Below are 63,720 nucleotides of genomic sequence, written 5' to 3'. Positions count from 1 at the left end.
TAATTCATGTAAATGACTGTTTATGAACGTACTGAGCCTTTGATGTTTTGCTTTCCTGGCTAGGATAACTGCTTTAGTAAGTGTTTCTACTCTTCTTTGACCTTGATTGTTTTGGAGTAGTGGTGAGAGGGTGGGAGCTAAGCAGGCTTCAGAAAGAACAGACATACCAGAAGAAGGTTGCATACACACCATATATTTAAAACACACACGCACCAATAATCCTGGGAACTGTAGTTTGCCCTTTACAGCACAATTCCCCTTTAAAACTACAGTACACCCTTTAAAAAACTAGTTTCCAGTATTCTTAGTTGGCAAGGGGAATGTGTTTATATGCAGCCAAATAAGAAGGGGAAGGAAGAAATCTCTAATATATTGCTCAATCTATATTACAGTAGTAACTCTGCCTCCCTTGTTTTCTCTTCGGCTGTATTGGCACTACAGTATTTCCTTTTCTGCTCTGCACATTTTGGATATGTGTTGCTTACACCAGAGATTTTTAATCTTTTGGGTCCTTTTTTGACAACTACATTCTTTCTGCAGCACCCCTTTGGGACTTAGGAGCCCAGTTATGTCACCCCTTGCCTGCAGAGCCAGCAACCCTTCACCCCTTTTCAAACACCCTCCCTTGGGGAGTGTTCCTCAGTTTCCTCTCTTCTTGGGAGTTCTCTGGGCAGCTGTAACTGCCGCCGCTGGTCTCTGAGCTGCGCCCATCCTGCCCCAAAAAGAGGTGCCTCCTCACACTGCGCCACCAGGGCCTGAGAAGCATCCCTGGCCAGACCCAGAGACACCATTCACCTGAGCTTTTAACCAGGGCTGCTGCAACAAACAGGTGTGCAAACCTTTGGGAGGCAGAGACACAAGAGGGCATCAGAAGAGGAAGGGAGGGAAAGAAAGAAATTGTTGCCTGCAGCACCCTGGGCTATCATTCAAGGCATCACAGGGTGCCATGGCACACTGGTTGAAAACCACTGGCTTACACCATTTGCCATGCATCATCTCTCATTCCCAATATCCCAATTAGGTAAAGGTAAAGGTACCCCTGCCCGTACGGGCCAGTCTTGACAGACTCTGGGGTTGTGCGCCCATCTCACTTAAGAGGCCAGGGGCCAGCGCTGTCCGGAGACACTTCCGGGTCACGTGGCCAGCGTGACATCGCTGCTCTGGCGAGCCAGAGCCGCACACGGAAACGCCGTTTACCTTCCCGCTGGTAAGCGGTCCCTATTTATCTACTTGCACCCAGAGGTGCTTTCGAACTGCTAGGTTGGCAGGCGCTGGGACCGAGCAGCGGGAGCGCACCACGCCGCAGGGATTCGAACCGCCGACCTTTGGATCGGCAAGTCCTAGGCGCTGAGGCTTTAGCCCACAGCGCCACCTGCGTCCAATATCCCAATTGCTCACCTGTAAATTCCTGGATGGATTTTGCTAGAGGGTGAGGTGGGAAGATACGGAGATGTGCATGTTAAAAGACAGAGCAAATGAAGAAACAAGCATGCAGATACACACACATGCACAATGTAATAACGGGGGCGGGGACAGGGAGATGGTGGCACACAAAAACACACCCATCATTGCAATGGTCATAGTCAAGTTTTCAGAATGCCCAGCCCCACACATTCTATGATTCTATGATTCACATTTGTGTAGTAAGTATAGCAGGCTCCTCTTCTGACTGTTAGCATTGAAGGGTGGTGGTAGCATTGCACCAGTAGTGATTTCCAGATGTTTACAGTGCAGATTACATAGATCAGATGTACATTACAGATGCCTCAAATTTGCCCTGACACATGGGAAACAACTATCCCAGACACTGTCATAGATTCCATTCATTGTGCCAGTAAGGGAAATTGGGGCCCCTGTCTGGTGTGTTACTATTTCCATTTCTGACAGTGACGCCCCCTCCCCAATCCCTTGATGGAATTCAGTAACCCAGATCTCTGGGAGACATTTTAGCTCTGCTACACAGCCTCCTTGCTTTGCCTGCTGCTATTCCATAGCCTAGTATGCAAAGAGTAAGACTGCTATATTTGGGCAGTAAACCTGCATGCAGGTGTTCCAATGAACATATGGAACAACTAGTGCATGCACTTACAGATTCCTCCATTTATTGCAATGTCAGGAACTGTTCTGCATTCACGCTTATATTTCATGAAGAAACAGAACTGTTTTGGCATTATTGGGAAAGGGGAAGCAATGCTTGGCACCTCCATGTGTGCTTTTGGTCTCATGGTCAAGGTGTTGATCTCTCTTTCCTGCCACACAGTCTTTTTTCACATTGTAAAACAGTAGCCCTTAATTTATTAATCATAAATGATATTTTAGACCTGGGGTGGAATTCAACATCATACTATTACAATAGTTCCATCAGTGCAAGCTTTTCGTCTTGCTAGATAGAACAATCTCTTCCCCTCCCCCCGCAGTCCTCACAATCTCCCAGAACTGATTTGGGTGGGGGATGTATGGGAGGGGAGGAAAATACTTCTCAAACTAGTGTGCTAGTTGTGCTGGCTTTCACTAGTGCAACTGTTTAGATGAATCTGGCCCGTAATTTTTAATTGTGACTGCTATCACTTTTTAATATTTTTTTTTCAGAATAGCAATGCATTAAGTGTGTGTTTGCTATGCATGTATTTAAGAATTGCCTTCAGAACAGAATTGCTCAAGTTCATTCATACATTTAGAAAGAAAAAGTCTCAGTTCACACGTTTGGGATCTCCTTTGTACTCAGGAGGACACTTTGCATATTGGCTTGCAATTTTTGTTGTTCCACTGGAACATTATCTGTTAGTGTGTAGGGGGGTGGAGATGATCCTGGCAATAACTGGAGCCAGTCTTATGAACAGGAGCCAAGGGAACTCATCAAACTCTACTTGTGAGGGATAAATTCCCCCTAACTCTGGGTAGGGGCATCTAGAGAAGAATCACCCTTTGTGTGCTTGCAGCTCACCCTGGGGTTAATGGCATGGAAAACTGTGGACATCTGCTACAGTACTCTATAAATAATGGAGTGGCACATGAAGTTAGAAGAAGCTAGTCAGAAAAGACAATTAATTGTGGAATCCATTGAAGAAGGGGAAACGGGAGAGTAGACATTCTAACAAGGCTTCAGTGTCTTTTAATTTGTTAATTGCCACTGGCAAAAAAATGCATCACAATGCATTTGTGACCTGCAGTAGTTTAGATAACAAAACCGGCTCAGTATAATTAGGAACAGAGCCAGGTACGTATCTTGAAAAGCATTTCCCCTTGGCCGTCATACAGGTTTTATTTTCTTTGAGTAAGGACAAATTATGAGGGATGAAGCCACTGTAGCTTCATCAGTTTTGATCCAGTTTAAGGCTTGGCTCCCCCATCTCACACACACATTCTATCTTCCCAGAGAGAAAACATGAAATATAATGTTGATTCAGCAGTTCTGGTACATGCGCAGGGACTCTGGCATGTGGACAGAATTCTTTGCAAGCTGTGCTTCCCCATTCATTTGAGTGACAGCGATGCTGCTCTGCTGCTGCTGTTGCAGCAGCAGCAAATGTATCAGAGGAGCCTTGGCCGACCTGGCTCCCTCCAGATTTTTTGGACTACAACTCCCATCAGGCCCACCCAGCAAGTCCAAAACATTTGGAGGTGAAGGCTGTGTTGGTTCCCACCCTTGGACAAAAGATCTGGGCTATTCAGACTTTAAGATCACCAAATTTGCAGATGACACCAAACTGGCAGGGGTAGCCAATACCACAGAAGATAGAATCAGGATTAACAGATTGCAGAACTGGGGCCAAACGAACAAAATAAATTTCCATAAATTTCCTGCACTTAGGCAGGAAGAACCAGCTGTAACAGAAGAATAGTGTTTTGATCAAGGGAAGTAATAGCCCTACTCTATTCTGCCTTAGCCAGATTCACCACACCTGGAATACTGTGCCCAGTTCTGAGCATCACACTTTAAGAAGGATATTTGCTCCTGCATTGTTTTTAAATAGTGGAGTGGGACCAGTCAGCCACAAAGTTCTCAACCAAAGCGAGAAGTCTCTGCTTTCAAGTGAGCACTCCAATAAGCGGGGGCTGCTGTGCTGGCACAGACAGCAGAGCACCCTTGGTGATTCTATTGAATATAACAAGTATGTGATTTTTCAGTGCAACCTTATTGTTCTAGTAGGGCTGTCCTAAGTGATTCAGGACTCAATGCATCAAGAAAACAAATACTAAATCATCATAATTTCCAGGAAACATTGAGAAGTTACCCTATATGCATGCAATATATTTCGCAGTATTTATTTAGATTTTTATCTCATCCTTCAAATACATTATCAGAACAGCATACTGAAATGCTGAAGTTATCATTAAAAGTAGTCCAATAAAATAAAAATATTTTAAAGTAGCATAAAAATCATGCAAGTAATACAGATCCAACTGTGTTTAAATGCCTGTGAGAATAAAAATATATTTGTCTGACACCAGGAAGACATTAGGGTGGATGCCAATGAGAGAATTCAAAGCTCGGGTGCCACCACTGAAAATATTCTCTCTGCAACAGCTACACGCCAAACCTCAGATGTTGGCAAAGATGCAGATGATGGCCTCTGGTGATGATTTCAAAGTATGGCCAAGCACACGTAGTATAAGGTAGAGTGCTGAAGGTAATACATACTTCATCTGTGTTTGATTTAACATAGCATTTGCTTTCCCTCACTGCCCTTTCAAAAATAATGTATGTGGTGAACTATGGAACTTCTTCAAATTAGAAACATAAATTGCAAAGCTCTCTCTTTCAGGAACAAATGTCTGCTTTAAAGCTAAATCCTAAGCAGCAGTCCAAAAATAAGACCTTGGTGTATTTGATTTACAAACATATTTTTGTTATTAATGTTTGCAAGCTTTCCAGCATACTCTGAAGTTTTGCTGTAATGTTATTCCTATTAAGTCACTGATTTCCACATGGCGAGCATGTTAGCTAAAAACACTTTTGCCACTACAATGAAAACACAGAAAGACTGCAGTGCAGCAATATCCAGAATCTAAAAAATCAATTATGCAGCGCAGCTTGTTTAAACCTGAAATTGCATGTGACTTACCTAGAGCTCCCCATATCCTAGGCAACATGTTTAGAACAGCTTTTAAGCAGAAAACCGAAAAAGTGGCAAAAAGAAAACAAAATGCAGTTTTTTAAAAAAGCGTTAACTTTGTTTAAGATATGTAGGCATGGCTAATTTATCTGCTTGGCAAATAAATGTTTCGGTGCTTTCAGATGAAAACTGTTAACAATGAAATCAGACTTATTTTCAAAGAAGGGGGTTGGGGAAACATCAACCTCCTGAGGTTGTTGGGCTGTAACTCCATTATCCTTGACCATTGACCATGCTGCCTGGGGTTCATGGGAGCTAGAGTTCAACATCATCTCAACAGCTACAGGTTCGCTACTAGAGTTTTCAAAGTATCATCTACATCCAACTGTTCTTCAGCTTTGGTGCTAAGGAAGAGAGGAGTGTTGTTTCCAAGATCCAGACTTATGCACGGACATCCCATAGTGATTGCTCTACAGTACTTCCATTTTCCCCCTTTTGGAGGTGTCAGTGAGCAGTAGGAAGAGAATAGTGAACAGGTTGCAGGGCGTGAGGTATAGCTATGTCAAATACCCTTCAGCTATGAACAAACCTGAACAACCGCCCAATTTTCCAGGAGCTGGTGCTGGTTATATACAGATAGTGTGCACATGCTTTCATCAGTAGTACTGAGTAACTCATGAATGTGAACAAGAAACTGGAACCCAGTAAAAACATATGACTGCCATATGTATCATTCCATTGTTCACCACAGAGTTTGGCTCAAACTTTTAAATTATTTAAGTTGAGTTTCTTTCTCTCTTCCCCACTCCCAATTTTTGGGCATGGAGAAACCAGAGCACTGTTTGCTTGGCATGCAGAATGTTTTTGCCTTCAGCTGAGTAGCTTGGATTACATATTATGATTTTAAAGTCACCTTTGGACCAATGAAAGCTGCTACAGATACCCTGTGTTTGTGCTGTGAGAGCACATTTCCATTTTCAGCATAATGAAAGATATGGTAAATGCAAGACAGTGAATAGCTTTCTAGAGTCATCTTCAAAGGCAAAAAATATAACTAGTAATGAACAGGTACGCAATAATTTCTTTTGATCGTTCTCCTCTAATTGAGGGTTCATCATATATCAGACATGCCATAATCCTTAAAACGCATGGTGCAAGACATTTGGGGGGAAAGGAAAGAGTATGAAACAAGGTCAGCAAATGTGTGTTATAGTTTTCCTAGAAAGTTCCACTTTCCTCTCGCTCCCATCCAAGACTGTGTGTGTGTGTGTGTGAGAGAGAGAGAGAGAGAGAGAGAGAGCGAGAGAGCGAGCAGTGGCGTAGCGTGGGGGGTGCAGGGGGGGCCGGCCGCACCGGGCGCAACTTCTGGGGTTAGGGCAAATCCACGGGTTAGGGGGCGCAAATCCACGGGTTAGGGGGCACAAATTACTTGCCTTGCCCCGGGTGCTGACAACCCACGCTACGCCACTGAGAGAGAGAGAGAGAGAGAGACAGAGACAGAGAGAGATCAGCATTTGGATTGCAAAAATTGCCTCCTCCTGTTCAAAGGAACCTTATGTTTGGATACAATTTGATGCCCTTTTCAAATTATATGGTGGACTGTGATCATGGCAAATAAGCCAGAAGTTTTACATAATAATTTGTAATTAAAAGAAAGCTTAGTGTTCCCATGGTGAATAAAAGCTCATGTATTACATAAAATAACAATAAAGTAATATTATATAGTTCCTAGATCTGCATTTTATAAGTATCTGTTTGTAATTCCATGAATCTATTATTGGCAAGAGGACGAAAATATATTGTTTAAAACAAACACTGGATTGAGAGCTACTGTAATGGTACCTCAGTGGTGTGTTAGGAATGTGTGATTAATTCTGCATCCGTTATTTCAACAGGAAGAATATCACAGATTTCCATATGGTTGCATGGCTATTTAAGGGCCCCCATAGTAGTTCTGAATAACAGCAACTAAGTAGATTTTTAAACTTTGTTTTTGAGAGCGTTACTGGATATTTTATAGACAGAAAATCCATGTCATTGAACTCTCCTATATTTGACCTCTCTCCTGCACAGTCAGGGTTCTAAATCGCATGGGGAACCTCCCTGGGCACAGTTTTCATGGTGCAAACATTTCTTGTCCATTGGCTGTAGGATGCTGGGGTGGCCCCGGCAAGCATGCTTCTTCCTGCTTCTCCCTTTCACGACTTTATTCAGAGAGAAAAAGGGCTGGTGACAGGCAATTTATCATCCATGTGTCAGTGCCATCCAGCAGAGTCTACATAGCTGCACAGTTCTACCTTGCATTTCATATTCCTTTCCATAATAGTTCAATGGTGGGGGGGAATCCCATTCTCATCAGTGTTTTCCCTCTTTATCCAGGGGTCACCTTTAGGGGATATTGGGGACATCTGGAATTTTTTTTTTGGGGGGGGGAATTGCTGAGGGGGCTAGTCACAAAATGGCTGGTCATGGGGATGTGGCATAACACAAAATGGCAATTGTAAGGGGTGTAAAAGAGGTCGATCCGGTCAAAATATTAACTGAGCAGGAGCAGTCTCTCACTCATTGTGCATTGAGAAGATACTTACTGACACCTTTCATGGGTTCCAGAGGAGGTTGGGTGCTGTCCTGGCAGATGGTGACCACTGGTTCAGCCGTTCATTATGTGGTTTGAGGAACAGACTTAAGTGACAAAACTTGTCACTTAAAAAAAAAAAGTCAATTGTACTGTTTTACTATTTTCTTTGTTTAGTACCATCTTACATGGGACGCGGGTGGCGCTGTGGTCTAAACCACTGAGTCTAGGGCTTGCCAATCAGAAGATCGGCGGTTCGAATCTCCGCGACGGGGTGAGCTCCCGTTGCTCGGTCCCAGCTCCTGCCCACCTAGCAGTTTGAAAGCATATCAAGTGCAAATAGATAAATAGGTACTGCTCCGGCGGGAAGGTAAACAGCGTTTCCGTGAGCTGCTCTGGTTCGCCAGAAGCGTCTTAGTCCTGCTGGCCACATGACCCGGAAGCTGTACGCCGGGTCCCTTGGCCAATAAAGCGAGATGAGTGCCGCAACCCCAGAGTTGTCCGCGACTGGACCTAACGGCCAGGGGTCCCTTTACCTTTTTCACCATGTTTACAGATTACAGGTGTGATAGGCAACTTGGCCAAGGGGCTTACGATCCTGAAGTAAAGATACAGGTAAACAAAAGGAGAAGTCTCTTGTTAGCTGCACTGGAGCTTTGTGTGCTAAGTATGGGATACAGACTGAACGGAACACACTGTTGCTGCATTTCTGATATAACTCATAGCTGAGAATTACACTGGAAAATTCAAATCCATTTTTTCAGTCTATAAGTAACGTTGAAGTTGTGTTTACAGGCATGTGTTCCATTACATTTTCTTTTTCAGTAACACACAAGAATCAAATATCAAAACTATACATTGAACTATTAAAAGTTGCTACTGGGTCTATGCGTGGGCTAGAAGTAACTTCGGGAACTGCTATGGAGACCCTTATAGGAGACATTAGACACAGAAACATTTGACTAACTAAAACTGCAAAATGAGTTTCTGCATATATATACAATGCCTTAAAGTTGCCACACAACACTGCATTCCATACAACGTGCCCCGTGAATGGCAACTGCATTTACAAACAAAGGGACTTCCATGTGGAATCAGTTAAAATTTGCCTCTGCTGCTTTTTGTATAGGTGATTGCTGAACTGATTTAAAGAGTAAAACACTAAAATAAAAATTATTAGGGTCAATAGACACATAGCAGGAGAGTGGCTGTGCCAAGGACAGTTATTAGACTTCCTGACTCCTCATCCCAGCGGACAACCTTCTTCTTTCCCTTTCAAAATGTGGATGGTTTACTGGAAGAGAAAAATCTACAAACAAGACACATTCCTCTGTCATAGGGTTCCATTGTTACTTGATATAGGAACTCTTTTAATTACTTAAATAACTTCACTGTATGTGGTGGGGTATGGTAAATTTGTTAGTGGCTTTTATTAACAGTCTAAGAGTATGGAAACACTCTGAAAATGCTAGGAAGATAGCCCAAGAATATATTGAAGTTCTTTAATTAAGTAATTAAAAGAGTTCCTATATTATCCCCCTTCTCTCTCTCTCTTTTAAAAAAATAAATTACATATGGTTTTGGGATGGACAAATATATTGACTTTTGTTTCCCTCAGTTTTTCAATTGCATGTTCTGTCCACTACTTTTCCCCATCAGTTTGTAATTTATTTTGTGGAAAGATCCTCACAAAAATCCTCAGCATCTCAGTACCCATGCCTCCTAATGTATATACTTTGGGTTTTGTTTTTGCTTTTTTGCGATTTTGTCTTGCACCCTGAGTTCCCCATGCTTCGCCCCTACCTGTTGGTTAACTGCAGCAATACAGTCATACCTTGGATCTCAAACGCCTTGGCTCCCAAACAAATCAGCTCCCGAATGATTGAAACCCAGAAGTGAGTGTTGTGCTTTTTGAATGATTTTCGGAAGCCGAACATCCGGCCCAGCTTCCATGGTTTCCATGGAAGCTGTGCCTTGGTTTTCAAACAGTTTCAGGAGTCGAACGGACTCCCGGAACACATTCTGTTTGAGAACCAAGGTACGACTGTACTGGGAATTGGGAAGCCAGGTGAGGAACATCATTCTGCCTCTGCCACTCTTCCAGCCACTGCTGCTGCCCCAGGAGAAACGTGACAGTTTCCCCAACATGCTTTCTGACATCAACTTTCTTGGCTGTGCCAGTAAAGTGGCTCAGAAGGAAACAGCAGACAGACTCACAGATGGGAAATGTGAGTGCTTTCAGTCATCTGTATTCTACAGATCACATATGACTCCTGCGTTTCACCTCGAAATAAGAATGCACAGAAAGTGTTGGGTTGTACTTTTGTAACATCTACCAAACAGGGTGGGGGCTTGTTTTGTTTTTAACTCATCACAGTTGCTATGGTTCACAAACACAATGGAATTTTTCAATAACTTTTTAGGGAAATCTCTTTCCCCAAAGTAACAAATAATAAAGCTGTTACAGCACAGCAAGCTTGGATTGGTTTTGTGATTATTTATTTGCAATTAGACAACAATGCTGGCTCTTAAAAAGACTAGTCAGCAAAACTGGCATAGCTGAGAAGCAGATCAGCTCCGTGGAATGTGGTTTCCTCAAAATCCTCAGGACTGTGAAACATTACAGAACCAGCTAATGTATCTAGAGGTTTGTTTTACATTTGTCTATGTTTTAAATGTCAGCGTCATTGTCTTGATGGTCCCCATATTCAGGCTTAGAAAAATAAAAATACCATTGGTTCCCTAGATGAAGATCACTTATTTTTCCATAAAATTCATCAGCACATCTCAGTAACTTTTAAAAAATAACCAGAGAAAATAATTGGTTTCCAGAAAACAATATATTGAATATCGAAACTAAAGCCTGGCAGCTAATTTCCCCAAGTAATTCCATCTAGAAGCAGCTGTTTTTAATACACGACTAGAGCAGTGGCAATCATTGTCAGTGGAATGAGGGCAGTGCTGTAGTTAGGGCTGAGCCTTGGGGGTGAAGTCTGAAGCTGAACAATCCTGCCCTCCCCAAAATGATTGCCCAGATCAGTGACAGGTGAGACTGCAGCGACAAGCAGGTAAATGGCAGGTACTGCACAAAGAGACACCACTGGGATGTGTGCACACACACTCTTGTGTTTTGTTTCTTGTTGCAATGTTTAGAATATATGATATGAATACATCATATAATTTGTGAAGATACCTTGTATGAATGAACAAGATTTCATAAAATGTGAATGTTCCAAGGTACCTTCTGTTTTAACGCAGTTCTGATGTCACTGAATACAAATCTGTACTTGAACCAAACTTTCCTCCATAGTTTCATCAGTTTAAGTCTGGGAAATAGAACTGCCTTGTAAACAGCACAGAAAAGTTACTAGACCGCTTGCCTACACACCTAATGCTATATTAGGTTGCAGTCCTCTATACAAGTAGCAGGGAATAAGTCTCATCGAAGCCAATGGGACTTACTTCTAAGTAGACAGACATAGAATTGTGCCATTAGTCATTTAGGACTGAAAGCTTTAAAGCAAATAATGAACCAACTCATCTCCAGATATGTCTAAAGGTAAAGGGACCCCTGACCATTACGTCCAGTCGTGACCGACTCTGGGGTTGCGGCACTCATCTTGCTTTATTGGCCGAGGGAGCCGGCGTACAGCTTCCGGGTCATGTGGCCAGCATGACTAAACTGCTTTGGGCGAACCAGAGCAGCGCACAGAAACGCCGTTTACCTTCCCGCCAGAGCGGTACCTATTTATCTACTTGCACTTTGACGTGCTTTTGAACTGCTAGGTGGGCAGGAGCAGGGACTGAGCAACGGGAGCTCACCCCGTCACGGAGATTCGAACCACTGACCTTCTGATTGGCAAGTCCTAGGCTCTGTGGTTTAACCCACAGCGCCACCCACATCCCACGATATGTCTAGTTAGAAGCAATTCTTATTTGTCGCAGATGACCAAGCCACTGGCTATTTACAAGCTTGATTTAATATATATTCAAGGAGATGGCATCATTTACTCTAACAGACAATGCTAGCATTTTTAAGATATGCTTTCCAATGGGTGACTTCACTGCCCTTAATGGTTAAAATAACAAAAGAAAAAGGAACACATTCAAGTAAATCAAGGTACCTGATTTACTTTTAGTAGCACTTGAGGAATGCTTGCCTGATGGAAGCCCTATTTTAAGCACACTTACGTGCATTTGCATTTTATTAATTCTGTATGCATGAAGCCACAGTATGAATGTTCAGGATTAGCATGTTACACTTTTTCTATATGGGAAGAGCTTATACTTTGCCTTAAAAGTTTTCCTCTAGAGTCTACAAAATAATGGAATAATGTTTCTGCTATCACTATTAATAGAACTAGGTAAGACTGATTAGTCAAGCTTAACCTACTTGCTTTGATACCATCTTTCAACTCTGCTGCCTTCTAAAAACAGGCATAAAGCTCAGTATTGAAAAATGTTGTTTAAAACTCTTTTTGACAGGCACGGGGAAGAAAACGTCTAGTTACACCAAAACCCTGAAGGTTTCAATGCATGGGGTTGATAACATCTGGTATGCCTTCCTTAAAAAATCATATGTAATTTCCGAGAAATTGATTAAAGTCTCAATGGTCATACTGTAGAACTAGAAGCAAAACAGAACTGATTTGTACATTTGTTTGTTGACAGATAATGACATAAATAAATAGAGGCAGATAAAAGAGGCACAGGAAGTGAGCATATACGAAATGACCAGCTGGAATGCTATGAAGCAAATATCTTTCAATAGTCTTTGACCTGGAGAAATTTGCATGGAATTCTAAGTTCTGAATGTCATTTTAGGCATTAAACAGAGATGGAAATGTTGGTGTTTATAAGATATTTGAACCATTGTACAAGTAAATATATCTATTTACTATGTTTTGGTCTTTTTGTTTGCCATTGCCTCCTTCTTGATAGATGCTTTAGACTGATATTCTTAATTCTGCATTTTCCACTACCTCATCTTTCTTAGTTTTTGGACAAATAAATAAGGCAGTAGCAATTTATGAGACAATTAAAACCACGTTGTCATTTTCTTATTGAAGACGGGATTTTATAATGCAGAACAGCATCCACAATCAGGTTTAATAAGGTGAAAGCTTCATGAAACAGTTTACAGTGGGTTAAGAACTTAATTCATTCTGGAGGTCCATTCTTAACCTGAAACTGTTCTTAACCTGAAGCACCACTTTAGCTAATGGGCCTCCTGCTGCCGCCACACGATTTCTGTTCTCCTCCTGAAGCAAAATTCTTAACCTGAGGTACTATTTCTGGGTTAGTGGAGTCTGTAACCTGAAGCGTATGTAACCCGAGGTACCACTGTATATCTATAATAAAAACATTTGACATCTTTCATTGGCTCTCTTTTTAGTTACAGAATATCAGTTTAAGAATAAACTATAGTATGCACACTCATGGACATCTTAAGGTTTGTAACTGAAAGGGTATAATGTTTCATCATTTTGTTTCTTTGTGGAGGCAAATGCATCAGTTGGAATCATATACATTAAACAGTTGAAGAGAAGGAATCTAAATTGTCAACATTTAAAATCTAGATCATATGCAGTTCATCAGTGTGGATATGCCACAGCACAAATTGCTTTAGATTACTGCTGTATCCTTAAATGTGTGAAATGTTAACAGGCAAAGAGAGCAGTGGTGGATTATCTAAAGGATATGAAACACATCCTTTATATTGCATCAAAATCTCATAAACCACACTGAAATCAATGGGGTTTGCATGCTCCTGGGTACTGTAATTGAAATATCAGATATGCAGTGGTCAGTTTCTAACAGCAAACATGTGGAGGCATGTCTCTATCTTATAACTTAAGATATTCCAGAAATGAACCCAGGTATTTTAAAAATGGTTCTGGGGTTGAGCCCTCAGAGTTCTGCAGTCACCTAGTAATTTTTGAAATTTGCACTGTGGGATTCTTCTCTTTTTTTAACTTTTCACTGACCCAGCACATATCACATTAAACCTTAGTTTCAGTCATACAATGGTTTAATGTGGGCAAGCAGCATGCTAGAGGACAACACACTCCTGAAAAGTTCCTCTTGCTGCCGCCACAATGTTCTGGATGAAACAATCCAGTCTAGCTTGTTGGCGTCATCTGAATGAACCTGGGTGCATGGTTTCTTTCTTTCCAAACAAATCAGTATAGTAGTAATCAAAATTTGTTCTAGGCTTACCATTTGTGGTTTGCTTGGGGAAAACAAAACATAAGCCCAGGTTCACACAATGACACTGAGTGCTGTGGGAGCTTTGAGGAGCGTGCCCATTAACTTTGCTTGTTTGCGTTAAAAAAATAGTTTTATGTGTGACATATGAGCTTGGCAACTCTGTCGCTCATAGATTTGATCTGGATGTAATAGCTGTCGCTCATCTGTTGTTTTGTTATTGGGCTGCTTGTTTATTATCCAAGTTAATACATGGCAGCTAATGTTACATATAAATGTTGTTGTTTAGAGGGTAGTCTGCTGATAATTGGGAATCTTCTTGAGCTTTTTAATAAGATAACCTACTGAGTAGATGGGGAAGGCAGAGAAATGGCCAAAAAAGGCAATTGGCAGGTTATGAAAACATAAAAAGAGAATGAGGAGAGAAAGAAAGAAAGAAAGAAAGAAAGAAAGAAAGAAAGAAAGAAAGAAAGGGAAAGTGTGCAAGTGTTGAGTTTGCTAGATGTACAACTTCTTGGTCTCCAGGCTATTTTTCCTTTAGATGGTCAGATTTGCCTGCTGATGAATGTAGTTGGTGGGGTCCAGTTTGATTCAGTGGGTTTTCTAGGAGTTCCATTTTCTTATAATGATGTCAAATTATAACTATTACTCTCCTCCTCCTACTCCTCTACCACCTTTACTGGCACAGGATTTAAGTCACCTATCATGAGAAATCCATCATGGGATTATGTAGAACAAGACACAGGAATCTTCTTCAAAGCAAAATAATCATTGTGCCTCAAATGTTTATTTTATTTGAAGAGGTGATAACTTCAGACGCATCCATTCTTAAGGAAATTAGCCCCGAGTGCTCACTGGAAGGACAGATCGTGAAGCTGAGGCTCCAGTACTTTGGCCACCTCATGAGAAGAGAAGACTCCCTGGAAAAGACCCTGCTGTTGGGAAAGATGGAGGGCACAAGGAGAAGGGGACGACAGAGGACGAGATGGTAGGACAGTGTTCTTGAAGCTACAAACATGAGTCTGACCAAACTGCGGGAGGCAGTGGAAGACAGGCGTGCCTGGCGTGCTCTGGTCCATGGGGTCACGAAGAGTCGGACACAACTAAACGACTAAACAACAACTCCAGACCCTGACTTGGTTAAGTATCTCCTGTTGTTAGGTAAATTCAAGGTGATATGTTGCCATGAGAACTACCATGGCACAAGAACGCAGAGGTGATAAAGGGTAGAGAAGATCTATATTCTTTCTTCCATTTAGCCAGGGGAAGGAGCAAGGAATCTCTGTGTGAAAAGAACAGATATGCAGTTTTGGAAGCAGAAACAGAGACAACTTTGAGGTTTCCCTATTATTTTTGACATTGATATGCCATCCTTCCTCTGAAAGGAACCCAGATCAGCAAACAAATTAATAACAATACATCCAAAACCATCCAAACGCAATTCCAATACAGATGCAGACTGAGAAATATCTCTACTTAAAAACCCTTTCCCATAGGCACTGAAAAGACAACAGAGAACCATTCCCTACTTTGTTCAGAAACATTTCCTCATTTGCCTGTTTTTGTAGCTTCCCCCCACTGTCATCTTGTGGTTTAACAGTTTTAAAAATTCTAAACCAATTTTAATTGCAAACAGCTATCTCAAGTCTGTGAACTAATTGAATTTGTTGTCCAGTCACAAGAGTCAGCTCCTGGTTTTAGATCCCAGCAAAGCAGATCTATCTACTAAGCTTGCCTGCTGTCTAGGGCAACTTTGTGCAGGGCCCACATTCTGGCAATGAAATGCATGGACTTACACATAATAGCTTTTCAATCATCTCTCAGCTCTGGGTTATACATGTTTCTGTCAAGCTCCACCATAAAAAGGAAAGCTCAATGCATATGGTAGCAAATGTGGTGGCAGAATAGATAGCTGAGGGTCAGTGGGATGCAAGGCAAGCTGGGAAGGATGGTAGGTGAAGAGTAGACTGTCAGTCCCTAAGGATCAGCAGTCTCAGGAAGCAAAGAGTTGTTGCAGGAATGTGTGAGAAGCAGGTGTCTGTGAAGGAGAAACAACAGATGGAGAGGAGCTCCAGGATCAATAGGAAGATCTTGCCCCCTAAGGGTGGCTAAGCTTTTTGGGGAGCCTAACACTTTGTGGCAAAGCCCCCGGGGGTTGTGTGCTGAAGTACATGGGGCCCACACACAGGCATAAACACGCATACCAACAGACAGGCGCTGTTTGTCCATTCTCAAGTATCTCACCAAGTCCACAACACAGAATGCATCAGTGAAACTGTGTTAAAAGTTACACAATAATGTTAATGCAACCTACACAGATATGGGCTGCGATCCAGCTGTTCTGGTGTGCATCAAAACACTCTGCATGTACTGTGAGGAAAGGTTTTCAGGAGGCACTGAAACACATCCCTCTCTGCTCCTCTGCAGATCTGCGATTCACAGTGATCACAGGAGACAATTTGCCCAATTCTCCACTGATTGGGGCCCTGATCTGAAATGAGCTCTGTTGGAAAGTGCTCAGTGCTCTGAGAAGTACTAAAGGCTTCTGCCTTGACCAGGAAGGGCACCCTGGAGGTCTCTCTTGAAAAATTCTTAGCTCTGCAGATGTGTTCATACAAAGACTATTGAGTGCTCAGATGGCACTCAGCAATGTGGAAGCAGTTGTGGAACTGATACAATCATGCTGCCATGGTCACGACAGCAAAGACCCCATTCTGCACTGTAAATCCAAGAAAGAAAAACGATGCTGATTCTTACACCACAGCACTTAAGATCTCCATTCCATTGCAGAGCCCCAATGCAGTTTGCAAACTTTAGAAAAATGTTTGGGAGGTTTTTGGATCTACAGAAAATCACTTGCCAGGGACAGGGGATGAATCAGACCCTCAGGCTGGGTGGTCACCACTCCTGAGCTAGAGCACCAAACTTCTTGTATCCAGCTCTGTCCAAATGAGTTTCCAGCTTGGACCAACACTTCCCAGAGTTGAATGCCATGGCCGTAATAAGAGCTGGAGAAGGCATGATCCACCACACCCAAAACATTTCTAGGAAACCAGCTCATAAGAGTACAAGAGCACAACTCTGTCCCTGAACAATGGCGACAACAGTGACTTACTTCATGGGAACTTTGTGCAGATATATGAGAGGCATCTTATAAATCAGTTCATACATTAAAAGGGTCTATGGAAATGATATAATAACTCCTCTTTAAGTTGATATGTAAAATGATATATATTGGATCATGCTTCATTGCTTTTGAGGGCAGCGTGACTCAAAACAAAGTGGCAAATTACAATGGGAAAATGAATCCTAGCCAGTGAAAGTGAGATTTAGAGTCATGCCATCCCCTTTCCCCCTAATATCCTTCTAATTGTCCTTTATAAGAAACATATGGGGGCAGGCAAGACATCCCTCAAACACAATCTGTTTTGAATCTTAACATGACATTGGGCAAGCCTAGTAATGGGGATATTATGACAGGATTAATAGTTGGTTAGCTCCCTCTAAACATTGCCCCGAGCTATGCGTCATTGCCAGCAACCTCAGAATTCAAAAGCTTTAAGCTTGGAGGTTGGCACCACCATGCTTGTCTTTATATAGCAGCCATTTTCTAAACGCTGAACGCAGAAGATTATTGATAATGCAGAATCAAGGCATGACTGGTAAGCAAAAAATGGTGGCTGCTGGTAGCAACAGAGGTGGGAAGGTTGCAGTACAATGCCAACTCAGCATATTTTTTAAAAAAGTTAATCAGTAGCACCTGTACACTTCAGTTAAGGGATAGTTTAGGGGCGTTGGGAGTCCCACGCCATGTGGAAAGCCACAGGTTCCTTCTCTGCTCTTTCAGGTATATGACTCCACTCACTATCGCTGCTACTACTTACAGCAGTGGCATGCATTAGCCTTCCACTGAATATTTCTTTCTCGGAATATATGTGAGCTCATCTTTCTAACTTTCTCTCTGTTGATTCTCCACAATAGTAGTCCTTACCTATCCTCCCGGCAATTCTCCTTCCATCTATGTATGCTTCAATGATGAGTTCCATCTTTTCCCACCACAACCAGTTTTTATATGTAAGAACTTCAAAACATTATGAAATTACATGCCAGCAATAAATGGGCAGCAAAGCAGTCAAATCCCTAGCTGTAAAAACACACATTAATAAGATAATTTTAAAGAAAAGACACTCTTTTCCAGTGTGGTGTAGTGGTTAAGAGCGGTAGTCTCATAATCTGGGGAACTGGGTTCGCGTCTCTGTTCCTCCACATGCAGCTGCTGGGTGACCTTGGGCCAGTCACACTTCTTTGAAGTCTCTCAGCCCCACTCACTTCACAGAGTGTTTGTTGTGGGGGAAGAAGGGAAAGCAGAATGTTAGCCGCTTTGAGACTCCTTAAAGGGAGTGAAAGGCGGGATATCAAATCCAAACTCTTCTTCTTCTCTTCTTCTTCAAGTCATCATTCTAAATTGCAGCAACTTTTACTTCGTACAGTTAAAACTTTATATTGCTTATAATTATTATAACTTACAAAGGGTTGGATCCAGATTTGCTGTTCTATGTTGAGAAGGGCTCCTTCCATTAGCCAAATCAGATCCAGGTGAGGCTCCTCTGAACAGGAGGAGGCAACTTTTGCTGATTTCTCTTTCTCCTGCTGGCCAACTCGATTGCTGCGCTAGAGGATCCCCAACTTTATGGAACAGATTTAGGAGCGGGGCAGAGGGAATCAGCAAAAATCATATCTTCCCTCCCCATTTAGTAGAATTCTGTTCCAGGCAGAAATCAGTAAATGTAGATTGGGGGAGGGGGGTAAGAATAAATTAAAAACTATCAGTTTCAGGCAGAACTGTAACTGCTTCCTGAAGCCACTTCTTGTTCAGCTGCAGCTATGAGTAGAGTGTGGTCATACAAAATATTTTGAAGAAGTGATACTTTTAAGCATCAGTCACAGGGGAATTCCCCCCCCCCCTTTAGACTTTTGGAAACATGACAATATTACAAACTTAGCCCAAGACAAGGGATCTGGGGTGGTATCTGACTGAGCAGACTTATTGCTGCAGTGAGAGGGGGGCACCTTCTGTCGCAGCCTTATGAGAAATGCTCTGTGGCACAGGTACTATTTGAAATAGATAAAGTTCTTGGAATTTATAGCACTCACAGGGTGAAAGCCAATGTACTGCTAAATGTTCTCTCGGTGTAAAGATTTCTGCTTGTACAATTAATATTCTCCCTTCCTTCTCCTCTGTCTGGACAAAATACAAAGACTTATTGGAAAACAAAACTCCGAGGTGGCTTTCACCTCTGGAAGCTAAGGCCCGAAAAAGACCCAATATGGAGGCCAAATGGCCAAAATATTGGGAAATATTAGAAAAAGATGGAGACAATTGGAAATTGCAGAGTTTGGAGAAAATGAAGGATAAAGTGCGAGACTGGTTACATTACGCTCAGATTAAAGAAGTCTTTAAAAATGATAAAAAGGTAGGGTTCCAGGTGGAGAAATCGAAGTTGGAAACAGAATTGTTAGAACCAAAGACTAAGGTATTATCAAGAATGTATAACTTGCTGTTAAAATGGAATACACAAGGCGAAATGGTTAAATCGGTTATGATAAAGTGGGCTCAGGATATTGGGTATAATATTATGTTTGAGGACTGGGAAAGGTTGTGGACCACTGGGCTGAACTTCACTGCATGTAATGCTCTGAAGGAAAATGTAATGAAAATGATATATAGATGGTACATGACCCCAGTTAAACTTGCCAAAATATACCATTTGTCTGATAATAAATGTTGGAAATGTAAAGAACATGAAGGAACATTCTTTCACCTCTGGTGGACCTGCCCTAAAGTGAAGGCCTTCTGGGAAATGATATATAATGAGTTGAAAAAGGTATTTAAGTATACCTTCACTAAGAAACCAGAGGCCTTCCTTCTGGGTATTGTCGGCCAGAAGGTGCTAAAGAAGGACCGAACATTTTTTATGTATGCAACAACGGCAGCAAGGATACTCATCGCTAAGAGCTGGAAAACTCAAGATCTACCCACACTGGAAGACTGGCAGATGCAGCTGATGGATTATATGCAACTGGCCGAGATGACTGTTAGAATCCGAGACCTGGGAGAGGAGAGGGTTGAGGAAGACTGGAGGAAATTCAAGATTTATTTACAAAAATATTGTAAACTGGTTGAATGTTAAGAAGGATGCTAGATCATAAATAATTGCCTACCACTGAATTAGATCTGAATTTGACGATAAGTGAGATTAAGGAGAATACAAACTTTTTGGAGAATTGCTAGATTTTATTTAAATGAGCGGAGATAAGATTGCAAACAAGTGGGTAATTTGCTTGGAAAAACTTTTTGTAACGATGCAAGTGTGAGCGGGAGACGCGAGGGAGTCCAAAGAAGTGACGAAATTATGTTATGATATAAGTAATGTTGTTTAATATTTATGCATCTGTATTCAAAAATTTTAATAAATATGTATATATAAAAAAAAAATTGTCCCAACCCTCTTAAGGAGATTTGGAGAGCGTACAAGGCACACACAGGGGCAGGAGATGGAGGGAAAATCCAGTTGCACAAGCAGGAATCCTTGCAGCAGTAATACTGCCCAGAATTTGTTTGGCTGCATGTGTGTGGAGGTAGGGTACTGGAGGTAGTTGTTTGTTTGTTTGCTTGCTTGCTTCCTGCAGTAACCTTTTGTATGGTCTGTAGAGCACATCCGTTTTTGGGAACCTACTTCTGCATGTAGAACATTATCACTGGATCAGAGGATGATACACATACAAAAGAATTTTCTTCATGTTAATTTAATTTACTTTTGGGCAACTCTGGGCAAAACAAACAATAACAATAGAAACGGTATAAGACATTAGTAGGAATATTATTATTATAGGGTGCATGCCAAACCAAATTTCTTGAGACAGATTTGTAAGTTTTAAGAATATTGAATGAGATTTTTTTTTATAAAAAAAAGTGCAACACATATTCTCACTTTAGGGACTTAAGGTTCTTGAAGGTTTCCAATACCCTTTTAAAAGCTTTCAAACATCTTTGTCTCCTAAAAGGGTATTTACTATTTGTTAATTCCCACAAGGCATTTTCACACACTTCATGAATAAGTGGCTCGCCCCTCGCCCCCCCCTCCCACGCACACCACACACACTTTTTACTATGTTAACATCCACAACGAAAGCCAAAGGAATTTGCAGACCTTTGTGCATTCCATGTCATATTACTTGGGGCTGGAATGCTGTGTCACAACCTGGGTGGCTTAGAGTAAAATAATGCATTTCTTTCCCCCTTAATATTTGGAATCCACACGTTTTCTAACAGATCATTTATTCTCAGTAATTCACATTTTATCATAGCAAATATTTTATAACAGATGCTTTCCTTATTCTGTGCTTGCTCACTGTCATAACACTGCTAGTTTATGAAGCAAGATTATTCCTGCTTCCTGGATGTAGCTGGGTTGCTTCCACACTACTCATTTCCCCTGGAATGGCAGCCAAACTTCATGTAATGCTAAGGGCACAATATCTCTTTCAGAAATAGTGTGTGAGTAGGATCTGGATTGGGACTCTAAAGTAGATGTGCAGGAGGGCTCTAGCCTTTGCCCCCTACTGCTGCCCCCTACTGCTGTTGATTTGTATGAGGACCTCACTTTTCTGCAATTTGCATGAGGAAAAGTTCCCATTTGCTTCTGTGGGAGCTCTTTTTTTGCAATGCAAATTGCATAGGTCTAAGATTTAAAGATGCAGGTGGCGCTGTGGTCTAAACCACTGAGCCTCTCAGACTTGCCGGTCAGAAGGTTGGCGGTACGAATCCCAGCGACAGGGTGAGCTCCCGTTGCTCGGTCCCTGCTCCTGCCAACCTAGCAGTTCAAAAGCACATAAAAGTGCAAGTAGATAAATAGGTACCACTCCGGTGGGAAGATAAATGGTGTTTCTGTGCGCTGCTCTGGTTCACCAGAGTCATGCTGGCCACATGACCCGAAAAAATTGTCTGTGAAGTGGACAAATGCCGGCTCTCTCAGCCTTTAAAGTGAGATGAGCACCACAACCCCAGAGTCATTCGTGACTGGACTTAATTGTCAGGGGTCCTTTACCTTTTAAAGATTTAAAGCTCCCCGATACCCCACTCCTAAACACTGGCCAGAATCTCCCCTCCCCCATTTTTTTTTTGGGGGGGGGGGAAACCAAGTTAAGGGCAAAACACTTGATCAACATCACATGTAGTTTGGCTCTCTTTCACTCAGTTATTATGGGGAATTCAGATGTCGTCACTGACAAACTGCTGCATCCCCATGTTTTCTATATTGTACTCCAATCAAGACCTGGTTTGAGTCATTAATCTGGCTTGCTCAGTGGGTAGACAGTCCTTGAGACTGTTATTGATGCCCACCCACATGCATTGCTGGCTTCCCTCATTTTGGTGTTGCTTGAAGCTGGCCCTTATAATCACTCATAAGTTGCATCCACCCCGTACATTTAAAGAACATGGCTTCCTCCAAAGAATCCTGGGAACTGTAGTTTGTTAAGGATGCTGGGGATTGTAGCTCTGTGAGGGGTACTGTTTGGGGGGAAGTTATGTACTTAAAATGTATGAGGTGAATGTAGCCTAAGCAAGTGTGTTTTTGATTTATTTTAAATTAAAAATAAATATTTTTAATAAAGATAAAATAAACAAGCAAGTAAGCTCCCATGGAAATGAACAGGCTGATAAAACATATTTGGGATAATTTTGTAATAAAGGTCTAAATTCAAAGACTTGGTCAAAGGGGAAAAGGCAGACATCCCCCGGGTATGCCCCCAAGGCCTTGAGTTTATCTAAAGTAAATTGTTAGACCCCTGGCAAAAATCTTGTACTGTCAGGTTGTCCGAAAACAGAACAACATATAAAGCACACCATTAAATTGTTCCAGAGTTATAAGAAACAGGCCAGGTTAAAAATAGATGAATTATACATTTCAAAAGGCCTAAAAAGAAGGGCTGTTGCAATATTTTGCCTTTTATCTCTGGCTTTAAGAGGCAGGAAGCCATTGACAATTACATCTAGCTTGCTCTACCCAAGAAAACAGTAAATCCACTTTCCCACAGTTGTGTCTTATGCTCCCTCTAGTGTTTATTTTTGGATGTAAGCACAGGCAGGCTGGAGAGGAAAATCCTGGAGTCTAATCACAACATGTCCCATTAATAGGATTAAGTACCTTGTCATTAGATAAGTAGTACATGGCAAAATCTGTGACACTCATGGAAATTAGAACAGCATCCTGCCTTGGTCTTCCCTGAAGCTTGAAAGAGGTTTGCAAGAAGACGCATCAGAATTTGTGGTAAATATCACATCTTGTTGGTTCTATTACTAAACAGCATCTTTCCCCCCCATAAAATGTGCTGGCCACCTGCTATTGCTGGGCCTACAAATATAAAATCCATGACCTACATTTGTAGGTCTGAATTGTAACTGATTTTATTACTATTCGTTTGATATCACTACACCTTCTAAAAATAAATAAATAAAAACCTAGGTACAATTACTTGAAAAGAAAAGGAGAAGAAACTAATACAAAACTTTATTTTTTTTTCCTTAGTAAAACAAGAATTGTGTGGTATATATTAATAATATATTGCAAAAAGTGAAATATTTTACAAAATGTAAAAGGGAACATTATGACTTGGGCAGGCATGATCCAGCCAAAGTCAAGCAGTTTAAATTCACCCTTGATATCAGTGGGAAAATTAAGCATGTGCATAAATTTCCTGACCTGGAATGAATGGGACTGAAAAGTGTTTTATTAGACTCCAGAGCATATAGTGGAGAAGGTGGGAGAAAAAAATATGTGTGTTTTAGTCATTAACTTCTATAGGAAGTTGATTACACTGGATACATTTTCATTGATACTGATACCCCACACATATTACGTGTTCTGCATTATTTAAAATAACACCGAAAACAGCTATAGACCATGGAAAAGCTAGTTATTTTCAGGAGAGTTAATGAATCCCATTTTAACATGTATATTATTTGCAAAATCATCTCTGCTTAACAAAATGGGAACCCTTTTGGTTTTAATTTTTACACTTCCTGAAGCAGCGAAAGAATGGAAAAGGTGTTCATTAAAAGTTAATATATATTATTGGGAGGGGGGAGAAGAGGAGACACTTTGATACAAAATGTCAGGTTTAGCATCATTTGAAACATTGCCACAATGTTGTTGCACTGTGTGTTTCCACTGTTATAAGATATTGTTACATACTAAAGCATTTTACTACTGGCAGAAGCAGTCTTAAAACTGGGCCATTCTTTGAAGAAATTTTTTTTTTTACAAAATGCTGGGGGGAAATATATATTATCATCACAGTAAGAAAATACTAAATGCACATTATTTCTAAATTACCGTATTTTTCGCTCTATAAGACGCACCAGACTACAAGACGCACCTAGGTTTTGGAGGAGGAAAACAAGAAAAAAAATATTCTGAATCCCAGAAGCCAGAACAGCAAGAGGGATCGCTGTGCAGTGAAAGCAGCAATCCCTCTTGCTGTTCTGGCTTCTGGGATAGCTGCGCAGCCTGCATTCGCTCCATAAGACGCACACACATTTCCCCTTACTTTTTAGGAGGGAAAAAGTGAGTCTTATAGAGCAAAAAACCCGGTAATCTTCCTAGCTGTCTGAGATGTATCTGAAAACCAACTCAATAACCTATTGTATTGTACTCATTCCTAATGCAGAAAACATGAAGCGTGCACTGTTCTTAATAACGTACTTATTATGTCTGAGGGGACATCAGTGTGCACCTACTGTGGAGGGAGACATAAATTTTGTGGAAAACCTGAAAGGTATGTACATGTTAAACCTCTGTGCTGGCCACTATATTTCTGAATAGACAAGTGAATAAAGAAGCCTCATTTGAACCTGGGAACTTCCTACCTCTTTGCTAGGGAGACATTCTCAAGATCACTGTAAACAGATTAGCTATCGCTTAACCCCATTTTACTGTCCTGCTGTAATAAATGTGAGCATTCTAGTCCATGCTGGTAATTACAAATATAACACCACAACATGTTAACCATTCTACACTAATTGACATGGACCACCAAGATATAGTCTTCTGTATATGGATTATAAGATGATTAGTATCACTTCTAGATCAAATAAATAGGGCAATAATACTACTCTGTGCATATTGACTCAGAGGTAAACTCCACTGGGTTCAATAGGACTTGGCTTTCCTGTCAGTGTGAATTGCCTAGAGCCTAAATTAATGGGAAATCAGCAAAACTCTTGGTTGGTCGTAAGCCCTCTGTATGGAATTAGTTACCTCAGTTATCAATCTGATGGTTTCTGGGGCTATTTTTATTGCAAAGCCTGATTTGAAAAGGACCAAGTCATTTTAAAAAATCAACAAGAGAATCTGCAGTGATATTAACATAGTCTGTTCAGTAACTAACTGTACAGTAATTCTATACAGTAACAAGATGGCCTGGCTGAATTGCTCATGAAATCCGTTGGCTTTTTGCCATTGGGAATAATGCCAAGATGCCTACATTATTTTGACAAAATGTGTTGACACTTGTATGAAATATAGTTTATATGATGAGCATTCTGTAACTTTATTTGAAAATTAAGGTTCAGTAAGTTGAAACATATGATTGCTGAAAAGCATAAACTGCATATGATTAACAGGAGATTCTAGTCCAGATTATCTGTTTGTATATACATTGAGGACAGAAGCAGAAAGACCCAGTATTATTATTATTTTTCTAAGTAGCATGTGTTAATTGTAATTCAGCACCTAGGCCACAATTTAAGGGATTGCTCTTTAAAATTATTACTAATAATAATATGGCGTTTCCCCTCAGTTTTATCTGAAGTTGGAGAGAAATATGTAGATGAAGAGGTAAAGAATGCACTCATTGGCATTAAACAGATGAAAATTATGATGGAAAGAAATGAAGTCAAGCACACTGATCTGATGAAAACTTTAAAGAAGAGCAGTGAAGAAAAAGAGGTGAATTTAGTCATCACAGTTTTAGACCTAGAGTGACTCAAATGTATGACATAACTGTTTTCAATGCTGGGACAAAGGGTATGACCCTTTTTTGAATGCTGTTTTGTTACTTAAATGGAGATGTGATAAAATGGCAATCTTTCTAAATCAGATAATTGAAGCTTGGAGAATAAGCACTCCGAGTCACAAAACATGGGCCTTTAAAGGAATGCAGCACTCTAGTTTTCAGAATGTTACCTTGGACAACCTCCACATAGAATAAGTTGCTCAAAGAAATAAACATTTGAGCTATATGATAACTACATATTTTGCTGCACGTGAGAGAGAGAAATGTTTTTCATGTGCCCAAACCATTGTAAGTCAGTACTTGTTTATTAGGGTGGTTAGGAATGTTGAATAAATGCAGCACTTTGTTATTGTTCAAATTCCTTGTGCATTAATCCCTTTAAAAGGAAGCATGCATGTTTTCTAGGAAATCCTTTCCAAACGATAATAAATTGCCAGGAGTCCCTAGTATCTATTTTGGAATAAAAACAACAGATGACTGCCATATGGTATGGAGCTGAGGTCTGCTTACCTAACTAACTGTCTGTATGGCTGTGGTTAAGAAGAAATCACTCTCTAGAATTGGAACACAACCATGCTAAGGGCACCCCTAGCAGGACCATGGAAATGGAGGGAAGGGGATTTCAGAGTCTTCAGGAAGACTAACAACAGGAACAACAAATGCCTTGGACTCAGGGAGTTAATGTACCTTACCATGTTCATCTTCTGAGACACAGTCAAGTCTCTACCGTCAGCTATACCCTTCTGCTATCAAATCCAGGAGGGGCTGGACAGCCGTTCCTATAGTATCACTGCTCAGAGGAGCAGCTGAGGTTGTGATTTGCCCCTGGTGCCAGCTCTATCGAGAAGAGCTGTCAACCAGTGGTAGAACATGGGCTTTTCATGTTCCATGTTCATTCCCTAGCATCTCCAAGTAGAGCTGGGAAAGATTCCTGCCTGAAGACCTGTTGCCAATCAGGGTTGCAGATAACTCTGAGTTAAATGAACCAGTGAGCTGACTCATATGGCAGTTTCACGTGCTCATATGGCATGGTGGTGGTGGGGTTAATGGAGGGGGGATAAAAGGAGGGGAAATAGCCTTGCTTTTGCAGTGCCTATCCACAGGTCATTGTGTTGCAAGATCCCACCTGATTTACCGTATTTCTCTGTGTATAAGACTAGGTTTCCCCCCTCAAAAATAATGTAAAAAATTAGGGCGCGTCTTATACACGGATAGTGTCTTCCCCCATTTTCTTAAATCTGAGTCCCCCAAAACAGGGGGCGTCTTATACATGGGGGCGTCTTATAGACGGAAAAATACGGTATATGCTTGTTAGGAAGGCACAAAGGAAGCTGCCTTATCCAGAGTCAAACCAATAGTTCATCTTTCTCAATATTGTGGACGCTGACTGGCAAAGGCTCTCCAGGGTTTCAGGAAGGAGGCTCTCCCACCCTGCCAGGCATTGAACCTGAGACCTTCTGCATGCAAGGCAGATGTTCTACCACTGGGCTATGGCCCTTCGCCATGATCTAGTTGTTGACTGAAGCAGGGAAAAAATATGACTGGCACTATCCTTGAACACGGAAATGCAGAAATCTTAACTTGAGGATTATTAAGCACAAACATTTATTGTGCCCTAAAGTGGATTAGTGTTTCAGGATGGGACACAGCAATTCTGTAGAAATAATGTATAACTAAGGCCGATTTTCAAAACGCTGACGTGTATTCTGAATTAAGTAACTTTGTGATCCATAAGTTATAACCAATTCCTTAATTAGGAAGCTCTAAGACTTATGAATGAGGTCAAAGAAAGACTGGAAGACGAAGAGCAAATATGCCAGGGGTCTCTGAAGAATTTATGGGACGAGTGCCAATCTTGTCTAGAAAGTAACTGCATGAGATTTTATACCACCTGCCGCCATGGCTTCTCCACATTTACAAGTAAGGTAAGAGGCATGTGAGGGGAAGCAGCATATATAGTATGTATTCTGCTAAAAGCCAGGGCTGTGTGCATGCCATCATCTTGAGAACCCACAGAGAAAAAAGGAGTAGAGTTGAAATCGCAACTTTCTCCAGCTTTATTTTTATTTTATTCCGCATCTTCAAAAGTCAGAGGTGGAGCTTTAGTGCATCACATAGCCCTTTGCTCTTTGTTTTGATCAGCAGAAGCAGATTAAAATATAAACAAGATGCATGCAAATTTTGCCTGGGTTTATAAATTATAGGAGCCACACAGCTTTCCTTGGTGTAGAATTTGAGTTACCTTTTGCAAAGTGTTGACCGGAGGGTTTGACAGTGCCGAAACAGCTCCTTCATCCCATAATCCTAAACAGGAGAGTAAAATTGGTTGGGTACAGTGGGACTTGCTTCCAAATAAACATAGGATAGCACTGTATATCCCACGGACTGCCACCTACCCTAAGTTGGATCAGAATTGTCAGTAATGATACTCATTGTCCAAGTAAGACGCTTGATTTTCTGGTCCTTGGTTAATTTGAAAGATAATACTTGCTTTTGTGCATTTCATTTTAAGGTTAAATGAATACAGCTGCCATGACATATTAGAGTATGGCGTCTCAGCATAATTCAGTTAATATGGAAAATTTGCATTTCAAAAAGTTTGGGGTGTGTCCATGCATGTGCTTTCCAAACATTCCTTTGCACCAATTACCAAAGGATGAGAATTGGACAATTTGCTGACAGGAACTATTTTCTCTCCACACGCAGGTTGAAGATTTTTTCAAGAAATTGACTCCATTATCACTTCCTGTTTATGAGCTTCAAGAGCGAGATCTCCAGTTTAAGAAAAAACCTGAAGAAGAGGATGCCCAGCTGGCACAAATGGAACACTTGTTCAACCAGCTGTTATCTGACATGGGCACAATCTTTGAAAAAAGCTTTGTTTTTTTCAAACGGATGCAAAAAGAATTTGATCAGTCTTTCCAAATGTATTTCATGTCTGATCCAGACTTGACGGAGCCCTACTTTTTGCCAGCTTTTTCTGAGGTAACTGTAAGAAACCCCATTCCCCCTAAAGACTGGGAGGCGCCAGGCTTCCTCCAACTAGTTTTTGACTTCAGCAAAACTGTCCTGGAAGGTGTTGGTGAAGTGATTACTGAGGTATTTGAAGAATACCGAGAGACTGCAAGAGACATGGCAGAACAACTTAAAGGCAAGTTGTAAAACTCACATTTTAATATCAGTAGCATTGAACCTTTACTGTAGTTTTTTGCATTTTTAGGAGCATATCTATTCAGGCTGGTGTAAATCACTGCAATGCTATTGTAATATGTTTTATAATATTATTGTTATTGTTACTGTTATTATTTATTGCATTTACATCCCACCTTTTTTGCCAAGGGGCTCAAGGTGGTGTACATAATTCTATCCCTCATTATTTAATCACAACAGCTGCCGTATGAGGTAGATTAGGCTTAGAGTTAGTGACAGGCCCAAGATCATACAGTGATATTCATGGCCAAGTAGGGTTTGGATCCTGGTCTCCCAGATCTTAGTCCAACACTCTAACCCATAGGTAGGCAAACTAAGGCCTGATGCCCAATCGCCTTCTTAATCCGGCCCGCAGACGGTCCGGGAATCAGTGTGTTTTTACATGAGTAGAATGTGTGCTTTTATTTAAATGTATCTCTGGGTTATTTGTGGGGCATAGGAAGTCGTTCATACTTTCCCCCCCAAAATATAGTCCAGCCCTCCCCCCCCAAGGTCTGAGGGACAGTGGACCGGCCCACAGCTGAAAAAGGTTGCTGACCCCTGCTCTAACCACTACACCACACTGGCTATCCAAAAAGCAGCAATTGTATTCACTGGATTGATTTCCATTCCGGACAGGGGATGAACAAACTTGATTTCCCATCCACTTCATTTTAGGTTACTGACAGTTCCCTATGCAAACATCATCAGACTGCCACTCTCAGCCTCATAAATATGTCTGCTGCTTTTAAGCTGGTTGTTTCATGTCTACTTTGATGTTTAAACCACTCAAGATCATATTTTACTTAATTAGATCTATGTTATTATTAATGTTGTGTACCATGTGTATTATTAACATCTTATGCATGTTTACTCTAGATTCTGATGGAAGTGGAATGTTCTCTAAGAACATGGCCGACCATGAGAGAACTCCTTGCAATAAGCTGCGTCAGAATTCATCGGGATGCCCTCAATTTCATGAGAGATGCCAAAAATGTCAGGATCATTTTATGCGAGGTAAATAACAGCCCTGTTCATCACCAACGATAGTACTGTCAATTGCTGTTTTGCAAAATAGTCATAACTATTTAGATTTAATTGTTGATGAAATGGTTTTGAGAAGCCACAAAAACTGAGTCAAATGATTCAGTAAAACTTTCCTAAGGACAAAATATATTGTAGTAGGTGTTTTTACTTGCTATAGTAAAACCAGGGTTAGTACAACTACATACATGTCCAAAAGTATATACTGATAAGCCCACAACAGAATCCAGCTGCATAGACACTGTTCTACCACTTAAGACTTTTTAAAACAATTCTGAAAATAGGTACTTCTATAGATTGATAAGCAATTACACTTTTAAAAAATATATGAATGTTTAAGAATGTTTCTTAAATTGCTTAAGGAAGTTTTCTACATTTTGTTTGATTCCTATAGTTTGCCCCGATGTTCCTGAACTACATACAAAGTATGATGATGCCTCTAAGCTGGTGAACATCTCTGGTGAGCAATACCAACAGATTCTCCAGATGGTCAAACGTCACACAGAAGACACAGCCTATCTGTTGAATAAAATGAAAGAAAGATTTGGATGGGTGTCCGAACTTTCCAACATGACTATTGGACCAGAAAACATTTTCAATATAGTAAAGGTAAATGCCACCCATTAAAATGCCACTGCACAATGATCTCTCTGTTTTGTTTCACTGATATTTATTGCTTCAGTACTGCCTAGGGAAAATGTGTGTGTGTTATTTTTGTTCTTTAAAATACTAAGCTCTTGCAGAGGTAGATTTTAAGTATACTTGATAATCCCTTGATGATCTGAAACTCCAGAGCTTAGACACTAGCCTACTCTAAATCCTTTTAGTGTGATGATGGTTAACTGACCTGTATCACCATCTGACAGCAATGAAATGGCACAAACTGGTTTGAATTTCTGTAAATTACTTTTCAAGAAGAGAGTTTTGCTAGCGTCTGACAGGCGTCTTCTTTAGATCAATATAACAAGAACATAGCTCAGGGCAAAGGGAATGTTATAATCCTTCAGGCACATAGGGTACAAGTCATGCAGTGCCTCCAGTAATTTTCCAAAAGCTGTTTCTAAAAAAAATAAAATCCAAGCTCTCGCTTGCACTGAAAATTATAAAGGAAAGATTAAATTATGCTATATTGCATATAATTTACATAGTACCCCCATGGTGACTTAAGAAGGAAAAAAAAAACAGTTGTTAGGAAGTTTGCTTTGTAATCCATGGATGAGGAATTGGCATCACCAAGACCAGGTGTCTAGGAGGTATTGCTTCTGGTTGTGCCCATCTGGGAGCTCAGTGCAGAACCAACATATGCTGGAGGGTTCAGGAGGTGCAACTGCTGTAGTCTCTGGAAATTCATATTTCTCTGTCCAGGACTCCTGGCTGCTTGAGTACCAATTTGGAGAATCTGTACCTTAATTGGGCTCTTGGAACAGACAAATTTCTGCTGCTAAAAATTGTTTAATGCTGCATTCTACTGTTTATATTGATGCAATTTAATTACGGTAATAAGGGTATTTATATACTGCTTAATAACAACATATAATGCATATACTTTATTTTACTCTTTTATTTTTGCAAGCCCCCCCCCCCGAACGTATGTTGATGGGTAGCTCCATGAATATGGCAAATGAAATAAAGAAAAGAAATAAGTGAAATGTGGACGATATATTATCAAATATTATTGAAACTATGCCCCAAATTACTACCTTTTTTCTGGGCCTCTGCATCCCTAATAGCAACCATCAAACAGTTGGAAATGTATTTCCCATCATCAAAATAATGTTGATGATGATGATGATGATAAACAAAACCAAGTCAAACAATACAATTTTAGATTGCATTTGATTAATAAACTAATTTAAGAGGGGCACTTTATTATTCCTCCCCTTAAAACTGAGAAGTTTAAAAAATGATGGTGTGTCTTGAGGTGCCGTATTCTCACATATGTCATTTGGTTCTCCTTCAGGTGTCATCAAGTGTCAAAGGAGGTGAAGCTGCCAGTCCAAATGAAACTGTCGTAGATGTGAATATTTTGACTTCACCTACTTTTACTGTCAAGGTTCCCCAAGATCTGGACACTGAGAGTTCAGAATTCATTGAATATGTAGCAGGGAAGGCTTTACAGCTTTACAAAAAGAATTTCTAGGCAAGGCAAGTTGATTGTCTTTACATTAAAAAAAACAACACAACGGTTAAATTGTAATTTGTAAATTTTGTTTTATAGATAGGCTTTCGTTACTGAGAATGGGAGGTTGAAAGCAATCATTTACCACAGGTGCACTTGTTGTGACAAAAGTTTCCTTAACACTTGACAGGATGAGATGACTAAGCAAGTCCAGCATTAGGGAACACACTGGTAGTTTGGTCATCTGAATGGCTTCTACACCAGAGTTTATTGAAATACAGCCCCTCTTTATGTTCCACCCACTGCTTTTTTAGTTACCAGTGGATATACACTCCCACAATGGATTCTCTATTTGTGTGGTGGTTGTGTGTGTGTGTGTGTGAGAGAGAGAGAGAGAGAGAGAGAGGGCAGACAAAATGAGTTTAGCAGCATGGGACTAGTGGATCTTGCCTGTGTGAGTAGACTCCATTACAGGATGGTATGGCATAATAAAAATAAATAGCTCATTCTCAAGCCTGAACCTCAGGAAGATGGTGACAAAACCAAAGGTTGTTAGATTTTCTAAGTCCAAAGGCCTGATGTTTTCCTAACTAATGTAAAAGTCCTGCACTGCTGCTGAGGAGTGAAGAGATGCATTGGTGCAGTGGCATACATTATATCCTTACAACTTTGGGAAGTTTTCAATGTTTGATGTTTTATTGTGTTTTGAATATTCTATTGGGAGCCACCTGGAGTGGCTGGGGAAACCCAGCCAGATAGGCGGGGTATAAATAAATTGTTGTTGTTGTTTGTTATTAAAAACATTTAATGATTTTTTTTAGGTTTGTTATGAAACTTTATTCATAGTTAATACTATTTGTTTTTCTTTTTTATCTCCCTAGAGAGGAATAAGTGAGCAGTGATTCCTACTTTGAATCCAGCATATTCTCCTTTAGCAAAGTACACCAAAAGTCATCATACAGAAAAAACCTGCAGATGATTAAATGTTTAATAAATGTGTTGAATATCAGTATGAATGTAACTCTTGTGATTTCTCTCTGCATTCAGTTGTTGAGAGCACATCTAAAGAGATATAGCTGGTGAATACTGAAAATGTTTCTCCTTAGCATTTGGATTATGTGTCCAAAGAGAGGGGGTAAGAAATACATGCATAGATTTCAGTTGTATTCTTTCCAGTAATGTAGACGTTGGAAGAGGTATTTTCAAAGTATACTAAAGTCCTGAATATGTAGTTCCACTTATTAATGATTTAAATCAGTTTTGCATGTGTGCTCTGGTTAAGGAACCTGCCATTACAGTATACCATAATGGCCAGTATCCAAAGCATGGTATCAAGTCTTTACATTGTAATGGCAATGAAAGAATAGGCTGTGGTCCTTCTCTACTTGACAGGGTTCACTGTGTAGAGGGTGAAATCGCAAAGAGCAAACCTGAAGTGCACATACAAGCCATCTTCAATAGTGTATGATTATTCATGTTTTTCATTCATTAAAAAAATACTTATTCTTTATATTCTTACTTCCCAAATAAACAAAAAATGCATCAACCTCTTATTTGTAGTTTGAATAATTTTATAACTAGAATCAATTCACTCATTGTGGGACCAAGTTATATCTTATGAGGACAATCAAAACGCCACAAATTAACTGTGCAGCTTTTGACTTCTCCAGAACTCTTTATTAGGCTGGTCTAATAAACATTGTTCTAAGAGTGATTTTTCTCTATTTTGTTTTCTCTTTTTCTCTATTTTGTTTTCATGGCCAAATCCAGGCAATTTCCTATTAAACGAAGAACAAGTAACTTTATGCAAAATTAATATTGTATTCTTTGTGATATTCAAATATTTGGATATTGCTGGAACAAGATTGAGTTTTACTCAGCAGTGCATCTTATCTGACCGTTCATACATTATAAGAATGCAGGTGCAGTCAATTTTGTGCTTGCGTTTTAAGAATGTAACATGGGAAACCAGCTGTACTCCATACTGTTATCCAATGTAATCTAAAGGTATGTTCCCTGCTATCAGAATATTTCCAATTTCAAAAACTGATTAAGAATCACCATCGTTTATATAAGCTTGAATTTATAAAGTGTGGAAGAGAAAAACCAGTTATATCCACACTACACATGCAAACCATACTTATACCACTTTAACAGTCATGGCTTCCACCAAATAATTCCTAAAATTGTAGTTTACTAAAGGTGTTAAGTTATTAAGAGACCCCCTCCATAGCTGTCAACTTTTCCCTTTTCTTGCGAGGAATCCTAAATTTCTCTTAAAAAAAGGAAAACCAATTTCTCTTAAAAAAGGGAAAACGTTGACAGCTATGGACCCCTCACAGCACTCCAAAGGAGAGGACCCCAAAATCCAGCCTAATAAGGACTGAGCATGCTCGTTGTAGGGTAACCCCCGCAAAAGGGTACTGCAACTTTAATAGTTGTGTAGACGGGATTTCCGCCGGCACATCTTGTATGGCAAGCTGGTTGACTGTTGGCGTGGGGAAATGGAACTGGAGTACCCAGAATGCTGCAAAATCTTGTTGCAGCTCCCATTTGTCCCGCCTAATTGCAGGACGGCGGCCGCGTATTCCAAAACACCGACCGACTGCGCGGGCGGCAAGAGGGAAACGCATCTCCCTTCAACTAGAGCCGCGGAGGATCTAGGAAACGTGAAAGCCAATAGCAAAGCGGGATCTGCAGCGGTGCCCGCCTCCACACCTCTCTTATTGGCTCGGAGGGGAAGTGGGTGGGTGAGCGCGCCAATTCTGAAGTTGCGCCTCTTCAGAAGCGGGAGGCCCTCGTCGTCGCGCTGGGTTTTCCCGCCCGCTTCCTGGTCGCCTCCTCGCTATGCCCGCTGTGGTGACCGAGACCGAAGGCCCTCACGAGGAGTCCTCCGGCGCGGCGGCGGCGGCGCCGCCTCACGGGGAGCTCCAGTACCTGAGGCAAGTGGAGCAGATCCTGCGCTTCGGGCACAGGAAGGAGGACCGCACGGGCACCGGCACCCTCTCCGTCTTCGGGCTGCAGGCGCGCTACAGCCTCCGAGGTGAGCCTCTCCTCACTCCGCGCCGGCTCTTTTCTTTCCCCCTCAGAAATGAGGAGACGCTGCGCCTTCCTGCGAGGGGATAATGGCGCCTCTCGGTCATGTGGAGACGCTCTTCGATACCTAGCAATCGGCAAGCGTAGTGGGACTGACGACACCATAACAATAAAGCCCTAAGCTTTTTTAAAATGTTCGTTCGTGGGGTTTCTTTCCCTGTTTGAGGAAGGAAGGAATGGACGCCGCCCTGTTTTCACTTCCTCTCAGCAGCAGCAGCAGCAGCAGCAGAGGAAGGACGCAGCGTTTCCCCGCCAAAAACCGGATTATTAACGGCAGAGCGCATTTTGAGTGCCTTTGTTTATGTGCGCGCGATTATTTCCCTCCCAGCTCCCGACTCCCCGATTCCAGGATTATTGGCACAAGCCAAAAGTTAAACGTCAGAATCGTACCATTTTTCTCATCTTGGGGCCGAGGGGTGTTAAGTTGTGGGTGAACATATCAAACGACACAGCGATTCTTCAAACAGCTCTTGGTTATTCACAAAGCCAGAAACAGGATAGGCTGTGAATCCACCGGATTTTGCTGCTCTGGTGTTACCACCGTAATAGATCTGGATATGACATAGTAAATTCTCTCACTGGAGTCCACTGGCCAGAAGATAAAGGTTAATGGGGAACAAATAAAACCATAATCCACCTTCCCTTGCTGCAGCAAAACAATTGGGCTTTAGATGTAACAGTTGGTCTACCATGGATTATTCTTTTCTCTGCCCCTTCCTACAAATAGAATTGCTCTGTCCATATTTAATATATTTGGTAGGTAATGTTTCATTCCTCTTAAAAGTGTACAGTGGTACCTCGGGTTACAGACGCTTCAGGTTGCAGACTCCACTAATCCAGAAATAGTACCTCGGGTTAAGAACTTTGCTTCAGGATGAGAACAGAAATCATGCGGTGGCGGCGCAGCAGCGGGAGGCCCCATTAGCTAAAGTGGTGCTTCAGGTTAAGAACGGACCTCCGGAACGAATTACGTAAGTACTTAACCCGAGGTACCACTGTACTGATGAATTACAGATGTTCTCTTATCTGCTCTAACTTTCTTAAAATTTATTTTCAGATAATTTTCCATTGCTAACGACTAAAAGGGTTTTCTGGAAGGGAGTACTTGAAGAACTACTTTGGTTTATCAAGGTATGGTATAATAATTGGTATGTACTAGTACAGCAATATTCTATGTATTACTTTTAGCTCAGAACTAGTTGATACATTTAAATTTTTACTGTGTGCTAGGTTTGACAAGGTATGGTGGTCCTTTTTGTGTGTGTTCAAGTCTTCTATATCACCCTTGCTATCTTTGTTCCTGTAGTGTTAAAAAACTGCAGAATGTACTATCCCACACACATTTCTGTACAGTACTGCCTTTTTAACATAAATGCTCACAGAATTGCAGAATTGGAACAGATCCCGAGGGTCATCTAATCCAACCTTTTGCAATGCAGGAAGCTCAGCTAATAATTCTAAGGAATTCAGGAAACGATGCCTTATGAAGAACGGCTAAGGGAGCTGGGCATGTTTAGCCTGGAGAAGAGGAGGTTAAGGGGTGATATGATAGCCATGTTCAAATATATAAAAGGATGTCACATAGAGGAGGGAGAAAGGTTGTTTTCTGCTGCTCCAGAGAAGCGGACACGGAGCAATGGTTCCAAACTACAAGAAAGAAGATTCCACCTAAACATTAGGAAGAACTTCCTGACAGTAAGAGCTGTTCGACAGTGGAATTTGCTGCCAAGGAGTGTGGTGGAGTCTCCTTCTTTGGAGGTCTTTAAGCAGAGGCTTGACAACCATATGTCAGGAGTGCTCTGATGGTGTTTCCTGCTTGGCAGGGGGTTGGACTCGATGGCCCTTGTGGTCTCTTCCAACTCTATGATTCTATGATTCTAGGAAGCATCTTAAAATTATGTTCTTAATTAACATTAATAAATATTTCTTTTTTTATCCCCCACAGGGTTCTACAAATGCAAAAGAACTTTCTGCAAAAGGTGTTAAGATCTGGGATGCCAATGGTTCTCGTGAATTCTTAGACAAACAGGGATTCTTTTCTAGGGAGGAAGGAGACTTGGGCCCAGTTTATGGCTTCCAGTGGAGACATTTTGGAGCTGAATACAAAGATATGCATACAGGTAATGACACATTCTATTGGTTTCCTATATTTAGGTATCCTCTGTACTGAGGACAGGATTAACTGCTTAATTAAAAATCCAGTATTCTAGGTACTGAAGAGATTATGGTAAAATAATGCATTCATGCCTTAAATAGAACACATTTCCCCCTCTACGGTACACCCCGTCCCCCAGTACAGCTGCTCTGGGAAAGAATTAATGTTCCTAAAAGATGCCTTTCTGTTCATTTGCCCATTTCACATATTATTGTGGGTTTTCTTGGGTAAATAAAGATACTACACAAAAGTATTTAGTACCTTAGCAGAAAGGTACTAGACATGGCTGCAGAGGGCATGCATATAACTACTATCACAATCACTTCCTTCTCATAGACTCCCACCTATCTTATGTTAAAGATGTGGTGGGGTTAAAAGGGTGTCAAAAATAGTTCTTCATCATTCAAGCCACTCCCATCAATGACACACATAAGTTCATATGGAAATCTGCACTGAGGGAACACAATAAGCAAAAAGTTATCATAAAAGTAGTGTGAAATCATAGACTGAAGGGGCAGTATTACTGCAGGTTCTGTGTTTCACGAGCAAGAAAGAAGCAGTAGTACCAGAAAAAGCACTGATGGATTCAATCTTGCTGTGCATTCAGAGCCTTTGTGTTTCTTAGTAGAGGAAAATTATCTCACTATTAAGTAGTTTTGTAAATTTTAGTGGGGTAGTATGAAAATAAATGATATGAATTGCCTCCCAAGAATGAGCCTGACAATTGACGGTTTCACAGATAATTAAAAATTTATCATTTGTCACATTGTCACACTTTTCCTACCGTATTTTCAGATTACACAGGGCAAGGAGTAGATCAGCTGCAGCAAGTAATTGATACAATCAGAAACAATCCAGATAACCGAAGAATAATCATGTGTGCGTGGAATCCTAAAGGTATGGTTATAGAATTAATTATGTAATGTCATTGTACCTTGTAGTTGTGCATGTTAATCCTGTTCAAAAACAGTGGAATAGCTTGCACTAATAGTTTGTAAACTGACTTCTTGTTGGCTTTTGTATGCCTTGTGGTTATGATCAAAGTAAAATATATTTTAAATGTATTTTTAAATTAAAAAAATACACTCAGCTTTTCTTTATAAAATAATCAACAAACTATTGTGTTCACCTGGGAAAAGGGATTGTTCTCAAGCTGCCACTACAATACTCTACACAAAATGCATTAAGAACTGGCCAGTTCTTTAGAATTTAGTTTTAACATTCTTTTTCCGTTTTTGTCATTTTCTAACAATGACACACTGTTGCTATGTTGGGAAATGGTAATTGCTAGTTTACAAAACAAAGCCAATAAGATCATTCTGTGGGTGGAATTTTGCCATTGGACATATTGTAATTTTTGTTGTCTTGTTTGCTTCTCAGATATATCCTCAATGGCCTTGCCTCCATGTCATGCTCTATGCCAGTTCTATGTTTTAAACGGTGAACTCTCTTGTCAGCTGTATCAGCGTTCTGGAGATATGGGATTAGGAGTACCTTTCAACATTGCCAGTTACTCATTGCTCACTTCAATGGTTGCCCATGTTACAGGCTTGAAGGTATTTTTAATGCTTTTATCTATTTCCACTTTCAAAATAAAAAATAAATAAACTAGAAAGAATGTAGTATATGAAGACTTTCTAAAATGGAGGGTGTATAAATGAAAAACTTGAAAATTTGTACATGTTGTCGAACACCAGAACAAGTTTCATATTTCTTCGACAGTGCAATTGTATACACTTCTCAGAAGTATGCCCTATTAAGTTCACTGCCACTTGACTCCCGGTTAAGTGTGTGTAGGATCTCAGCCTTCATTATTTGGATGGCCTCTTACTATAACTATTGAAGAGTCAAAAGTAGCATGTTGGCGTAATTTGTAGAAAAAGAATTCTGTCAGTGGTTTTATAAGGTCAAGCATTTTATAGTCCAATGTGCTTCTTTGTATCTTCCACTGGCTGCCATAATTTGAGAATCGTAAGACTGTTGTGATGTTGCCAAAATGTCCTGAAAGTTAATACAGCTGCTGTTCTAATATTTCTGTTTATAAAAGCTAGTTATGAGGAACTTGGGAAATGTTTGTAGCAAAGCTAAACATCTCATCACTATAATGGATCAAGGTACAGATGTTCAAACTCCATTTCCTGTGCCTGTTGTGAGAAGCACTTGAATTTTCCATGGCTGTAATTCAGCTCTTTGTGATTATACAGCACAGGGTGCAGAGCAACTCCCAGGTTCTGATAATTCTCCAAAAGCTATTTCTGTGTATAGCAGGACAGATCAGTGCCAGACTAGTCTGCCTGTATCTTCTTGGCATGCTTTGCTGGCTTTTGTTTAGGTCCTCGTGTGCAACCTGTTCTTGCTTTCTATGCAGAAAAGGAATGTCATATGGACTTGTAAAAACCGTTAAGCACCTTAGTCTCTGTAAACACAGCATACAGGATTGCACCATATGTGGGTGGCTGCCTCTTGAGCCAGTAGAACAATTTATCCCACAGAAAGTCATTAATGTTAACAATTTATAGCTGCTACCCTAATGAGGCAGATATCCACTAGAAAATTGTGAACCACAGATTTTATCTAGAGTATGCAAACATTTCTCCTTCATGTGCTTGTGATAGCAGACCAAGGTTATTGTACACATTTATTGTAATGTGTTGACTTGCATTCAAACCAGTTCAGAAAAAGGAATATAACATCTAATTTTGTGTGTATTAAATGGCTTGCTGAGGAATCTGGTTAGAGCAATCTTGCTTAAGAAATATATCAGCATGTACAGGGTGGCCCAAAAGTAGGTATACAATTAATTAATTATTTTTTCCCCTTTACTGATATTGTGAATGATGAGAACTTGAGTCAAGAACAAAGAATGTGGATTTTAAAGCAGTATACCTGCTTCTGGACCACCCTGTATATTCTTGTTCATTCTATTTCTAATACTAAGGCTGTGTTTCTTTTTTATATAGCCTGGCGAGTTTATACATACACTAGGAGACGCTCATATTTACCTGAATCATATCGAACCTTTGAAAATTCAGGTAAATAGTTTGGCAAATAGCCAGCCTTACTACTCACACTGTGTATTTCCTTCCATAGCTGTATATATATTGAATTAGTTCAATCTTGGAGTTAAAGGAATGATGGGATGCATTACTCTCATAGTGCTTGTCATTTGCTTAATAATATAAGAGTTGCTGAACATGACCAATACATTATGGATGTGATCTCCATGGGCTTTGAGTAGGTTGAACACAGCTTATTAAAAGGTGAAAGGCTGTGCAGTTTACTGAACTGTTCACATTTCTGCAACTGCTGGAGACAAAACAGGCACAATCTGGCCAAAATGTGACTTTAACATCAGCTGTTCCCCAGCATTGACTAACTGGACTTATATTGGAGCATTTGTGGGTAGATATAGCAGCAGCAGAGCAACTACTGGTCATTATGTGTGCAGTTAATATTCCTAAACAAGTATAATGTTTAATTATACAAGTATTAACGTGAGATGATTTAAAACAAATCCCATTGTGAAATTTGTTGCTAAAGTGAATACCCCTTGCATAATTAGTCAATTTTATATGAATATCCCTCTGAAATAACCAACTCTACTTTAAAATTTCAGCTTCAGAGGCAACCAAGACCTTTTCCAAAACTCAAAATTCTTCGCAATGTTGAAAACATCAATGACTTCAATGCGGATGACTTTGAACTAGAAGGTTATGATCCCCATCCAGCTATTAAAATGGAAATGGCTGTCTAGGTGACTTGTAGCAGCGTTTACTTACCTTAAGGTCCAATTTGCAGTAGTGCCCATAGAAGAACCGTATTTTGACTTTCTAAATATTAGAAAATACTAAAGATATTTCATGATAAATTATGGTTTTCTTATGGAGTTTGAAGTATGCACTGTATCCAAAGAAATACTCCCCCCCCCAGAGGATACTTTTTTCAGCTTCACTTGCTGTGAGAGGTTAACTTTCTAGGTTGTATAATAGAAAAGCACTTTCTACAATTTCTGAACTATGCAATAAAATATACATATATTTCTTTAGTACATATGTGTTATGTGCATCACCTGTATTCTATTACCATAATTTACATAGGTTTCAAGTTTACCTGACTAGGTAGTAAAAGGGAAGGGGAAGCTGTGTAAAATATGGAACAACTAGATAAGTAGTTGGCAATTGAATAATAATAATAATAATAGGCAATTGAATAATAATAATAAGAAGAAGAATAAGCCAAGCCCTTCCCCCACATTCTAGGCTATCAAATAGAAATGATATTTTATTGGGAAGACTTCTGTAGTTCCTAGCAAATTGTGATAACTTCCAGTGTCTCCTTCCATTGTAGTTATGGCAGAAGGTGAAAGCAGCCTCTTCCTCCTTTATGAGTAATTTTATATGTATGATATACCCTATACACCACTTCCCTCACCTCTGACATGCCTGAAAACATCCTTAGTATATATGACAGAACAAAATACAGCATCTAGTCATAGTTTCTTTATTTGAAACTTCTAAACTCAGCAGATGCACATTCAAAGTGCAATCTTGCATTATATAATCCTGTAGTTCCTGGAACAGTGTCAGGAAAAATGAATCATGTACCCTTTCAGCTTAACTATTAAAAAGGCTCTTATTTTTTCTTAAAGTGATCGGGAGTTCTATAGTTGGGGCTGCAATCTATTCTTGTTACGTAAGTGGAGGAAAGCTTTCTAAAAGCATTAATTTGAATCCGAAATCATCTTGTAGCTTCAGCAAAACCAACCATTTGTTGTGGTAAATATAGCTCTGGGGAGTTTAAACCTCACCCTGAAAATGTTCAACGTTTAAGCTTATTTTAGCTGTATTTTATGTTCACAGAGGAGTTTCTGCCAGACTTCTCCTTGTGGAAACTGGTATTTCCTTACAGAATCTTCTTTCATTTCAGTGGAATATCCAGCTGCCTGAAAGAACAAATTATTGTTATTATTATTATTATTATTATTATTATTATTCCCCTTTCATATAAAGATCACAGGACAGTTTATAGGATAAAAACACAAATAATGTAGTACAACAACAGACAAATTTAAAAGGTCATAGATTGTTTTTTTCTATTTAAAACATTCCTCTTCACCAGGTCTTAGGCTGATTAAACAATCTTGCACCTTTGGCTAAACTGTTTTTATATGGCAGTTCTTGCAGCACTTAGGAAACAGGAAGCATGACTAAAGCTGTAATGGAGCTATATCATAGTAGAATAGACACGCTTACACTGCAAGTTTTGCATTAATTGCTCATAGTGTTCACTAGGTTATAGTGAACAAAAATTAATGCTAACATCATCTGGAAGCTTACTCAAGGACCCTTAATTTCAATACTAAAATTGTAAATACAAAGCAGCCATATATTTTGTGGATTTGCAAAATCTTCTTGAACGCTGCTTCAGCAAGAGCCCTAATCCAAACTTCAGAAGCTGTCCTGAGTATCGTTTATGGGTGGGGAACAGGATCCTGTTAGCAGAACCTAAACTTGCCCACTCCCTGCAGGTGTATGGGGTCATCTACCTGTCAATCACCTGATGTTACCATGACACGGCAACCAAATCTAGCCTGTGGGCTGTTTTAAAACAATGACAACTTGCACATACTGTGGATAGGATACATGTGGATTTCCCTCTTGCCTCTATTAAAGGTTTGAAGAAAGACTTGCATTCTGGGAGCACTGGAAATATTCTGGGGGTGCAAATACCTGTGGCGGCATATAGGATGCATTCTTGATTACTACAGGGTACTTGAAGTGTTCATGTAGATGGTCAACATATTCACACATCCTGAAAGGAAAACATTGGTTCACTAGACCCCTTTAAAGTCCTACCAAAAAATAAAGTTATTTCAAAATGACTCCAGTTTAACAAAAAGTATTACATTCTGACACACAAGCTATTTGAGTATAATGTTAACTTAAATTTGTTGGGCTACCAGGAAATATGTAAAGTGAAATACTGAGCTCCTAATAATGGAAGGAGACCATTGTAACCCAGTAAGTTTACCTCCCTCAAAAAATATTATAAATAAGAAATTGAGTGTTGTAGCTTTTCACTGTGATAACGTTAACTGCTGCATCAAAATAAAGCCAGCTTGGAGGAGAAATGAATAGCGGGGTGGGGTGGGGGTGGGGGTGTTACTTCTGAGCTCCATCATTGCAGTGCTGTGCATTTTAGTTACATAAAGAAATATATAGGGGAAAATACAAAGCAAATATTACAAAACACTTCAAGTAGTATATGCACACACAAAGAGAATGTATGATATTGGTAAAAGGCTGTTACTTTGAGAAGTTGCTGAAGATGGAATGGACACTCCACCAATTAGCTGAGTGGTGATTTCATTGTTCATTCCAGTAATAGTATATTGACAGCCCTGACAGCATAGTAAGTTAACTATAATACTGTAATATTTTTTAAAAAGAACATTGGGGTGGGGAAATGAAACACTACAGGTAATTGATCCCGTAACTGTTGAGAAATACATGGGAGTATGGTGGTTGCTCAGGTTTGCTAAGTAAACAAAGTTTTAGAAAGACTTCAGACTACGGCCGGGATTAACAACAAGGGTTAAAGGGAGGGATAAAAATGAAAACCAGGGCTACGGTTGTGGCAAAGAAGGGTAAAGCTTTGTCCTGAATTTCTCTATCAAAAAGATCATATGTATGATTGATCAAAGACCAGAACCTAGGCATTGGGTCCAAGAGTCAAAAGCCAAGACTCTTGGAGACTGTTCCAATAGGGAAGAATCAGATAACTACTACTACTAACCTGTTCTCAAGGCTACCAGATATTGAAATGTAGTCAAATATTATCAAGTGCTGTACCAGCTCACAGAGCCCAACCCCTCCAGCATGAGGACACACAGGGACTGAAAACAAAGGATACAAGCTGCATTAGCACTGCTGACAAGACAACACAACTTGTCATCCCTCTAGCCTAAAATATGCTTTGTGGTGCTTAATTCATTCCTTTAGCCTTTTAAAAATATATTTACCATAGATGATTCCTGGAAAAAGCCAAACTCCCCTAATACTACTTACTTCTGCTATAAAGAATCACATAAAAATCGTGTTTACATACACAAAACCAAATGCTATGCCAGCAGCAGAAATGACCAGAAAACACACCTAGTACTTTTACAGCAGAATTTTCAAGAGCCTTACCTTGAAATTTCTTGGCCATCAGCAGCACAGACAAGTTTTCATTGACACTGCCCAACCTGCAGCTATCCACCTGGACATAACTCAAGGCCTGAGCCTGCAGCAGCTGCTTAAATATCACTCTGTTATGGCACTGCAGATGATGAAAAAAAAAATTGCTTAGCCCAAATAAGATCAAAATATTTGAAGGTTAGCTTAAAATTCATAGAAACTACAGCATTTTATTATAGAGATTGTATGCTGTTCTTGCCTTTCAAAGCAATGCATATTGAACTGCATCCTAAAAAAAAAACAGCCGAAGAGACAAAACTGAAAAGATTCTGCCTGCCCTGTTCCATATGAAGGCTTTAAATTATATGAGGAATGGAACAGGGTGTTATTTTTAGCAATGCACACTCACAAAACAAACGAATACAGTTGTAATTAACATATCTCAGGTGACTGCCCCAAAGAAGCATGCATGCATATTTAAATATAAAATACCTAGCACTTTGGGTTTGCTAAAACTGGTTTCTTGACTATTTTGATTTGTTCCATTTTTTTTCTTAAATGACAATTCAGTAAATATACTTCCATAAGTTGTTTAAGTTTTAAGTAGTACAAGGAAATAATTTCCAAGGAAAGCTTTGACTGTAACATTTTATCACAATTGTCATTGCTCCTAAAATAAGTTAGCATATATTTTTTTTTAATAGTTTCCTCCCCTCAGATCCATTCCACATAGTTCTGTCACCACCACCATCCTAGCCCTCCAGAGATACTTTTTGGAGGAGAATGAAGAGGATAGGAAACTTTCCTTCCATGAATTTCCTTAAGGTTGCAGTATGTTCTTCCCTGGGAGTAAGTCCCATTGAATTCCAGGGGGCTTACTTCCGATTAGACATCTATTGGATTGCTCTGTAAATTAACTTAGGATCCCTAGCTGATAGGCACACTTTATTTGGCGCTTTCTCATAAACAAATATTTCAGTTCCAGGAAATGTGATGGGAAGATTTTACCCAATCACTCATTTCAGCATAGTTCGATGGAATGGCTTCCAAGACAACTAATATAAAACAAGACATTTATAAGGAAACTTACTTGTTCTCCTGTTGCAACACCAATCCCTAATGGTGCTAAAGCCTAAAAACAAGAACAGCTTGTGACATGCCATAGGTTTCTGAGTTTTTCCAAATCCAGATATTCACAGGGGGAAAACAAAATGTAATGGTTCAGCAATCATTTCATACAATTAGAAGAAAGCTAAAGGAAATGATAGAATTATTAGCATAGTTGATACTTTCTTTGCTTAATCAATTAGGTGTGAAGAATTACATAAGCGGGTGTGTGCGACCATATGGAATATCCTTGGACTGTAACTGAGCACAGTTATGCACACAAATCCCACTGAAATCAATGGTTCTTAAGCATTACTAACTTGGTGTCGGATTTTGGCTATGGTGTACATGCGAGACCACTGGTGCTCTAATAAGTTTTGATCACACATCCTTGGCTAGTATTATATTTCTCATATAATTTGAACTTCAGGCCAAATGTATTAAAGAACACTTGAATCACATGCATTTTAGGAGCACTGCTGGTTGGCTTGCACACGGATGTATATATTTTTCAGTCTTTTATTAGCCTTCACAAATATGTTACTCATTTAAAGTTTAATGGAATATATGCTGCATGTGTGACAGGATATTGTAGCAAGTAGATGTTAATGACTTTTGACAACTGTTTGAGCCTGAACTCTGAGTGTTCTAAAGAAAACCACAAGTCAATAAATCATCAAAGTTCTCTGTTATGTAGAGAGTCCAATGCCCTGATTCAGTTGGGACAAAACATAAATCCTAGATCTACATTAGGTTGTCATCTCACCGAAATGGAAAACAACTCCTCTGACCTTGGCAATGGTTGCGTGCCCAAGAATATCGTCGGGGGAAGTTGGTTCCTCTATCCACAGTGGTTTGAATTCAGCTAGTTTTGTGACCCATTCTATGGCTTCTTTCACTTCCCATCTTTGGTTAGCGTCCAGCATCTGAGAATAGTTACAGACTGCATTCACTCAACTATGTCATTGAACTCAGTGTTGTAACAATGGTGATGTTGATTTTAGACAGATGGAAAGTAAGGAGAATTTGAGTCAAGCTTTTCTTATGACACACGCTAGGTTCATACTGCTGAGGTGTTAAACAATTTGAATCATCTGGTATCTGCTAGCTAGCATTTTCTATTGAAGTAGGAAGAAATAATGTACCCAATTCTCCAAACCACACATTTATTCTAAAGAAATGAAGTCCTAATTAACTGACCAACACAGGACTCAAATGTAATGAAAAATCCTAGCAATTATGCTTTGGCTAAGACTGCAGTCCTGTGCATGCTTCAGTCGGACTTGCTTCCAAGTAAATGCACACAATGTGTTAACCTTATTACAATGAATAAGAAAACAAAATACAATACAGTGGAACCTCGGGTTGCGAACGTGATCCATGCGGGAGGCACATTTGCAACCCGCAGCATTCGCAACGCGCAGCGCTGCAGGTGCTCATGCATGGGTTGCAATTTGGTGCTTCTGCACATGCACGAGCACCGAAACCCGGAAGTAACCCGTTCCAGTACTTCCAGGTTAGGCGTGGTGTGCAACCTAAAAATGCACAACCTGAAGCGTCTGTAAGCCGAGGTACCACTGTACTAAAGACAGTGCCTGAAGAAAGTGGGAGGGCCACATAACTAAAATGTATATTTTTAAACATTAAGTTCATCAAAGCTGATTCCAAAAAATAAAGACACTCAGATTTGTCAGTATGCCCAAAGCAGGCTTCTTCAACCTCGGCCCTCCAGATGTTTTTGGCCTACAACTCCCATGATCCCTAGCTAGCAGGACCAGTGGCCAGGGATGATGGGAATTGTAGTCTTAAAACATCTGGAGGGCCGAGGTAGAGGAAGCCTGGCCAAAATCAATGGCTGGTTACTTTTCACCCCAACATAGGCATGGATTCCAACCATCCACATGATCGACAGTGACAGGCAGCATGATATTACAACAAAACGTAGCCCTAGATGTGTGATATATACCAGTATATTTTCAGGACCAATCATTTCTCTAACAAGTCTGCATCTCCGAATGTCATCCTGGAGATCCGCTCCAACTTTTACTTTGAACCTAGGGACACATTTGTAATAAAATTAAGATGGCTAAAAGTTTGTAACAGCTTTTTTCTTCTATGATCACTCATTTCTTTTATCTTTTATGTAACAGCATAAAAATGAGAACTGGAGAAGGGCAAGCTTTTCAAGGCTAAACTCAAGTCTTTGCTTGCCTAGAAGGAGCTAATATAGACTCAATTTAGATCGGGGCATAATTAATTTGTTTTAAACCTGGCCCATCATGTGCTCTGTAACGTGTTGTAGGCCTAGAAGACTTCCCTCCCACAATATCCTTGTAAAAGACACCCACAGGAACTCAAGAGATTAAGGCCTCCTAGACTCTCTAAAAGCACTCCTGATGCCCCTTTCTACTTTCTCCCAAAATTTATCATGAAATGTTACTTTTTAAAGCCTGCTTCAGGAGCCTTGATTACTTAACTGCTGTAGTAACAATGTTCTGAATGCAAGAATCCTGGGTTCTTAGAAATGATCTGGAAAATGTGAGGAATTATATTTCCCAGGAGTCTTGGTGCCCACAATGTTGCTGCCACTTAAGACTTCTGAAGGAACAGCCTTTCTTATAGGCACCTCTTCCAGGTACATTTTTTTTGTTGAATGAACGGGAAATGGGTGTTTGTGGCACTGAAGAACACTGTTGTTAAGAGATGAACTAATTGTGAACTGAGACTGAACTTGTGAAAGACTTGGTTTGGGCTCAGAATTAGCCTAGGAGTTCCAAACTCGAAAAGTTTATACTCTACTCTCCAACTCTGAACTTCAGAAGCAATATGAATGAGAACAACTGTTGTTCTTTCAAATGTGTGTAAAAACATCTCATGTAAATCCATGCCAACCGGTGGACTTGGTGATATGTGAGCATGAGTAACTTGATGTAGGACTGAGTCCAATGCCCTGATTCAGTTAGGGTGAAACGTAAATCCTAGATCGACGTTCTAGGTTGGTTTCTTCACACCCTAAGTTTGTGTGTGCACAGGAGATACAACTTGCCTCCCCTACACATGTATGCACATGCTCAGATACCCCTGCAATGCAGAACAAAGGGACCAGCTATGCTGCTCACCTGTTTGAGGTGCAGAAGGACAGTCATTTCTTCTTTCCTTCAGCCCAGCAATTGAGTTGAGCTGTCAAAGCTGACAGCAACAACTTTGCTGTAGTGGTTGGTGGTACTCACCTGATCGCCCATCACCTGTGTTGCTGCTTCTCACCAGGAGGGTGGGTATGCGGGATGTGGCAGTTAAGGTCTGTCCAGTGCAAATGCACACACTGCTGGTACCATGCAGGCCTTGCCACTGCCTTGCCCCTACCCCCTACCTCCCATGAAACAGAAGAAGAAATGCAGGCAGCAGGTAGTCAGGTGAACTACCAACCATGATTGCAACTTTTGGATGTAGTGCCTGTTAGAATTCCTGCTCCATGATTGCAGTCATGGGATTGTTGTCTATCACATGACGGTGTATGTTTTGACTCCACAAAGTGGGAAGTGACGGAGACAGGATGTTTGTGTTACTGTGTTCTGTGAAGTGAGACTATTGTCCTTCGTTATTTCTCCTTGCTGTCTGATGCTAGAGAGAGAGAGAGCCATGTTGCAGTGCTCCATGCGTGTTTATATTTAAATAAAGTAGATTAGCCAAAATGCTGAGTTGCTGAGGTCTGTTACGCAAGCTGCACAAACTCTGCAGATCCCTAAGCGTGCCGATGTCTGTTGGCATCAGTCGCTGTGATGTTCGGGCTGAAGAAAGCTTTTGAAGCTCCCGAACGAACGACCAGGAGGGAGAGAACATGCCAGTTGGGCATGTGTCTCTGCCAGGGTCCTACTCGAGTGTAGGACGAGCTCCTGACAGTGCCTGTATGTACATAAAGCAGCAATTGTGTAGCCCACTTTGGAAGCAAATCAATAACTTCTGACAACAAAGGTAAGAAAATTCATTTTCTTTTGTCGTTTTCCTGACAAACCAGAACTTGCCTGTTATGTATATCTTATACAACTAGAAGTGAAGTATTCAATATAAATTGACTATACCTGGTCCAACCATCCTTCAGCGCTTCAGTACAAAGCTGCCAAAAAAGTTACATCTGTCACACACACACATACAGCACACGTGAGCAACCATTTGTACAACAGAATCTGTTGGTTTTATTGTCTCGTCTTTCATAGTAGCGTATTTCACAGGTTAATGGTGAGTTCACTCGCTTAGCGTGATTTAAGATTTATTGCTTTTTAGGTTCACCGGTCTAGAGCAGCCTCTGCAAAACTAGTACCCTCCAAATATTTTGGAATGTAACTCCCATCAGCCTCAGTCAACACAGTTATGCTGGCAGGGGCTGATGGGAGTTGTGTAGTTCAAAACATCTGGAGGGCACCAGGTTTGCAAAGACTGAAAAAATAGGGAGTGAGAAGAAATTGTCATTTCACACAATCCCTGTATGTGTACAATACAAGTGTGTCTATCCACACGGCATGCAGTATAGAAGGGAGAGTCTATCCTGGGAGATCTATCTGTCACAAAAGAGGGGCAAATGGATCATGGGAGCAATATCTACTTAAACCGGCGTTACCACACATGGACCATGATTCATATAAATTGTTCTATGCACAGCAGGAGAAAGAACAAACCCTTTAAGACTTGTTTCCATATCCCACCCACATACAACAGCCAGGGAAAATTGGACAGATTTGCCCATCTCTGCAATTTCGATCCCTTTCAGTTTCTCGTTTTTAGTCCTAAATTCAGTTCTCCACATTTCAACACTTTGGAATAATAATAAAAAATCCTTGTGAAAATCCAACAGCATTTAGTGCATGTCTCCTAATTTGCACCTTTTTGTATGCAATCATGCCTAGAAACATATTTTTGTAAAGCACTTTCCCCTAAAATAATGCATTTTTGAATGTTATTTTCATTAATACATGCACTTTTATGGACACAGTATCCCAGTGTATGCATTTTTGCACACATTACTTGGTTTTAAAAGGTCTGAACGGTGGCTGTGTTTCCGTTTGCGTATTATTTTGGAAACTCTGCATTAGGAGAGTTCGTATTTTAATGCAAACTGGATCAAATTTCTCCTTCATCCCTAGTGTGAACCAGTCTAAGAGCAACAGTGACCCACATGCATGCCAAAAAACTGACAATATCTGACAGCTGCATTTGAAAACGGAATTTGCTTCTGACTCTTCCTCTGTACTGCCTAAACCAATTATGTTTGTCCATCTTTTATGCATCTGAACTCAAAGCAGAAGTCTAAATGGAAAGAGTGCGGAAGAACCAAACCTGTTTCAGTTGTTGGTCTGGATAGCCTAGCCAAGCACACGATGTGGTATAAGCTGGGTAGCCGCATTCCAACATTTGTTCTTCTACAAAGAGGCAGAACGTCACCACCAGCAATTTAAATGAAATTTCCTTGCAGCAGAATCGCTACCCTGGGAAAACACATCTGGATTCCCTACAACAACTGGACATTGAAGTAAAAATGTTTAAAAAGACCTCTAGGATGAATGAAAAGCCTGGGTTCTCACAGGGTCATTTCCCACTGCTTTGCCTGAAAGTAGCTAGAGTTTCCAAACGCTGCCTTTAAAGAAGGGTTGAGGAACCACCACTTGTTGTTGGATTCGCAACTCTCCTCATTGCCAGCCAGCATGCCCAATAGTCAGGGAAGGTGGGAGTCCAACAACATTTGGAGGGCCACAGACTCCCTGTTTTAAGAAGAAAGAGAAAGAAGGCTATGTCGCTATGGATGTGAGACATCAGTGGCCGTTTCCCACATCCAGTTTCAGAATAACCTTTTGGGAGTCAAACTAATAATCAACTAACAGCAGAAGGAAGAGTTGTTCTGCTTACCTCTTTGTTTTTTCCCCACTAGGCCACTTTGAAGGATTGCTAGTGAAATGAAAAGAGAAAGCACAATGTTAAAACCAAAATGCAATGTCATTCCTATCTTTATTTATAAAGAGTGCTATTTTTATAAAGCAAAATTACATGGAAGTGCACTTGCTGTACAAATAATTACAGGGTCTATATTCTGAGCTGTTGTTACACAGAAGCCTAAATCATGAGCCATGAAGTACAGTTCACAGTTTAAACCTCTGCCTCTGCTTAGTCACAGATTCACTGGTGGCAGGGTGTCATAGGTAAGCCATTCATTTTCAACCTCAGCACCCTGCCTCCCCATTTGGAAGAAAATAAATATAATAATAATAATAATAATAATAATAATTATTATTATTATTTTATTTATACCCCTCCCATCTGGCTGGGTTTCCACAGCCACTCTGGGCAGCTCCCAACAGAGGACTAAAAACAGAATAAAATTTCAAACATTTAAAACTTCCCTAAGCAGGGAAGAGATGGTTGTGGTAGGCTGCTCTAAGAACAGTTTAAAAGTTTACTGAGCTAATGGAGGTAAAGCACATTAAGTACAGTGGTACCTTGTTTCTCAAACGCCTTGGTACTCAAACAACTTGGAATCCAAACACTGCAAACCCGGAAGTGTTACAGTTTGCAAACATTTTTCGGAAGCCGAACGTGCTCCGTTTTGAGTGCCACGCTGAGGTCTGTCTGTTTTTGCTATTTATTTTGCGTTTTTGTTTTTGCACCTTTTTTGTTTTGTTTTTGTGACTGTGTGGAACCCAGTTCAGCTACTGATTGATTGCGTGACTGCTGTACATTGTTTATTACTTTCATTTTATGGATCAATGAGTTAGTAAAATTCATGTTAAATTGCTGTTTAAAAGTCTGGAACAGATTAATCCATTTTGCATTACTTTCTATGGGAAAGCGCACCTTGGTTCTGGAACGGACTTCCAGAATGGATTACAGTAAGTTTGAGAACCAAGGTACTGTTAAGTTGTGGGTTGTTCACTACATAACAGGTACCATTGTACTGAGAAAAAGCACTCTACTTACTAATTACTGAATATTAAATTTCCGGACTTGGTTAATAGAAAGAAATCAGTAGGGCTAACCTAAAGCAAGGGAATGTAGGTTTTGCGGCCTATAAAAATAACTTACTGAGAGCTTCTTCTTCTGTCAGGGCATCCGTAATGTATCTGAAATCTATGCAAGATAACAACTGTTTGGGATCCTGGTAAGGAAAAAGGAATCAAATTGTTGTATTATTTGAGAAGTGAAACACCATGTATGATTAACCCAGTCCAAGAGACATTTTCCATGAACAGGTTTGTGTGTTCAGAGGTCTGTTGATGCATGCCCACCTTTGCTGGCTGTGACCAGAGCAAGATCTGAGCCCACAACGTCCTACTCTGGAAATATCCTGGCACCTTACAGTGGTGGAAGCAAAATAACAAAAGGACCAAGTTTGAAACCAACTGTGAGTTTCAATGCCGATATTGTTGCACACATACAAAGCACACCGATGCTCTTCTGTACTCTCCCACTGGGTGGCATTGGTTGAAGTTCAATAAGTTTATTATGCTAGCTGAAGGCCAGGACAAAAACCATATAAACACAAACAATAAAAATATAGAACAAATCCTTTGCTTAAACCAACAAAACAATGCAAGGGCAGCATTGGTAAAGTGAAACTTTGCTCAGCCAGGGGTGTAATCTGATGTGGCACATGAATTGAAAACCACTGATCTTTAGAATCTGGTTTGTATAGAGACAGGACCTCAACACAGCAAACATTCATTGAGAAAGCCCTGTGCATAGAGGCAAATGCAAACAAGCAGCATAGCAAGCTGCAAAATTGACGTTCAAACGAATAACCTGATGCAACAAATACCAAAACATGCAGGCTGTACAATTTTAGATGTGGATCATGTATATATATTAGCCTCTTGGAATAGGGACCTGCCAAACTTGTTCGTTATAAAGTGCTCTGTATATAGATGGTGCTACAGGAAAACAAATAATGAAAATACACTAGATTACTTTGAGGACCAAAAGAGCACACAAATTTAAATAGCTATTTGCTTACTTTTCTTTGATTACTGAAACCTCAAATGTTTAGTGATATCAAATTACACACCAACCAACTTAAAAAATAAATAAATATGGATTTCTATTGTAATATTGACAATCATGGCATTTCTTTCTTACTGCACTTTTTTTTTAATGAGCACTATAAATGCCAACTAACATCTGGTATAGCATTTGTTCACGGACAATTGTTTGCACAGCAGTGCAGGAAGCACAGATATGGCAAGTAAACTGTGTAGTCCACAGGACTCAGAAGACTTTGTGGATTTTTGCCACAAACTATTTAACTAGTGATAGGTCGTGATTTGTAACCATAGCTTTATACCATTACTTTAGCACAGCAAGGACATGAATAAATAATAATACAGTTTTTTTCTTACCATGTCAACAAGCAGTTTCCAGAGTGGCTTTAAAAAAAATGAGAGAGAGAGATTGAAATATTTAAAGTTGTTATGTCAGGTCTGAGGGAGGGGAGGCCTGTTGCTGGACTCCAAGTCCCATCAGTTGCAGCTATGACTGACAGCCTGAGATGATAGGAGATGTATTCCAACAAAATCTGAAGGGGGACAGGTTCCTCATCCCTGTGTTTGAACACTTATAGCAGTTGTTAGGGTAAATTAACAGGTTACAGAAAGACAGCTGCTTATATTCTTTGACATGCGAGCCAGGAATTGTTATGAACTGGTGCTCAGGTTCCATTAAGTACAACACCTGCATTTTGCAATTGGGTGGTACTAGTCATTTCTGCTAACATGCTCTCTGCAGGGGCCCAGGATGCTGAATGCACAGGTTAGAGGCTGCTTGCTTTCCTCTGATAGGCTGGCCAAAGTGATGAGGGGCTTTGCCCTGACTCTGTGGTTAGTTCCCCAGTATTTTAAGGAGCACCTCTGGATTTTTCTTACACTCTGCATGTATTTGGCCATGGCAGGATCATTTCTATTACTTGGAAATCATTCTGTTTCTACAAAATTGATTTTGGAAGCATCTGAAATGCTTTACTTAAAGAAATAACACATCCCTCCATATATCCCAAAAGGCTATAGATAGGTAATATTTAAGAAAAGATGGGCATATTGTCAGATTTCCAGCTACTGAAAAATCTCATTCTGTGGAATGCATATGGTAGGTAGATTTCCCCCACCAATATTTGCACTTGATTTATATGACTAGAGCACTGAACTTAGAGAAACCTGGATTCAAATCTTGACTCAGCCAAAGCAGGAGATCTTGCATCACTCCTTATCCCTCAGTTTAGTAAATGCATATGACTTAACTAAAACTGAACACTCACTGTGAATTATTTGCACAGTACTTTGAGGATAGGATACACTCGAGCTCAGGTGTCACTGTGGTAACAGTCAATAACAGGATGCATTATGGGAACTGACTAGGGATTTCCATTTGGATACTTTGAGCTGATACAGCCTAAGAATGCTGGCAAGGTATGGAGTGCTACAACCTGCCACCTGTTTGCTCAACCTTTGCCTCTCATGGCTACTGAGAACTGGCAGGCCTGGGCAGCTCAGTTGGTTACAGCATGGAGCTGATAATGCCAAGGTTGCAGGTTCAATCCCTGTATGGGACAGCTGCATATTCCTGCACTGCAGGGAGTTGAACTAGATCAGGGGTAGGCAACCTAAGGCCCGTGGGCCAGATGCGGCCCAATCGCCTTTTCAATCCGGCCCACAGACAGTCCAGGAATCAGCATGTTTTTACATGAGTAGAATGTGTCCTTTTATTTAAAATGCATCTCTGGGTTATTTGTGGGACCTGCCTCGTGTTTTTACATGAGTAGAAGAAGAAGAGTTTGGATTTGATATCCCGCTTTATCACTACCTGAAGGAGTCTCAAAGCGGCTAACATTCTTCTTTTCCCTCCTCCCCCACAACAAACACTCTGTGAGGTGAGTGAGGCTGAGAGACTTCAGAGAAGTGTGACTAGCCCAAGGTCACCCAGCAGCTGCATGTGGAGGAGCGGGGAATCAAACCTGGTTCACCAGATTACAAGTCCACCGCTCTTAACCACTAGACCACGCTGGCTCTTTTATGCTGGTGTGCTTTTATTTCAAATGCATCTCTGGGTTATTTGTGGGGCATAGGAATTGGTTCATCCCCCCCCCAATATAGTCCTGCCCCCCACATGGTCTGAGGGACGGTGGACAGGCCCACGGCTGAAAAAGGTTGCTGACGCCTGAACTAGATGATTCTCAGGGTCCCTTTCAGCTTTACAATTCTATGATTCTAGGAGAGAGATGACTGAGCGTCTCAGCTGCCTTGAAGGAGGTAGAGATGCAACCATGCCTTGGAACTGATCGCTGCTATCAGTGAGCCCCTTTGAAGGTGCATTTTTGCCTCAGTCAGCTGATTGGTGCTAATAAGCACTGCTTCAAACAGCTCGCTATGAGCCCTGCTATATCCATTTGAAGGTATGGTTTGCACCAGTTCTGGCTATTCCTACTGCTGGCTCCAGTCATGACCACTGATAGGCAACACCCACCCACCACATGTGTGTCTTGAGGGCAAATCTGAATAATAGAATATCAGTGATAGAAACAGATCAGCCACCTGAAATTAGGAAGATTCCTACCCTTCCATTCATGGAAAAACAGAATAGTTGTGAGGTGGACTAAACTGTGATAGTCTTGTCCACTTGCTTCCAATCCATTACCTTCCCTTCCTGTTTGGCCCACAAGTCCCAGACCGCATTCAGAATAGCAGCCGTGGCTAAATGCACAGCTCCTTTCTCAGGACCAATCTGTTGACAAAAGGATGTCGTCAATATATTATGGTAGCCATGAAGAGATAAGTATGACAAGACTCTCCCCAAAGGCCTACAAGGTATCTAAAGCATTTAGAATAATCTAGCTAAGGCAGCCTCCTTGCTTGAACGTTATCAAGAAAAGGTTGAGCAAGGATAAGCAGCTACGCGTCTCCTTGCAGTTCTGTAAGCCTATAATTCTTGGTTCCCAGACTTGCTGTGAATACATATTTGTATGGAAGAAAACAGTGAAGGGGAGTTGCATGACGAGTTTAGCCAAACTACCTTGGAGCAAGACTGCGAACCATGCAGGCTCCCAAAAGATGTTTCACAACCACTTTGCTCCTCCCTGGTCAATTAAACCACCATGCAAAGATATGGTTTAGCATGCCGTCTGAACAGGGACTCGCCTCACTAACTGTAAGCTGTAACCAAGAACAAACCTTGCCTCACCAAGCGAGCATAAAACTTATCCACTTGCACTGAGCTTAGCTCTGCCCATCACAGAAGCAAAAAGGACTAGGGAGGAATGAAGTGGTTGAGACTCCTCTCCAGGATCCCACACATTCTTGGTAAGTCAGAGTTTGGCTTTCCATGTCATGCAAATCAGCCCTTTGAGATTTAAATAAATTGAGTTCAATTATATTCCAAGGCGTATTAAAGTACAGCTAGTATTTTCCAGCACACCCAGCACAAACATATACATTGGCTTGTCCAAAACCATAACATGATGGGCGCAACTCACTTAGCAATGTCCCTGCATTGTTTGGGGTTTGTACAATAGTGGTATTTAGTGAATATTTGTTGAAAATGTGTAAGTTAATAAATGGGACTGAGTGAGAGCATTTGACGTTGCCACAAATACAAGAATACAAGCAATGTTGAACCTAAGTCTTAGGTTGTACCAAGTCAGCTCTGCTTTACTTGGTAATACATGTCTGATGGCAGGACCAATACCTACTGTATTGGCCCAAATATAAGCAGCACTTTCCCCCCCAAATTCCAAACATGAAAAGTTAAAAGTGCGGATTACAAAAATTGGCTTTTACAGTATTGCTGCTGAAACAGACATACGGTAAAATGGAACAAAAAAAAAATATTACTGCCGATTTGTGAGCTTGAGACTGTTCATTTGCCATTTACGGGTGTGAGTGCCTGCAGAATTGTAGCAACTGAACAGCAATTTGCGATTTTAGCAATTGTATGGTAACTTTTGCGGGCTTGCAAGATCAAAGCCTTAAATTGGCTTGGAGTTACAATTCTACCAACCACAGCAATTTTCAGCCTGTAACCCAATGTTAAGGGAGCGGCTTATATTTGGGTATTGTATTTTTTTTCTTTCCCCCCTTTGTATTTTAAAGGTGGGGCTTATTTGCGGGTGCGGCTTATATTCGGGCCAATACGGTAAATAGATTTCCAGTTATTTTTTCTTACACGGACACTTTTGCATTCATGCGTTAGCCTTATTCCAAAATGCTGAAAAGTATCTTACCCATCGGAGTTGCCCATCACTGGTGAGCTGCCGGTAGAAACCTCGAAAATCACCAATTATTTCATCCAAGTCTTTATTGACCACATGAGCAGAAAGTGCATTGACTGCACAGACAACTGCAAAATACACCAAAATCTTGAAGGACTTTAAATTGCAAATGAATCCAGGATTTTAGTGAGCTGTGAAAATATTGTGTGTTCAGTCTTTCAAATGAAAAACAACTCTTGAATGAAATCCTAGAGCAATGAAATACCAGTTTGGCTAGGAATGTCTGGTTATTTTTATTTTTTTATAAATGTTTATTAAGATTTTTTAAATACAAATGCAAAAATAATCAACAATATAGCATATATCATAACATATTTTCAAAACCTCTTTGGACTCCCTCACATCTCCCGCTCCCACTTACATCGTCTTAAATTTTAACCAGCAAATTGTCATCTTGTTTATATTCTTAGGTCCCATTCTTTTAAATATAGTCTAATAGTTCTCCAAATGGTTTATATTTTCCTCAATCTACTTATCGTCCTAATTCCATCTAGTTTAGTGGTGGTCAATTATTTATGATCTAGCATCCTTCTTAACATTCAACCAAATTACAATATTTTTGTAAATAAGTCCTAAATTTCTTCCAGTCTTCTTCAACCCTCTCCTCTCCCAGGTCTCGGATTTCAAATGAAAAACAACTCTTGAATGAAATCCTAGAGCAATGAAATACCAGTTTGGCTAGGAATGTCTGGTTAAATCACTTTCTTCACTTAGCATGAGGTGGACAACAAAACTATGTAAAATTACAGTATGACAAATACAGGAGGAGGGTTAATCCTAAAGCCACTTAGCTCAGCTAGGAACTTCTTGGAAGGCAGGTTATAAACCACGTAAATGGGAGTGGCAAATAATGAGGCCAAAGGCTTGTCTAAACAGGTAGAAAGTGCCATCAGCTCTCACAAGGAAGAGAATTCCAGTCTGGGCACAGTCATAGACAAAGCCTTCTTCCATGTCCCTTGAAAACACTACCCAGATATTGACAGGGCTTTCCTGAAAATTCTTATACACAATTGGCTTCATAGGGAGGCAGGCAACCTGGTCTTTATGAAAGGACTGCTAGTGTTTCAGGAGAACAAATAACAAATTTAATAACAAATTTAAAACATTGTAAAAAATGTATAAATTGCTGTTGGAATGGCATTTGAAAGATGAAAAGGTTAAGTCGGGTATGATACATTGGGCCAAAGATTTTGGTTTTAATATACAGCTAAAAGACTGGGAGAAATTATGGAAAGAAGGAAGAAAATTTACTGCATGCAATGCTTTGAAAGAAAACGTAACGAAAATGATGTATAGATGATGTATAGATGATATATAGATGCTATATTGCACCAGTGAAATTAGCTAAAATGTATAAAATAAGTAACAAATTTTGGAAATGTAAGGAAAAGGAAGGCACTTTTTATCATCTGTGGTGGGAATGTAAGAAAGTGAAAGGCTTCTGGGAAATGATTTATAATGAGATGAAAAAGATGTTAAAATATACATTTATTAAAAAAAAACCCGAAACATTTTTACTTGGTATTGTAGGCACTGACATTAAAAGACAAGATAAAAAACTGTTTTTATATGCGACAACTGCAACCAGAGTATTATTAGCACAGCAATGGAAGCAGAAAGAACCACCGATGAAAGAGGCGTGGCAGATGAAGGTAGATTGAACTAATCAGATTTTGTAAAGCAGTTCCTAATTTTCGCAAGAAAATAACAGAACTCCAAAGGGATTGCATGCCATCAATTCCTTCCTAGCAGAAGTGGGATAAGGTAGGGTTTCGGTGTGTGTACAGAAAGTATCTGCATGATGCATAAGCCGAACTCCTCTTACTTCAGTTGAGGTGAACAGAAGCAGTAAAGGATATCAAAAGAGAACTGTAAGTCATATAATCCGATTAGGGTTATCACAGCTGTTTGATCAACATCATGCCTTGCAACTCATTTACTAGTGTTATAAGCTGCAGCAAGATACTGCAGTGGAGTGGAAAGGCTTTAAAGGATTATGATTCTGTTGTTGTTGCACTGGGATCGAAGGAACTGCAGGTGGCTAAGACGTTACTATACTAAGCAGAAACCCAAACCAATGGGAAAATTGCTCAGCAGTTTGCATTGGCAGAAGATATGCGGGGGGCGGGGGCAGGTGGGGGGAGGAAGTAGCCAAAATATTTTTAGAAGAAAATAGTAGCTGATATTGCAACTGTTGTGTGTTAAAACCTTTGCTTTAAATCTGATCATGTTTGCAACATTTTACATCACCATTTACATCACCCCGGTAAATGATAGAATTTCACCTGCTGCTTGAGAGTGCTTTCAGTTATTCCTTAAATGTAAAGCACACCACTGATGTGCACACACTTGCACTGAAGTGCATAGGAAACTTTTCATGTGTTTTAAAAGAAGCAAAATTTATCCAGGTTGAACTCTGTTGCTAAATGGCATGCAAATCTACACAGATAACTAGATCAGAATAAATTCTGGGGAGCAGGAGAGTACACGTTATCCACAGAAGTGCCCATTGTGTGTGTATGATTAGAAAATGGCATGAAATTTAAGTAGAGTTTTTCCAGGAATGTGCTACAGGTCTGTGAAGTGCATGTGGCAAGATCGAAACATGAGAGAACATTAAATGTGGGAAGAGATGGGGCAGTTTGCATCCAGTTATTCTGAAACAGACACGTGTGAGGTGAGGTAACTTGCTGGCTAGAGCTGATGGGAACTGGAGTCAAATAACCAATGAAGGGCCATAGTTTCCTATCCCTGTTTTACAATAAATATTAGGTTCCAGATGCAGCAGAAAGGCATCAAGGTCTATATTTACTGATTTAAAGTCAAGACCACACGAAAACATAATTTGAAAATGTTTATTTATCAGATAAATTTTATCCGCAGAACCAGAAGGCTCTTACATCTATAGGGGCTGTTATTTTCACATGGTGACTGAAATTCTTCAAAGGCGGCCTACAGGTTCCCCAGCCCTGACATCTGGTTGGTTTTTAAGATGCCACAAGCTTGGTTTTTTGCGTCAACAAACAAATATGGCTGCCCCTCTGGAAGTAGCCAGCAGGTGGTGATAGAGTCCACTAATGGCAGCCCTTCATAATATGGGATTTATGTTTATAAGCTTCTTAACTCTATGGTTGAGTCCAAAGGAATGCAACAACTTCACATCAGTGCTACCAACCCTGTTGAGTGCTGGCATTAGCATGTTTGAGCTGACGTTCAGGGCAAGAAGCTTTTAAAATATCATCATGATTGCTGAAAAAATGGAGGGAGGCTGCTTAAAGCAACACTCTGGTAACCTGCAGTTGAGAGCTGCAAGGATAGCTTGCCATTAAACGCCATGCCTAAGGCAACAGGAAATGGCAAGAGTTTTGTAGGTACCCTCAATATTAAAGTAGTATTAACACTAACAGAAGTAATGAAAATTCTCTAACCCTTGGCCAAAAGGCTTCAGTGCTCTATGGCTTTGCAGCGGAGCAGTTGCAATACATGACTTATTAGTACAAAGATCAAGAAAGCTCCTGAACTTAGATTTCCTCTTGGAGGCCCTTTCCAATGAGGAATTGTCATTCTCACAACGGATGATTAATTTAAATCAGAGGCAACATGATAACTTACCCACTTCTGTCCCTTTGCCCAGTGTAAATGTTAAGCCATAACCTTTGAGCCCGTCAGGAGCATCTGTTTCTATTTCAACATAAACTGCAGAATAATCTGGGTCGGGGTGCTAAATGGAAGAGCAAAAACAACCAGTATTGATGCCAGCAACACACACACACACACACACACACACACACACACTTGCATCTACATCTGGCTTCTTACATAGACATCTTCACCAAGTACAATTTTTCTGAGTAAGGGTTGTTGTTTTTTGTTTTAAATCAAGAGGTGTAGTGTATCTCTTTACCATCAGCGTTGTAGGAAAGGGCAGCGAAAGCCTTCAAACAGGAAGCAGCAACTTTTTCTTCATTAAGAAATTTCCCCATTAATTTACTAACAATAAAAGGGAACAGTGTAGTTCCATATAGAACATGATGTAGTTTCTCCCCTGTGGGTATGGCGTTTATTGTTTTGTGTTTGTTACTATGTTATGTATTTTTCTGTTTTTAAAGGATCATCATGTGATCCTCAGATGAAGGGTGCTATAGAATTTTAGTTAAGAGGTGAAGAGGTGGGGGCAGTCAGGTACACTTGCCCCAACCTCAGAGGGATAAGCTGGTCACCACCCCGCTGCTCCCCACGGCACTGGACGGGGGGCGGGGCGGGGGCAGCTGCCCCCCCCCCAGGTCAGGTAAAACAATAGAAATACTTAACTGACCAATCATTTCGGTTCTGCCCACCCAACAAAAGTCTTGCCCGCCCCTAACAAAGCCCTGCCCCCCCCCCAACAAAAATCCCGGCTACGCCTATGGCACTGGATGCTTTTTGGTTTGAGTTTATAACTTTATTCCAGCAAGATTCCCACCCCGGGCCTCACACAAGCTTGCACGGGGCTAATAATACCTGTCATGAAGCTATTTGCCCATTCAAACCTATCTGCGCGTAAAGGGACAAGCAGCGTGGTGTCTAAATCACGACAGATCCAAGAGCAGAGAAAGCAGGAACACGTCTAAAGTGACCGACTAGCATCCTAACCCATTGAAAACTAGGAGATTCAACTTCCGCAGCTCCGCTGAGCTTGGGAAAACGCCCGAGGGAGGAAAGCAAGAGAGGCAGGCGAGCCCAATCGGCGAGATCTAGCGTGGGCGCCCGAGGAGATCTGCCCTGCTGGAGCCGACGGAGATCCGGCTGCGGCGCGGCGCCTTGGCAGAGGGCGCGCTCGGGCGCAGCGCTTACCATAGCGTCTGAGCCATGGCGGGCCAGGGACGTGGGGAAGCGGACGTCGCTCGCGGCCAGTCCCAACACCCTTCCTCGGCCCATCGCGACAGGGAGCCTCCGGCGGGAGTTCTGCGGGAATCCGCTTTCCGCCGACCCCTGGGGATCCCTCCGGGACGCCGATTGGCCCGCGCGGCGCTTGTGGGCGGCCGCATCCGAGGGGAGGAGGTTGGAGGGGGAAGCAAATGCCGAGGAGGCTCGAAGAACAGGGAAGAGCTAGAGAGGAAGGGGCGGCCCCACAAGTTAGAGCCCCACAAGGCGGAAAGAGGCTGGCCGGAATTCTGGCTGAGTTAGGGTCGCGCTGAGATGCAACTCCAAGGGGATACAATCGCGTGGAGTTTGCGCTTATCCTGGAGCGCCGAGGCTAGCCGGGCAACTGTGCCTTTTTCACGCATTTCCCGCCCTGCCTCAAAGAATTCTGGGCGCTGTAGTTTCTTAAGGGTTGCTGGAAGTAGTAACTCTGCGAGGGATGAACTACAGGGCCCAGAATTCTTTGGTGCTTCCAATGTGCTTTAATGGGGTTTGCGATTGAACTCAGAAAAACAAACCTGTTTCTTTAATAGCATGCACAGGCCCACTGCAATGCTAACTTTCTCCCAAACACCCCCCCCAAAAAAATAGATACTGTTTCTCAGGTTTATTATGGCATAACCTTTTGTGGACTTACGAGTTTATACCATAATAAATGTGTTACAGTACAATTGTCTACTTAGAAGCCCCATTGATGTCAATGTTGCTTACTCCCAGA

General features: G+C 40.7%; 3 protein-coding genes across 5 annotated transcripts; 2 read left to right on the top strand and 1 right to left on the bottom strand.

Moving 5' to 3' along the window:
- Nucleotides 1-10,620: 10,620 nt before the first annotated feature.
- Nucleotides 10,621-33,798, top strand: CLUL1 (clusterin like 1). Of its 2 annotated transcripts, XM_079982740.1 has the most exons (10): nucleotides 10,621-10,678; nucleotides 12,118-12,187; nucleotides 24,571-24,678; nucleotides 25,702-25,850; nucleotides 27,675-27,842; nucleotides 28,624-29,068; nucleotides 29,986-30,123; nucleotides 30,545-30,759; nucleotides 32,111-32,299; nucleotides 33,155-33,798. In XM_079982740.1, exons 2-9 carry the CDS (start codon nucleotides 12,169-12,171, stop codon nucleotides 32,288-32,290), a joined length of 1,422 nt encoding a protein of 473 aa, XP_079838866.1. In that variant the 5' UTR covers nucleotides 10,621-10,678; nucleotides 12,118-12,168; the 3' UTR covers nucleotides 32,291-32,299; nucleotides 33,155-33,798. The 2 variants fall into 2 exon arrangements, with proteins under 2 accessions (XP_079838866.1, XP_079838867.1); XM_079982741.1 differs by lacking the exons at nucleotides 10,621-10,678; nucleotides 12,118-12,187 and adding an exon at nucleotides 23,044-23,171.
- Nucleotides 33,799-34,996: 1,198 nt separating this feature from the next.
- Nucleotides 34,997-41,572, top strand: TYMS (thymidylate synthetase). Its single transcript, XM_079982768.1, has 7 exons — nucleotides 34,997-35,312; nucleotides 36,423-36,496; nucleotides 37,311-37,485; nucleotides 38,316-38,417; nucleotides 38,901-39,076; nucleotides 40,481-40,552; nucleotides 41,137-41,572. The coding sequence occupies exons 1-7, from the start codon at nucleotides 35,117-35,119 to the stop codon at nucleotides 41,272-41,274; spliced, it is 933 nt and encodes a 310-aa protein (XP_079838894.1). The 5' UTR covers nucleotides 34,997-35,116; the 3' UTR covers nucleotides 41,275-41,572.
- Nucleotides 41,573-42,004: 432 nt separating this feature from the next.
- On the bottom strand, nucleotides 42,005-63,312 carry ENOSF1 (enolase superfamily member 1). Of its 2 annotated transcripts, none has more exons than XM_079982742.1 (16): nucleotides 62,934-63,308; nucleotides 61,713-61,821; nucleotides 58,053-58,168; nucleotides 56,471-56,557; nucleotides 54,184-54,210; nucleotides 52,874-52,946; nucleotides 51,704-51,742; nucleotides 51,137-51,219; nucleotides 49,885-49,919; nucleotides 47,772-47,859; nucleotides 46,597-46,731; nucleotides 45,789-45,830; nucleotides 44,711-44,840; nucleotides 44,316-44,415; nucleotides 43,250-43,331; nucleotides 42,005-42,462 (listed from the first exon to the last, which is right to left on the bottom strand). In XM_079982742.1, exons 1-16 carry the CDS (start codon nucleotides 63,015-63,017, stop codon nucleotides 42,352-42,354), a joined length of 1,341 nt encoding a protein of 446 aa, XP_079838868.1. In that variant the 5' UTR covers nucleotides 63,018-63,308; the 3' UTR covers nucleotides 42,005-42,351. The 2 variants fall into 2 exon arrangements, 1 of the variants encoding a protein (XP_079838868.1); XR_013840420.1 differs by having other exon boundaries at nucleotides 42,395-42,462; nucleotides 43,250-43,371; nucleotides 62,934-63,312.
- Between the last annotated feature and the right edge of the window lie 408 nt (nucleotides 63,313-63,720).

The sequence above is a fragment of the Podarcis cretensis genome (assembly GCF_951804945.1).
Source record: "Podarcis cretensis genome assembly, chromosome: 7".
Classification (NCBI taxonomy): Eukaryota; Metazoa; Chordata; class Lepidosauria; order Squamata; family Lacertidae; genus Podarcis; species Podarcis cretensis.
Note: the sequence above shows the minus strand (reverse complement) of the source record. Positions and strands in the feature narration are given on the sequence as shown.

What these genes read in the sequence shown, in the direction of transcription:
- CLUL1 (XM_079982740.1), top strand. An exon ending in TTTTGTGGAAAACCTGAAAG is followed by an intron (nt 24,679 to 25,701) that starts GTATGTACATGT and finishes GTTTCCCCTCAG; the next exon opens with TTTTATCTGAAGTTGGAGAG. An exon ending in TCTCCACATTTACAAGTAAG is followed by an intron (nt 27,843 to 28,623) that starts GTAAGAGGCATG and finishes CTCCACACGCAG; the next exon opens with GTTGAAGATTTTTTCAAGAA.
- ENOSF1 (XM_079982742.1), bottom strand. Translation starts at nt 63,017, where the DNA reads ATGGGCCGAGGAAGGGTGTTGGGACTGGCCGCGAGCGACGTCCGCTTC. An exon ending in GGGCCAAACAGGAAGGGAAG is followed by an intron (nt 54,211 to 56,470) that starts GTAATGGATTGG and finishes TTTTTTTTAAAG; the next exon opens with CCACTCTGGAAACTGCTTGT. An exon ending in GATGGCCAAGAAATTTCAAG is followed by an intron (nt 44,416 to 44,710) that starts GTAAGGCTCTTG and finishes CTTTGTTTTCAG; the next exon opens with TCCCTGTGTGTCCTCATGCT.
- TYMS (XM_079982768.1), top strand. Translation starts at nt 35,117, where the DNA reads ATGCCCGCTGTGGTGACCGAGACCGAAGGCCCTCACGAGGAGTCCTCC. An exon ending in AACTACTTTGGTTTATCAAG is followed by an intron (nt 36,497 to 37,310) that starts GTATGGTATAAT and finishes TATCCCCCACAG; the next exon opens with GGTTCTACAAATGCAAAAGA. An exon ending in TCGAACCTTTGAAAATTCAG is followed by an intron (nt 40,553 to 41,136) that starts GTAAATAGTTTG and finishes TTAAAATTTCAG; the next exon opens with CTTCAGAGGCAACCAAGACC.